Source organism: Manis pentadactyla, chromosome 13 (assembly GCF_030020395.1).
Source record: "Manis pentadactyla isolate mManPen7 chromosome 13, mManPen7.hap1, whole genome shotgun sequence".
NCBI lineage: Eukaryota > Metazoa > Chordata > Mammalia > Pholidota > Manidae > Manis > Manis pentadactyla.
Genome location: NC_080031.1, coordinates 48,941,882 through 49,013,970, shown reverse-complemented (window position 1 = coordinate 49,013,970; position 72,089 = coordinate 48,941,882). Strand labels below are relative to the sequence as shown.

Below are 72,089 nucleotides of genomic sequence, written 5' to 3'. Positions count from 1 at the left end.
TACCAGCTTCTTTAATGCATCTTTTCATTATAACCATCCTTTCTTTATTTGCTTCCTTTCTTTCTTCTGTCCATCGGTCTGTCCTTTGAAAGCAGCAGAACTCATTATGGTTGGCAAACTTTTTTTGAAATTGTACTATTCCTGATATATTTCATAAAACTAATGAATTATTGAATATCTTCCTGAATGTTTCTGACACTAAACTTTAATTTAGATTTAATTAATGTACAATGTTATATTTGTCTCAGTGTACAACATAGTGTTTTGACAGTTTTATGCTTTGCTAAACACCCACCAAGGTAAATGTAGACTCTGCCTGTAGATAATATCATACAAATTTTCCACAATATTATTGACAATATTCTCTGTGCTGTGCTTTCATCCCTGTGGCTAATTTATTTTAAAATTGTAAGCCTGCCCCTCTTTTTTCCCTTCACCCACTTTGAACACCCTTCCATCCCTCTGCCCCATGCAGTATTTAAGGGAGGAAATCTGATGTTACTTCTGGGATGATTTTACTCATTCCTCAGTTCACACAGGTGTGCATCATGCTTGAGAGGCAAAGAAAATATATTGTCATGATGTGAAAGTCATGAAATTTAGGAAAGAAAATGCCTATACTAGCCATAACGTACTGGGATATCATTATTCAATCAGCAGGTGTTTACTGAGTGAATTAAAATGACTGAAACAAAAAAATCCACCTAATCAGTTCACATGTGAGCTTACAAATTCTCAAATGTCAAGGTTCTACACAGCTGTAGAATTTCAGTTCTCTACACTTTTAAATGTTCCTATGTTAATATGTTCATTTTCTTTTCTGAAAATATTTTAGTAAATTTGTAAAATTCTAAAAGGTTCTTTCTACTACAAGAAAAATAATAGGAGACATTAAGTATTAAGTTCTACATGAAATGCTCATTTTCCTTTGAACCCATACTTACAAATTTGACTCCTGGTTTTACAAGAATTACTAGAAATAAGTCAAAACATTCTCATAAATACATAAGCTAGGTCTACATCAGATCACATAATCAATATGCATCCTTTCAAAGAATATATTTCCCTAAATTTTGTACTTTAAAACAAATTTTTAATCAAACTTATGGTCTTGGCATAAAATGTGCACAGTTTGTTCATTTGGGAAGAGAACTTATATGCATATTAACAATACCTTTCTTTCAAATCAAACATGAAATATTAGATATTTGCCATCTCATTAGAAAGATAAGGTTGTTAATATTCTTGATAATATATTGAATAAATTCTATAACCCTCTGTATTTACCCAAGTGATGGATGGCTCATATAATAGAGAATCATGGAAATTCTTATGAAGAGCAATCACTCATCTTCTTTATGAGATTAATTGGTGTAACTGTAAGCATCTGAGTATGTGAAAAATACATGTTGAAATTGTTGAAATCAGTTTCTTTCTCTTTTTTTTTTCATAAACTTTCCAACATAATAAGAATCAGAGCATGGAATAAATTGCTAAGTCTATGCTTCTTTTGGAATTATCCAGAAAAAAAGCTTTTGTATAATTTATATAACTTACCTCTTGCATATGGTCAACCGTAAATGGAACATATATGAAGATTTTTTCTTTAGCAAATAGTTACTTCAAGGATCTGCTATGTAAAGAAAAAGAGCACTAGTTACTCAAGCAGCAATAATCACTGATAAATCTTGGTACATAAGATAATAAAAATGTGATAATTACTTTGTCAGTGGAAAAGATAATTTCATCTTAAATTTCTTTAAAAATAGGAGAATGTTTCTATGAAAACTTTACTTCTAAAGAAATTCATTGTCTTGCTTTTTAAAGTCATTGAATTGACTGCTAATCTAAATTAATCAAAATGTCTTTCTTTTATTACCTATTATAAATTTAATGTCTTTACTTGCTTGTAACACCCTTCCTTTCTGTCAGGTGTCATGGACCACTCTTGTAGGGTACATACATTCAGACCTGTGGGTTAGAAATATTCTGACATATATATTCTGATACAGTAGAACTTTATGTATAAGAATTTTGCATACATACCTGTGTGGGCATGAAAAATATTTAGGATTGAAATGAAACAATTTCAGGCATTAATTTAAACATAAACTCTATAAAATCCTAACTTCTCAATCTTTTCCATGTAATAGTCAATTTTAACTATACCTCAAAATGTATACATTTTTATACCATATTAACACTGTTTAAACAACCACTTATTTATCTTAGCTTAAAAAGTCCAGAAAATGACATACACACATTTATAGCCTTTTCAGTTTCAGAGTACTCATTCCCAGTGAAAAAGATTGAAAAAGAGAAAACAAAATGGTCTAGCCAAGAAAAGAAGAATAAAATTAAAACTGAAATCTCATGTATATAGAGTGTAAATGTTATAATTTATTCTAGAGTAGATGTTATAGCCCCTTTTCTCTGAGGAAGTATACACAATAACAAGGACTCTAAAGAATATTATTGTGTTCTTCATAAATATACATTACTATCAACCTAATAATATGAAATGATTAATAAAAACACTTATTTTATATTTAATCAAACGAGTGTAAATTTTAAAGATGCTTAATTAAAGAAGACTGAAAATTTTGCGACTGTCTAGGCTAACATTAAACAAAGAATGACCAAAAATTGAATTTCAAGACTAAAGTGAAGAAGAAAATTGTGTTACTCTTTTTCTGTAATTGGCTAAATCATTCTTTCAAAATATGATTGTACCACACACTTGGAAAATTTTGCGTTTTTTATGCTAGACAAGTAAATTTTAGTAAAATCTTCATGCATTATTACATGTGTTTCTATTGTTAGGATTATCCAAAGTAAAAGTTTTCTTACAACCCATCAGGCTCAAATTGAGTGTAATTTCAGGCTTATTTCCACCTATAATTTCTATCTTGTTCTCTGTCAGAATAATGGATTAATGTAAAATTAATTTTTATCTATGAATTTAATAATACATAGATCAAGCAATATATGTGCATTTATTGAGTTCAGGTGAAGGGTATATAGATGTCCATTATAACATTGTAATTTTCCTGTAATTGTGTAAACATTCAAATAAAATATTAGGAAAAATTTAATGTGAACATATAAAAGACACTGAAAAAGAAATTTCACAGTGCAGCCACATACCAACATTCCCATTTAATCTCCCAATGACCATGAAGCTCTTAGCTTTACCCTACATTTTCATGGGGAAACAATTTTTTAAATTTCCATTTATCCCCAAAAATCAGCTCTATGAATATCTATGTCAGCCATTTTTCATTTTTTACATTTCTTTATTGATACATTCAATTTGTAATCTCTTTTTAGGCCATAGCATGGTTTACACTGTACTTTCTGATATAGACTTTAACTTCAGTTATTTTATGCTAACTTTTAGGCCTTTGGGCAATAGAAGTGGATGCCCTGTTATAATCAGGAAATGCCTACATATTGCTTCCTACATCCTCTCAAATGTTTTGTTCCTCTCCTCTGCTAGAATTTGCTTGATTATTGTGTTACTTGGAAATCATAAGACTGATGAATCAAAGAACACCCCTCAAAAGTGTTGCTTAAACAGCATAGAGCAAGTCAGTAGTTCAGTAGCGTCTCTCTACATTGACAGACAGTAACTACACTAGTTGGGTGAGGACTTATTAATGTACATAATTGTCAACTCCTTATGTTGTATACCTGAAACCAATGTAATATTGTATATCAACCAAACTTCAATTAAAAAATATTAAAAATGTTGCACAAGCAAAATTTGAGATATTCTTCTTCCACCCTAAGGAAGTGGATGAAATGAATTCATCAAACATGACCCTGCACCTGGGTTTCTCCTCAGCATTCTAGTCACATGGCTGTAATTCTTAAAAATCAAATGTGCTTGGCAGCTGCATCCATCCACGCATGCATCCACTGCAGCCCCAGCCTTGTGCACGCAGTCAACTGCAGCCCTCGTCACCGCGTCAGGGTTCTGACCCCTGGAAAGAGGAAGGGGCATGGGCGCTACATTGAGCCCCTTGGTAATTGTTCTGTGAAAGCAGTTCTAAAAATGTCAAAATACTCTGTATTTAAAAGGGTTGAGCTACCTGGGCACAATCAAATGGCGGGGATCCTGAACATATTGATTTTATTTGAGACAGATCTTTAGAAAGCAACCAGCAGTGTCAAGGAGTGCATATATTCTGAGTTCATATAGTTTAATTATATTTATCATAATTATCTCTAAACTGATTATACTGGTACCCAGGCTGAAGTATTAGTGTGACCATCAGCCTTGTGTAACACTTTACAACCTCTTTTTGTTCGATTTTTCATTTGTTATTTTGTTACATTATGAGTTGCCACTAATACTTATTCTCTATTTAACAGTGGGTGTGCGGTTGGGGAGATAGAGAGGGAAGCGGCAGGAGTAACACCTGCCCAGTCAGAGGACAGCCTGGGCCCTGGAAAAGGACAGAGCCTGACTGAGGCTTCGGGAATGTAGGGAAGAGGCAGGGTGCTTGAGGTTCAGGCAATGTAACAATGTCCCCCCGACCAGGACGCAGTGATAAGGAGCAGCTTGCTGACCACAGATACCATAGGCCCCTCCGTTCACAGTGGGGCAGCCCTGCAGCCTTCACTGAGATGGGTTAAATCATGACCAGCATTCTGGGTAAACCTGCAGGAAAACTAACAGCTCCCACTGCCACAGGCATAAACCCGGGACCCCGAGACCCCGAGTGGCGGCCCGGCCCTTCCCTGCACCCGTGGGGAGTTCCATACTTCCTGTTATCCTGAAGAAAACTTTCTCTGTAAATCTCCTACCTTGCTTGTTCTTGAAGCTCATTCTTCCATTGCGAAGAAGAACCCCGGCTACAACAGAACTCCCCGTTCAACCATCATCAGCAAGAACAGTTTCCACACTAATGATTACAATTTCCGATCTCTCTTGTACTTAGATGGATCGATCTTAGAAAAAGTTCAGTTCAAGCAATATGGCAAATTTGATGTGTGTATATTCCATGTCATAATTATAAACAAGGTAGGAAATTGACCACTACATTCCTAGTTGTAATAGCGGGGCTTTGCTTACACACCTGTTACTCATCTTTCAAAAGGTACATCTATGCACTGGTCCAAGATGTTTCCCACAGCCCACAACTTCCTCTGTAAAGACATTTCCATTTAAGTAGACTTTCAAATACCACACGGTTCTAAATCTTTTTTGACTGAATTCATAATTTTGTAATTAGGAGCACATTAAGATCAGACATTGTATTTTATCTGTGACCACTATGCAGTTACAGTCACTTCTGCATCTTATTTCCCATGCTCAGGTTATCATCCACCCTTTTTGGTTCTCTGTTGTAAATTATTTGGCACATTCTATAAGGTTGACTTCCACAGAATCAACACTAAACAATTGTCCAATCTCAATCTTTAAGAAATGATATTGAAGTTGCAAAATTTTAATAAAATGTAGATATAAAGGAAGTGAATTAATAAATACTTCAGAAATTATTTTCAGGATAATTAATATGATAGAAATATAGAACCCCATTAATCACATTATAAATGGAATGAGATTTCTGTTATTAATATCACAGAATATATAGAAGATGAGTAACATTTTCCAAAGTTGATGCATCAAAGAAGGTGAAGACAGTAAAGTTAAGAAAACATAATAAAAAGATATGAATTTACTAGATACCAAAACTCTCAAATAGTAACAATTGTAATGTCATTCAGTTTGAAGGAGAGATCAGTCACAGCACTGTTAACCAGACACAGGTATCCCCTTAAACCAGTCCCGCCTCTCCATCGTTGGAGATTTCTTTATTATGTATCCATGACCCCTTGTCACTATGCTTGCATCGGATTGTGGTATTCCTAGTTGCCTTTCTGTATAAACTGTAACAATAGCATGGCCCTTCATGAAACATTACATTTTTCACAGTGGAATGGATCCTTTCCCTATCTGGGACATTTGGCACATCCTTATAATTTTTTACAAGCTATTTAATAGAGGTTCTTCGAATGAACAAAATGAATGACAATACTACCTAGTAAAATTATACTTTATAATGTTGACTTTGCTAAGCTCCATGAAATTCTGTAGTTTTAGTAAGAAGAATTAGACAAGAATGTTCTGCTAAGATCCACCCAGGGAACAAGGTAACTATGAAAGCACTGTAAGAAAAATATATAAACATATTGCATTTACTTAAATAATCTGCTAATGTAAACTTTCAGTTGTTTTCCACTGGTGTTATCATGCGGGGGGAAAAATTCACTATCATAAAGTACAAGGAAATGTTTATAAAGTGTTACTTTTAATTGAGTAACTGCAAAAATTGTGCTGGTATAGAAGACATATAACTAACTCCAACAATAATAAACACAGTCTGAATTTGTTTTCCTCTCCCCTCCATTTATTATTGGTAATTCATTGCTCTTCCAGGTTTACATTAGGCTTTACAACATCTTTGTGATGATTCCCTTTTCTCCCAGGGCATCGAAAGTTGCCAATATGGAAGAATCTCAAATCTGATTTTCAAGGCCAATATGCTGCTAATCAATCTAGACAATAGGCATCCTCTAAATGTCAGTAGATGAACACAGATATCTGAATTAAACTTTTATTGAAGCTCCCATATATTGCCTATTCTTCTGTATTCATTGTTTTAATCTGATTTAAATATAAGTGTACTGCTTTATATATTTTGATATTTTAAAACTATATCATTCACGAACTTTTTCACTCAGCACCATTAACATGTAACCATCATTCTCATCTTGGCCATCATAAATTCATGTGAGTTGTTTTCAACATTCATGTATATCAAATCTACTCTGTGTTTTCCTTTAATAATGGGTTCATTTCTCTAAGCTAATGCATCTTATCAGAAGCTTTTGAAATTCATCCATGTACTTCCATGTAACAGTATCTCATTTTTAAATTGTATTGTAGCATAAGATTATGAAAAAAACATATTTTATTTAACCATGCTCGTGTTCATGGTCTTTTAGATTGTTTCCAGATTTTGGCTATTGTGAATCCATCTTCTATTTTCAATATCTTCAACCCAGTTTTCCAGGAACAAGTCTCCACTTCTCATCTTTGACATTTTTTCCCCTTTCTCTTATTTGCACTTTTAAGAAGTTACCAAATCCTTAATGCTACCTTTAAAATTCTGGTGAAATTACTTCTATACTATCTTTACTATGAGTATATTGTCTAAACCCTATAATTTTACTCAGATGTATTACAGCTGCCATTCTATTAGTTCCACTTTCCATCCAGGAATAATATTTACAGAGCAGCATTTGAAAACACCATGATTACGTGAGGACTGCTTTATAAATTTATGGCTCCCAGCTTCCTTCAGGATAAAAGCAAATTACTTAGAAAAGTACATCAAATTAATTCATAATCTGAATTTAGATTATACCTCCCAGTTATCTACTCTTACACTTCTGCTAAGAGCTTCTGTGAAATTAAGTAAAAAGTTTCAGTATCTCAATCACCAGGCACTCTACCACATCCTGTGTCTCCAAGGCTTTCTGCCTTGAGATTGCAGTCCACCTTCTAGATTATTTCAGACACTTCATTATAATGTCTTCCTCCTTAACATTAATCTTCCTCCATAACATTTCTATCTCTAGATTATCTCCCCTCACCTTAGTTCCCCACATATAATGCCTATAAAACTGTATTGATGGAATTAAAGTTTCTCCATATTGTGAGATAATACTGCCATCAAATATATTCTTAATTCACACAATTTCATCTATACTCAGCATCATATTTTATATGTATTTGGAGATGAAAAATAATTTGTTAAGTTAACATGATTTAAAATGAACTAAATTGACTTCCTCAAAGATCTTGCATTGGAGGAAATGTGACATAAATGATGCCTAGATGAAGATGATTCAATTTCTGAAATTAGAAGAAAACGTAGTATTTGCTTATAGGACAATTAAAAAATAAAAAGAAGAATAGGAAAAATGTGAGGATTTCCAAGGAGAAAGGTAGCCTAAAATTTTTTCCATTTGCTAAGGAACAGGTACTAAACTATATCATGCAGTAGTAAGAAATTAATGAGTAATGTACTTCTCTTAGAGTATTTTAAACGTGGGAGCTATGGTCATGATTCAAAATTGAGTCCAATCAGATCTGTTCCTTACAAATAATTTTTAAAACTACCATGTTGGATAGATTACAGCTGGGGCAGAGATTCTCAGATAATTCAGCTTGTCAACAAAACAAAAATGCGTAAAAGTAGTATAAAATTTATCAGTAATCAACTCTATTTTCTCCACTATAAATACCATAATTTCCAACTTGTAGAAACAAGATTGTTTTGAAGTGTCATTGCTATACACTCTTATACTGCTTTCAAATGTATAACACAGTGGTTGAAACGTTACCCATATTATTAAATCCTAACCCCGCCTAGTGCGGTTATTACGTAGCAATACAGAAAGATGTTACGGGATCATTAACTATATTCTCCTTGCTGCACTACCATCTGATGACCAGCTTATTTTGTGATTTTGAATTACTGTGCCCCTTTATCCCCCTCACCCTTGTCCCCACACCTGCTCCAACCCCTCCCACTTGGTAACCACTTGTTACTTCTCAGTGTCTATGAGTCTACTGCTGTTTTCTTCATTCTCTTTTGCTTTGTTTTTTTTCCACAAATAAGTGAAATCATATGGTATTTGTCTTTCTCCACCTGGATTTTTTCACTGAGCATTACACCATCTAGATCCATCCATGCTGTTGCAAATGGCAGGATTTATTTTCTTTTCATGGATGAATAATATTCCACTGTGTATATGTATCACCTCTTCTTTTTCCATTCATCTGCTGATGGACAGTTAGCATGCATCAAGATTATTGCTTTTGCAAAAGTTCAATAGTAACCATAAGGGTACATATATCTTTTTTAATCATGAATTTTGTTTCCTTTGGGTGAATTCCTAGAAAATGAATTATTGGAAAGAATGGTATTTCTATTTCTCTTCTTTTGAGGAGCCTCCATACTGTTTCCCACACTGGTTGCACCCATTTACATTCCCACCAGCAGTGCAGGAGGGCTCCCATTTCACCACATCCTCGGCAAGATCTGTTATTTCTTGAATTTTGGATAATGGCCAGTCTAACTGGTGTGAGGTGATATCTCACTGTGCTTTTAGTTTGCATTTCCCTTATGATTAATGATGTGGAGCACCTTTTCATGTGCCTGTTTCTCATCTGTATTTCTTCTTTGGAGAAATATATGTTCAGGTCCTCTGCCCAATTTTTAATCAGGCTGTTTCTGCTGGGGTGGGGGATTGAGATGTCTGAGTTCTTTATATATTTTGGATGTTAGCCCCTTATTGGATAAGTCACTTATGACAATATCTACCATAATGTAGGATGCCTTTTTGTTCTGTTTACAGTGTTCTTTGCTGTAAAACTTTTCTTTTGATGTAGTCCCACTTGTTCATTCTTGATTTTTTTCCTCTGCCTGAAGATATGTGTCCAGGAAATAAATTGCTCATACTTATGTTCTAGAGATTTCTGCCTATGTTTTCTTCTAAGAGTTTTAGGTTTCATGGATTACATTCAGGTCTTTGATCCATTTTGAGTTTACTTTTGTGTATGGATTTAGAAAATAATCTAGTTTCATTCTCTTACATGTTGCTGTCCAGGTTTCCCAACATAAGCTGTTGAAGAGGTTGTCTTTTCCAAATTGTATATTCATGGCTCCTTTATCATATATTAACTGAGAATATACACATGGGTTTTTATCTGTGCTCTCTATTCTGTTCCATTGATCTATGGGTCTGTTCTTGTGCCAGTACCAAACTATTTTGATTACTGTAGCTTTGTAGTATAGCTTGAATTCAGGAAGCATAACCCTCCCAGATTTGTTCTCTTTTCTCAGGATTGCGTTGGCTCTTCAGGGTCTTTTGTAGTTACATATGAATTTTAGAACTATTTGTTCTAGTTCATTGAAAAAAAGCTGTTGTTATTTTCAGAGGGATGGCGTTGAATCTATAAATTACTTTGGGCAAGATGGCCATTTTGACAATATTAATCCTTCCTATCTATGAGCATAGGGAAGATTTCCATTTATTGGGGTCTTCTTCAGTTTCTCTCATGAGGGTCTTACAGTTTTCAGAGCATAGAACTCTCATGTCCTTGGTTAGATTTCTACATAGGTATTTTACTCTTTTTGATGCAGTTGTAAATGAAGTTGTTTTTTATTTGTTTTTCTGCTAGTTCATTGTTCACACATAGGAATGCAACAAATTTCTGTGTATTAAATTTGTATTGTGTAACTTTTCTAAATCCAATTTTTAGTTCAAATAGTTTTATGGTGGAGTTTTTAGGGTTTCTATGTATAATAATATCATGTCATCTGGAAATGGTGACAGTTTAAATTCTTCCTTACCAATTTGGAAATTTTTCTCTGTTTTGTCTGATTGCTGTGGCTAGGAACTTCAATACTATGTTAAATAAAAGTGCTGACATCCTTGTTGTTTTCCTTATATTAGAGTAAAAGTTTTCAACTTTTCACTATAAAGCATGATGTTGCCTCTGGGTCTGTCATACATGACATTTATTTTGCTGAGGTACATGCCCTCTGAATCCAATTTTTAGAGTTTTTATCATGAATGGATGTTGAATTTTGACAACTGCTCTTTCAGCATCTATTGAGATGGTCATGTGTTTTTTATTCTTCTTTTTGTTATTATGGTGTAGGATATTGATTGAATTACAAACATACAATCCTGGCATCCCTAAAATAAATAAACTTAGTCATGATATGTTTTGCTGAGAAATAAGAAGGAAAGACCCATTGGGAAATAAGGATGGAAAATGTAGACTATGATATTGGAATTTAGGAAAGGGAATAAAGATTTAATGAGTCATGTTTAGGAAGCAAGCACTAAGTCAAGTGATGTTTCATCAGAGTATTCTGTCTTTCCTCTGATGTGCATGTATTCCATGCATACACACTCCAGCACTAGTGTGTGTGTGCACTTATTGTTTTTGGATTTATATTTTGAATAGTTACCTTAATTTGGAGATGTGACCTAGAGAGCAATTGTCAAGCATGAGTAAGTGAAATCCTGAACTCCCAGTAAGAATGTCACTCAGAATAAAATGTTTTCTTTCTAATTTTGCTGCTGTGTTTCCTGGCCTGAGACCTATGTAATTTCTGTTTTTACTTTGTTTTGGGGGTAATCTGAAGTTCTCAGTATTTTGTTTGCATGACATAGAGATCATGCATCCTATATTGAAATAAAACATAGAAATATACATTCCCGCTCCATTTATACCAAACAGAGATGGCCTGAATGCTTCATTGGCTGGCTTGAATGTTGAATCCATTACAGTTCCACATTGCAGTGCTAAATGAAATTTACTTTGTTTTCATTAAGAACATCCATTTGTCATTGCTTTGAATAATTACTTAATTTTTGTAGTCATAGTTATAGCTCTCTTAAGTCATATGAGACATAGTGATTTATAAATAAATTTGGTTGGGAAGCTATCACATGATTTTAAAGTTAATAAGAGAGTTCATGTTGAAAAACAGTACGGATGTTTGTCATGTCCACATTCTAATAGGGCAAGACATAGACACCAACAACAGGATCAGTTTTGATGTTGAAGTACTTATGATGGAATTCTTAAAAATTACCATATTTTATGTTGTACGTACATATTCCATCTCCTCTCATTTGCTTTGGATTTGCTTCTATTTCTCCTGTTTAGAGTTACTATTTTAATCTTTCTTCCATTCTATGGAGTCTAAAACCACAAAATACATGGCAAGGTGACCATAAAACCAAATCTCAATGTTTCAAAATGTTCCATATAATTTATGAGAGCAGCTGACATAATTACATAAGGGAAAAGGGCAACAGTTCATTTTATAAGAATAAACATATTATCATATATTTATTTTTTCTTCTCAGCTGCTTTCCAGTAGAAATGAACAAAATTGAAGGTACCCAATTATATAACTGTACACTAAGAATTGTGCATATTATTGTATGTATATCAATAAATTAACATAAACAAGAAAAAGAAAATCATTGGGATAAAACCAAAACGATTTAGCCAGTAAACTAATTAAGTAAACTCACAGAACGCAGTTCTACAGATAAATAGCCAATGCATTTTGATTCATTAATAATTAACTACCTGTAAAGGAAATCATATACCCATTTACAATAACATCATAAATATATTTCACATAAGTTTAAACAATGAATTATAATATTAATACACTAAAAAGTATATGAATGAAGAAATTTAAAAAGATACAAAATATATAAAATATCTCACTGTCATGTATTGTAAGAATTCATATTGTTAAAACCTCCAGACTCCCCAAAACTATCTATAGATTCAATATAATTCCTACCAAATTCCAGTGTCAGTTTATATAGAAACAGAAATTAAAAGTCTCCTTATTATATGGAAGAAAAATGAAACTTAAATTACAAGAAAAACTGAGAAAAGATCAAAGTAGGCATCACTTATGTTCACCTCAAACTATATTATGAAGCTATATTGTTCAAAGCAGTATGGTACCAGTTCACAAAAATTTACAGCAGACATATGGAACAAGAAAATAGAGTTAATATCCCATATATAAGCATACAAATATCAACATCTAAAAATACAATGGAGAAAGGATAGTGTTACAGAGTTGATGGATGTGTTATCCAACCTTATGGTGGCAAATACTTCACAGGATATATATATATCAAACAATCATTTTTGTACCCCTAAACCTCACATGATGTTATGTCAACTATATCTCGGTAATGCTGGGAAAAATGATATTACTATAAATGATGTCTGTCCATTACTCCACAACAGTTCCTGCATCTAAATGAGAGTCTAATTTCTGACATTTAATTCTGTGTAAGTAGGGAAATTGTTACCAGCAATACATGGCAACCAAAAAGACGTGTGTGTGTGTGTGTGTGTTAGAAGATGATGCTTTCACTTTTGATCATGTTGAAGCTATGATAACAGTAATACATTGAACTGAGTGATATATCTGAATCAGTGATAATGTAAGTCCTCTCTCTGGAAAGACAGGCAGATCTGAGAAAGTACATGTTCACAGGAAAAGGGAGAAAAGTACAGGTATCCTCAGTCAGTGGAAGCAACAATTGAAAGACAGCATGACTGAAATGGTAATGTTATGGAGACAGACTAGGAGGTAAATCTTATAAGACAAAGAAGTAAAATCACAATCTGTGAATAGACCCTTAGATATAGATTTAAAAGTAGATATAAAAGAATATGGAGATGATATTGGTATAGGTATGGATATGGATATAGATGTGAACATAAATGAAAATGACCTTAAAAGATAGGCTCAGTTTATCATTTTATGTTAGTGTAGGTAGTGTTCTCTGTTACTCATGAGAATGTTTAATTTTCGAGGATATATTTGAAGTTCCCATTGGATTGAGATGCACATAATCTTATATAATTATGTAGGCTTAGAGGTAGACTAAAATCATGCAAAATATGTTTGCATGTCGATAAATTTCAGTGTGCAAAAATATGTATACTGTATATCGACTATTTTCAATGAATTCTCTTTTTAAATATATTCTAAAATGAGTATTGAGTCATTCTGTTTTACTTTTACAATCACTGTAAACATGCTTTATGATGTAAAACCCTCCTGAGTGCCCCTTTCATCTCTGTGTTCCTCAAGCTGTAGATCATGGGGTTTAGCATTGGGGTCATAACCCCGTAGAGCATGGCGATGAGTCTGGCCCTGGATGGAGAGTGTTGGTTGGAGGAGTGGCGAAGGTAGGTGAATATTACTGTCCCATAGAACAACCCAACGACCAGGAGGTGGGAAGCACATGTGGAGAAGGCTCTGCATTTCCCTTCCACTGACTGGATCTTTAGGATGGTGGATATGATGTATATATAAGAGATGAAGGTGGTTAGGAAGGCACCGATTCCCGAGACACCTCCTACCACAAAAACAAGCATTTCTGCCAGGTAGGTGGATGAGCAGGAGAGGGCCACCACTGGGGGGATGTCACAGTAGTACTGGTTAACCCGATTGGACTTGCAAAAAGACAGGCGGAAGGTGGACACTGTGTGGAGGAGGGAATGGAGAAACCCTGCTGCCCAGGTCCCAGCTGCCAGCTGGGTACAGCGAGCCTTGGTCATGATGAGGGGGTAACGGAGGGGGAAGCAGATGGCCACGTACCGGTCATAAGCCATTACAGTGAGAAGGAAGACCTCAGTCCCCGCCAGGGCCACAAGGAAATAAAGCTGCGAAGCACAGCCCAGGAAGGAAATGCTGTGATTCCCAGTCAGGAGGTTGTCCAGCATCTTGGGGACAGTAGCTGATGGGCAGAATACGTCTAAAAGGGACAGATTGGCCAGAAAATAATACATGGGTGTGTGCAGCTTTTTCTCGGTCCCGATGGCCAAGAGAATGGCCCCGTTTCCCACCAAAGTGACCTGGTAGATGACAGCAAAGACCACAAAGAGAGGATAGCGCACCTCGGGGAGGTCAGAGAGCCCCGTGAGGATAAAGTGAGTCACGGTGGTGAGATTGTAGTCATACATCTTCTCTCTACACAGGGGTCTCTCTGGAGGGAAGCAAGCACAGGTTAGATTAAAAAGCCTAGGGGACTAGTGATGAGAAATTCAGAAATCATTGTTGTGTGTTCGATGATGACTAAACTAGCCATATATTAGAGATCCATTATTAGAAGTATTGCTAAAATCATCTCCTAATTTCATGTTGTTTCTCTGAGACCCTGAGGAGATGTTTAATAATTCACCTTCTTAGCAAAAGCACTGTGGTCCTTCACCAACATTTACAATTTCACAATTCAGTGATATCTGCTGTTTTATTTTTTACACCTTCTTGGGCACTTGCCTTATTTTGCTTTTATTATTTCAATGTGTACAATTTTGTGCACTATCTGAATTTTAATTGCCTCAGAAGCACAAGGTACATATTTTACAAGGTATGTAATGTTGGGGGCATACAGTTCATATACAATATTATATTGGTTTCAGATGTACAACAAATGTGGTGACTCAATAATTACACACCTTCCTACAGGCTTGCTATGGTATGTGTAGATGGCCCTGTTACCATACCACAGTATTACAGGATTGTTGGTTATATTTTCTTCTTTGTACTTCCATTTCTATGACTAATACATTTTATAATTTTAAGTTTGTACCTTTTTATTCCCATCACCATTTTTACTCACCCTCCTACCCTTGGTTTCACTTATATGTACACAAAAACAACATAAAACAAATAAGTGGTAAATAATTTTAATAACTCCTCAACTAGCAGACATACAGTAAAGAATATATATTTTGTGTGTAGAAGAATGGTGTGTCTAATTCTTACACAAATTGTATCTGCTGATAAAAATAAACACAGAAATGTTTTTATAAATTAATCAGAATAATTTAATGAAGAATTTGAATAGGCTATACCCTGAATTAGTATAGCTTGGTAAATTTAAATAGCCTACAGAGTATAAACAAAAGAAGAAAGAAAGCAGAAACAGACTCAGCAACACAGAGAACAGTCTGCTGGTTACCATGAAGACGGGGCAAATGAAATAGGTGCACAGGAAAAATAGTTACAAACATCAATTTATTAAATAATTTGGGCACAGGGATGGAAGTGCAGCATAGACAATAAAGCTAAAAATATTGTAATATATATTGTTGGTGACATATATTAACTACAGTTATTGTGGTGAGCATTCGGTAATGTATACAAATGTTTCATCACTTTTTTCATCCAAAATCAATGAAATATTATATATCATTGATATTTCAGTAAATTACTTTAAGGAATAGAAGAAGAGTAAAATGGTTGATAGTGTCTAAATGTGAATTATAGGAAAAATTAAAAGGAAATATACTCACATGATATTTCAATTCTCCTTAAAACAAATATTTCAACATGCGTCTCACTATCCAAGGAAGCATAAGGCCACAAAACTTATGGATGATTGAAGTTCTTGGCCAGAGTAACTCCTTTAAATTTAAGATTGAATTTGTATGTATTTTAGAAGTCCTCATAATCATAATGTTCAAAGTTATTTATGAAAACAACCTAAATGAAGCTCTAAAAATTAATACTTCTCTGGATATTCCTGTGACATTGAAAACCACATAACTTTTTAATATCACATGTATATAACAGAGAGGACTATGAATAGATAAAAAATACAAACATCCTTTTCATTGGTTCTACCTACATATTTTTTGTCTGTTAGAAAATGTTAATGGTATATTTCTCAGGCAAAATGTAGATTATAATACACATTATATGTAATGATTTATATTTGCAAAAGGAAAGAAATTATTTTCTACCAGCTTCTTTAATGCAATATTTCATTATATCCTTCTTTTCCTTCTTTCCTAACTCCCTTTCTTCTGTCCATCTGTCTGTTTTTTGAAAGCTGCAGAACTCATTTTGGTTGGCAAACTTTTTTTGAATTGTACTCTTTCTGATATATTTCATAAAACTAATAAAGTATTGTTTCTAAGTGTTTCTGACACTAATTTAGCTGAAATATAATTAATGTACAATATCATATTGTCTCAGTGTGCAACATAGAGTTTTGACAGTTTTATACTTTGTTAAATACTCACCAAGATAAATGTATACACTATCTGTAGGTAATATCATACCAATTTTCCACAATATTGTTGATAATATTTTCTGTGCTGTGCTTTTATCTCTGTGGCTAATTTATTTTTAAATTGTCAGCCTGCCCCTCTTTGTCCCCTTTACCCACTTTGACCACCCTCCCATCCCTCTTCCCCATGCAGTATCTCAAGAAGGAACTCTGATGTTACTTGTGGGATGATTTTACTCTTTCATCAATTCACACAGGACTGCATAATGCTTGGGAGAAAAAGAAATTGTATTGTCATGATGTCAAATTCATGAAATTTAAGAAAGAGAACTACTATACTAACCATAAAGTGCCAGTATATCATTATTCAATCAGCTGGTGTTTACAGAGTGATTTAAAATGATTGAAACAAAAAAGTCCACCTAGTCAGTTCACATTTCAGCTCCCAAATTCTCAAAAATCCAGTTTCTACATAGCTGTACAATTTCAGTTCTCTACACCTTTATATGTTCATTGTCTGAAAACATTTTAGTAAATTTGTGAAATTTTACAAGGTACTTTCTACTACAAGAAAAAATAATATCTTGAGACATCAAATATTAAGTTCCAGAAATGCTCATTTTCCTTTGAACCCACACTTACAAATTTTACTACTGGTTTTACAAGAATTATTAGAAATAAGTCAAAACATTCTCATAAATACATAAGCTAAATCTACATCAGGTCACATAATCAATGTGCATCCTTTTAAAGAATATATTTCCCTAAACTTTGCATTTTGCTTTTTAATTTTAAACCAAACTTATGGTCTTGGCATATAGTATGCACAGTTTGTTTATTTGGGAAGACCACTTGTATTCATATTAACAATAACTTTCTTTCAAATCAAACATGGAATATTAGGTATTTGCCATTTCATTAGAAAGATAAAGGTGGCAATATCCTTGATAATGTATTGAATAAATTCTATAACTCTCCATATTAACCGAAGTGACAGATAGCACATATAATAAGCAGAGAAATTCTTATGAAGAGCAATCACTCACCTTCTCTGTGAGATTAATTGGTGTAACTATAAGCATATGCATATATGAAGAATACACTTTAAAATCAGTTGCTTTTTCTTTTGTGTCATAAACTGTCCAACATAATGAGAATCAGAGCATGGGATAAATTGCTAAGACTATGCTTCTCTTGGAATTATCCAGGAAAAAAAAAGCTTTTGTGTAATTTATATAACTTAACCCTTGAATATGGTCAACCCTAAATGGAACATATTTGAAGATTTTTTCTTTAAAAAATAGTTACTTCAAAGATCTGCTACATAGAGTAAAAAATGTTAGTTACTCAAGCAAAAACAATCATTGATAAATTTTGCTATATATGATAAAAATTTTATCATCATTTTGTAAATATGAAATAATTGCATTTCAAATTTCCTTTAAAATAGAAGAATATTTTTATAAAGCATTATTTCTAAAGAAGCTTATAGTCTTCCTTTTAAAAAACTCATTGCTTGATTGCTAATCTAAATTAATCAAAATGTCTTTCTTTTATTACCTATTTATTATAAATTTAATGTCTTTACTTACTTGTAACATCCTTCCTGTCTGTTAGGTGTCATGGACCAATTTTCTGGGGAACGCACTTCAGACCTATGGGTCAGAAATATTCATCTGATACAGCAGAACTTTACATACAGAGATTTTGCATACATACTTGTGTGGGCATTCACAGTGTTTAGGATTGAAATGAAACTATTTTAGGTATTAATTTAAAAACAAACTATAAAATTCTAACTTCTCCTAATCTTATCCATGTAGTAGTCAATTTTAACTTTACCTCAAATGCATACATTTTATACTATATTAAATCTTTATGAATACCCACTTACTTACCTTAGCTTAAAAAGTCCAGAAAATGACACACACATTTACAGCCTTTTCAATTTCAGAGTACTCATTCCCAATGGAAAACATTGAAAAAAAGAAAGCAAAATGGTCTAGTCAAGAAAAGAGGCATAAAATTAAAACTGAAATCTCATGTATATATAGTGTGAATGTTGTAATTTATTCTATAGTTGATATTATAGCCCCTTTTCTCTTAGGGGTATAAACCATAATAAGGACTCTAGAGAGAATATTCTTGTGTTCTTCATAAATATGCATTACTATGAACCTAATAATAGGTACTTATTAATAAAAAGAAGCACTTATATTTACTAAAACTAATGTAAATATTTTAAAAAGCTAAATTATAGAAGACGGAAAATTTTGTAACTATCTAGGCTAGAATTAAACAGAGAATGATCAAGAATTGAATTTCAAGACAAAAGTAGAGACCATTGAAAACAAAATACAACAGTTCAAAGTACATGGGATGTGGCAAAAGTGGTTCTAATAGGGAAGGACATAGAAACACTGGCCTACACCAAGGAGCAAGAGCAGTCCCACATAGACTATAAGCTCACAATTAAAGAAACTAAAGAAGAACAAATTAAACCCAAAGACAGGGGAAGGAACGATGTCATGAAGATTAGAGCAGAAATAAAAACAGAATAATAACAATAGAAATAAAAGTCAATGAAACCATGTGCCAGTTCATAGGGAAAATAGATAAAATAGATAAACACCAAGCCAGATTTATCAAGGAAAAACAGAGTATATAAAAAATAAATCCCCAAAACACAGAAAATAAAAAGGAGTAATTAGAACAGACACAATAGAAATGTAAAACAATATTAGAGAATACTATGAAAAATAATATGCCAATAAATTGGACAATGTAGAAGAATGGATAAATTATTTGAAAAACACAACCTTCCAAGGCTGACTAGGAAGAGAAATAGAAAACCTTAACAGACCAATAATGGCAATGAAATTGAATTGGTAATTAAAAAAAAACTGCCAACAAACAAAATTGCAGGACAAGATGGCTTCACAGCTGAATTTTATCAAAATTGATAAAATAGATAACACCCATAGTTATTAAAATATTCCAAAAAATAAAGGAGGGAAGACTTCCAAAATCATTCTATGAAGCCAGCATCCTCTAATATGAAAAACAAAGACACTGCAAAAAAAGGAATGTATAGACAAATATCCTTGATGAACATAGAGGCAAAAATCCTAAACAAAATAGTAACAAACAAATTCAAAAATATATCAAAATTATCATTCATCATTAACAAGTGGGATTTAATGTAGAGGTTCTAGGATGGTTTAATATTTATAAATCAATCAATGAGATACACCATATTAACAAAAGGAAGGATAAATAGATGCTGAAAAACATTTTTAAAAATTCACCATCCATTCATGATAAAAACTCTCAACAAAATGTAGATAGAATTTACATGCCTCAACATAATAAAGGCCAATTATGACAAACCCACAGCTAAAATCATACTCAATAATGAAAGCTAAAATAATTTCCTCTAATATCAGGAACAAGACAAGGATGCTCAATCTCACAACTTTTAGTCAGCATAGCACTGGATGTCACAGTCATGACAATAAGACAAGAAAAAGAGAAAAGATGTCTACATTAGTAAGGAAAAACCAAACCTGTCACTGGTGGCAGATGACACAGATCTATACATGAAAAACCCCAAAGACACCACCAAAAACTGTTAGAGCTGATCATTGGATTCAGTAAAGTTGCAGGATACAAAATCAGTATACATCAATATGACCATTGTACAGCAAGCTAGAAGAAAGAGAAATCAGGAAAATATTTCCATTTACAAATGCATCAAAAATAATAAAATACCTAGGAATAAACTTGAACAAGATGGTGAATGGCCTGTACTCCGTATAAGACACTGGTGAAAGAAATTAAAGGCACAAACACAATGCAATCCCCACCAAAACAACAGAAGCATCTTGTAATGAACAGGAGCAAATAATCATAAAATTAATATAGAACCACAAAAGCACCAAATAGCCAAAGATATCTTCAGAAAGGACAAAGCTGGGGATAGTAAGCAACCTGATTTCAAGCTATACTAGAAGTTCCAGTAATCAAAACAGTATTACCCCAGCCAAAAAATAGACCCATAGATCAATGGCACAGAATTGAAAACCAAGATATAAATCCATTTAAATATGGTCAATTTATATGTGATAAAGGTGACATAAATAGGCAGTGAAGAAAAGACAGTCTTTTCAATAAATTGTTAGGAAAGCTGGAGAGCTACATGCAAGAGAATGAAAATGGATTACTGTCTAGCTTCATACACAACGTAAATTCAAAGTGGATTAAAGATAAATATAAGACTAACCATGAAATTCTTAGAAGAAAACATATGCAAAAATCAATCACTTGAACATAAACAGAGGTAGTTTTTGTCTGGACATGTTACCATGGTTAAGGGAAGCAAAAGCAAAAATGAATATGTCAGATTACATTGAACTAAAAATCTTCTGTACAGCAAAGGACACCATCAACAATGAAAAAAGGCAGCATATAGAATAGAACATATTTGTGAATTATTCATCTTATAAGGGGGATAACATCCAAAATCTATAAGGAGCTCATGCTACTCAACCCCAAAAAAACAAATGGAGAGAGGACCTGAACAGACACTTTTCCAAAGAAGAAATACAGGTGGCCAACAGGCACATGGAAATATGTTGCACATTGCCAGGAAATGCAAACCAAAACCACAAGGAGATGCCAGAGTGGCCACTATCTAAAAGATAGGAAATAACAAGCATTGGTAAGGATATGGAGAAAAGCGAACCTTCCTACACTGCTGGTGGGAATGTACAATGATGCAGACACTATGGAAAGAATTATGGAGATTCCTAAGCAACTAAAAATAGAACTTACATATGACTCAGTAAGTCCACTTCCAGGTATTTATGAAAATAATTCACAATCCCAGTTTCACAAAGATATGTGCACCCCTGTGTTTATTGCTGTGTTATTTACAATAGCCAGTATATGGAAGCAACCTAAGCATATATAAGCAGATTAATGAATAAAGAAGAGGTGGTATATATATACACAATAGAATATCATTAAACCATAAAAAAGAAAGATACTGCTATTTGCAACCATATGGATGGATCCAGAGGGTATTATGCTATATGAAATAAGCCAGGTAGAGAAAGAGAAATGCCATATGATATCACTTATGTATGGAATAAAAAAAATAGAAATTAACAAGATTTATAGACACTGAGAGAGGTCTGGAAGTTACCATGGGGGAGAGGTTAGTGTGGTTGGCTGGTGTGGGTGAGGTGGATAAATAGGCACAAAATCTCAATCATAATACAACTTGGTCATAAGTTGGAAGTTCAGTATGCAGAATACAGTCAATGGTTCTTTAACATCTTCGTATATTGACACACAGTAAGTGTACTATTTGGGATGAGGTTGTAGTAATGGGTTTAACTGTTAATCGCTGTACAGTACAATTGAAACCAGTATAGTATTGTATTTTTGCTATATTTTAATGAAAATAAATTAGAAAGAAATCACCAAGTTTTCAAGAAGTATAAAGTGAATGACAGTTTAAAAATGGATAGTCACTTCACTGATGTGATAAATAAATGGTAAGTAAGGAAAGATGTTCAGGACCAGTACACATGGAAATGCACAATCAAGGTTACTTATGGAACCAGAAGTAAAATACAACAAGTGACAATTTCAAACAGGTGTGAGGATGAACAGCACCTGAATCTCTCACGCACTGCTGGTGGTGATGTAAAACACTGCAACTGCTCAGAAAAATGTGGTCAGTTTGTAATATGGAAGCATATACTCATGACCCAGAAATCACAGCCCTAGTTTTTTTGGAGAAGTGGAAAATAATATATATACCAACCTGTATACAATATCTATAGCTATTTATTCAGAATCATCAAAATCAGGAAATAATACAAATGTCCTTCAGAGATGCAGCTATAAATAATTATTGCTTGGCAATAAAAATTTACTACAATATGTGCAATAGCTTGTATGAAATCTAATTATGCTGAGTGAAACACGCAGTCTCAAAATTTACATGCTGTTGATTCTATGTATACAAATTTTCCACTTGGCGAAACTATAAGGATGAAGAGACAATTCCCTGCCGTGTCTAGGGACTGAGTGAGGGTGCAGATACCAAGGACTATGAGAGCGATTGGGGAAAATTTATGTTTATAATTGCAATGATAGTCACAGGCCCTAAGCAAGTGACAAAATTCATGGAACCATAAACCAAGACAGGATACTAATTTTCTTGTAACAGCAAATTAGGGTACATAATTAAAAGAAGAGAAGAAAATCCATTAGTTATGTTTCCATATTCTTTTTATGTATTTTTACTTAAATAGTGATCTTAATAAAGAAAATCATTGTTTCTTAAACAGGAATTGTAGCTTTATTGTTCCATTCTTTGGGGGAATAATTCAGAGAATCAGGACCAAAAACTAAGAGATGAATCACAGTTAAGGAACTATTTTTGAACATTAAAATTTTAATTTACAAACTCATAGGAACTATTACTTTGACAACTTACAAATATTAACATATTACAAATAGGAATGTAGTGTTCAATTTCCTACCTTGTTTACCATTATGACATGGAATACACAGAATAAATTTGCTATATTGCATAAACTTGAAATTTTTATTTATTTTTTATTTTTTACTTTTTTATTTTTTATTTTTTGTCAATCTACAATTACATAAAGAACATTATGTTTACTAGGGTCCCCCCTTCACCAAGTCCCCTCCCCACAAACCCCACTACAGTACCGTCCATCAGTGTAGCAAGACGCCGCAGAATCACTACTTGTCTTCTCTGTGTTGCACAGCCCTCCCCATGCCCCCCCACCACATCATACATGCCAATCGGAATGCCCTTTTTTTCCCCACCAGTATCCCTCCCTTTCCTCCCATTCTCCCCAGTCCCTTTCCCTTTGGTAACCATTAGTCCATTCTTAGGTTCTGTGATTCTGCTGCTGTTCTGTTCCTTCAGTCCTTCCTTGTTCCTACACTCCACATATGAGTGAAATCATTTGGTGTGCGTCTTTCTCCACCTGGCTTATTTATACCCTCTAGCTACATCCATGTTGTTGAAAATGGTAGGATTTGCTTTCTTCTTATAGTAGAACAATACTCCACTGTGTATATGTACCACACCATCCCCTCCATTCATCCACTGATGGACACCCAGGTTGCCTCCATTTCTTGTCTATTGCAAATAGTGGCTTTTGGATGTAGAGCTCCATAGATGTCTATTAGGTCCATCTGTTCTAGTGTGTTTTTCAGTGCCTCTGTGTCCTTGCTTATTTTCTGTCCAGTGGATCTATCCTTTGGAGTGAGTGGCGTTTTGAAGTCTCCTAAAATGAACGTATTGCAGTCTATTTCCTCCTTTAGTTCTGTTAGTATTTGTTCCACATATGCTGGTGCTCCTGTGTTGGGTGCATATATGTTTATAATGGTTATATCCTCTTGTTGGACGGAGCCCTTTTTCATTATGTAATGTCCTTCTTTATCTTTTGTTACTTTCTTTATTTTGAGGTCTATTTTTTCTGATACTACTGCAACACCTGCTTTTTTCTCCCTGTTGTTTGCATGAAATATCTTTCTCCATCCCTTGACTTTTAGTCTGTGCATGTCTTTGGGTTTGAGGTGAGTATCTTGTAAGCGGCATATAGATGGGTCTTACTTTTTTATCCATTCTATTACTCTGTGTCTTTTGAATGGTGCATTTGGTACATTTACATTTAGAGTGATTATTAAAAGATGTACTTATTGCCATTTCAGGCTTTAGATTTGTGGTTACCAAAGGTTCAAGGTTAGCTTCCTTAGTGTCTTACTGTCTAACTTAACTCACTTATGGAGCTATTTTAAACACTGGTGATTTCCTCCTCCTCTGTTCTTTATATTTTGGTTGTTTTATTCTGTGCTCTTTTGTGTTTCCTTTAACTGCTTTTGTGGGTAGTTGATTTTATATTTTGCCTTTAGTTAGTATTTGGTTGGTCTCCTTTCTTTGCTATAATTTTATTTTCTCTGGTGACATCTATCTAGTCTTAGGAGTGCTCCCATCTAGAAGAGTCCCTCTAAAATACCCTGTAGAGTTGGTTGGTGGGAGGCAAATTCCCTCAACTTTTGCTTGTCTGGGAATTGTTTAATCCCTCCTTCATATTTAAATGATAATTGTGCTGGATACAGTATTCTTGGTTCAAGGCCTTTCTCTTTCATTGCATTAAATATATCATGCCATTCTCTTCTGGCCTGTAAGGTTTCTGTTGAGAAGTCTGATGATAGCCTGACGGGTTTTCCTTTGTAGGTGACCTTTTTCCTCTCTCTAGCTGCCTTTAAAACTCTGTCCTTGTCCTTGATCTTTGTCATTTTAATTATTATGTGTCTTGGTGTTGTCCTCCTTGGGTCCCTTCTGCTGGAGGTTCTGTGTATTTCCATGGTCTGATCTATTTTTTCCTTCCCCAGTTTGGGGAAGTTTTCCACAATTATTTCTTCAAAGACACTTTCTATCCTTTTTTCTCTCTCTTCTTCTTCTTTTACCCCTATAATGCGGATAGTGTTCCTTTCGGATTGGTCATACAGTTCTCAATATTGTTTCATTCCTGGAGAGCCTTTAATCTCTCTCTGCATCAGCTTTTATTTATTCCTGTTCTCTGGTTTCTATTCCATCTATGGCCTCTTGCATCTTATCCATTCTGCTTATAAATCCTTCCAGAGATTGTTTAATTTCTGTAATCTCCTTCCGGACATCATCCCTTAGCTGTTGCATATTTCTCTGCAGCTCCATCAGCATGGTTATGAGCTTTAATTTTAATTATTTTTCAGGGAGATTGGTTAGGTCTATCTCCTTCTCGGGGTTTGCCTCTGTGATCTTAGTCTGTATCAAATTCTTCTGCCTTTTCATGGCGATAGAGATATTTGTGGGGTGCTGGCAGTGTGTTGCCTAAGAGAAAGTCCCTTCTTGCTGGTTTGTGGCCTTCCTCTCCTGGGAGAACAGCGACCTCTAATGGCTTGTGCTGGGTAGCTGCATGCAAACAGGATTTCTAATTCTTGCCTGGCCACTGTGGAGCTCTGCGGTTGCTGTGGGCATGGCCGTCTCAGGCTGCTTCTTCAATATGGCAGAGCCATGTCAGAGGGGGAACAGGCAGGAGGCCATTTATATCCTTGAGGGGCCTCTGAGATGTTCTGCCACCCAGGGGGTAAGGGCACCCGGAGTTCCCTGGAATTCCCAGCTGCTGGGCTAAGGGTCCCGGGATACTTCCATCCAGCAGTGGGGTCCCTGTCCCTTTAAGACTTTCAAAAAGCACTTGCTTTTCTTTGTCCCAGGGGAATCAGCTGCAGGGACTGCTCTCAGGTCTTACTGTCCTGTTTCCCTAGTATCCAGTACCCCACGCATGTACTGTGTCTGCGCTCTGGTACGGATGGCTAGGGCTGGGTGTTTAGCAGTCCTGGGCTCCCTCTCCCTCCCCACTCCTACTCCTCTCCTCCCACCCGGAGCTGGGGTGAGGGGTCCTCAGGTTCCATCGGTCTGCGGCTTGTCTCTTACCCCCTTTGTGAGGCACTGGGTTCTCGCAGATGTAGATGTAGTCTGGCTGTTGTCCTGTGTCTTCTGGTCTCTCTTTTAGGAATATTTGTATTTGTTGTATTTTCAGAAGTATATATGGTTTTAGGAGGAGATTTCAGCTGCTCTATTCATGCCGCCATCTTGGTTCTCTCCCATGAACTTGAACTTTTTATAAGATTGATCCAATTAAATGCAAAAGAGTGTAATTTGTAATCATTATTCTGGATGACTTTTGTGCAGATGATGTTTGCAGAGGGATTTTATCTCTCCAACTCTAAGCCCATTGTTAAAAAGAGAATAAATATTAGTGGACAACTCATACTTTACTAAAATAACAAATGAAACATCACATTAAAGGAGATTGTAATATATTATGTAAGCCTGAGAGTTAGTCAAATATTTCCCTGTGTATCAGTATATGTAGTTTAAAGTTACATATAGATGTATAAGCATAACTTAAGCTTATATATGCATATACACACATATATATATATACAGATATATACATACACATACACATATATATATCAAGCTACATTTTTCATACAAACATATGAATAAGAACTTAGAATATATGCAGGTCTTGATACTGCTCATTGCTTTACAAAGATTTGACTCAAATGTAACCATATGTCCAGGACTCCCTGACATCTGAAGGTCTCCAGATAACTAAACCCTTTCAAATATAGATTAATTAGAAACTTTTAGATCTGCTTCCACAAAGCATTCTTCCAAGGGTCTCAGTGCAGTTCACATGCCCTTCCCTCCTTCCAGGTGCCAAACCTGGATGCAATGACTGAGGCTGCTGTCCACTGATTGCAAATGTTTGGAGGTACAGTGGATGGGTGCAGGGAGCTGCCAGGTTTGCTTTGATTCCTGAGAATTAGAGCCACTAATTCTATTAGTGCTTAGAATGCTGATGAGAAACCTGTGGGAACCCAGGTGCCCAGTCATGTTTGATGTCAGTATTTCACCCATTTTTTTACTGTGAAAGAAAATATCTAATTTTGCTTAAGCCACATTTTTGATTGGTGTATTTTGATTCAAAGTCATGGTATCCAGTGAATGCATTAGTCAAGCAAAATCCAACAGAGGAAAGGAAATGAGGATTGGAGAGGATGGTGGAGGAAATATATAGGCAGTTCCTGATTATAATAGGGTACCCACTTCTGTTGTCTAAAGTTGTAAAAGGTGAAGGTAACAGATAAAGTAATTTGAGTTAAAATGTTTCATAAAGTACAATGGAAACCATGTAAATACCTAAAAATTTGCAAATCTTCTAATATATAAGTAAATAAATTTAAAAAAAGAAAAATAGTTAAAATGATGCCCATTTTGGGTAAGATTTCAGTATTTGCCAAATCTCTTGCCTGGCCTTAGTGCATCTCCAAATAAATAGGTGTTTCCAAGGGGTGGAGAGAAGTAGACCATCTCCATATCAATAGGTAGTGACAATGGGGAATGAGGGAATATCTGGACCAAAGAGGGTGGGCAGGGCCCCGTTTTGCAGGCTGGTCACGAGAGACTCATGCAAGCAGAAGTGGACAACTACTTGGAAGCAATAAATGGGTTTCTCCCACTTTATTTCTCCTTTTGATTGATTTTGGTTTCAAAGGTATTTTGCCCCAGGCTGGAAAAATATTCCCCACCCCCACCAGAGTTACATCTAGAAAGTTACAACAAACAGTATTTTTACTCTTCTATAATTTAACTTTCTTTCACTTACATTAAGTTGAATAAATATAAAATAAGTGTCTATTATTATTATAAGCGCCAATTATTAGGGGAGTAGAAATTTACACTTATGAAGAAGTCAATAATATTCTCCCCAGGGAATTTTTTTTTTCTAAGAGAAAATTTGGTATAATAATCAATAAAATAAGTTGCAGTATTCACACTGTATATGAGTGAGAAGTTTGCTTTAATTTTGGTACTTCTTTTTCCTTGGGCAAATTATTTTACTTTCCCTCTACTGAATGTTTTTATTGGAAATGAACTCTCTGAAATTGAAAAGTCAATGAAAGCATGAAGTAAATTCTACACTTTTTAAGCCAAAATAAATCATTTGATATTGGTAAAGATGTTAATATGGTATGAACATGTATACCTTGGATAAATCGGTTAAAAATGAATACTAAACAGGGAAGATGTAGATTGTGCAAATCCTACTATTAAAGAGGGTGTGCATAAACAAATGCTTATAATTGTTTAATTTCAGCCCTAGAAATTGTGCATCCACACACAAGTGTGTATCCAGATCCTCTGGCTGTGAAGTTCTTCTGTATCAAAAGGATTTCTCTGACCCAAAGACCTGAATGTGTGTCCCCTAAAATATTGGTCCATGAGGCCTAACAGGCAGTAAGGATTCAACAAAGCAGTAAGGGTGATGAAATTTAGGACATTTCTGACTGCTTTAAATGATTACTTATCAATCCACTGCGTTAAAGAGGTAGGATATGCATTTCTCCTTTATCAATAGACCCTCAATAAGAAACATCTTCCTGTTCATAATTTTAAATGTAATTTTCCCTGATGTTGAAATACTAAAGAAATTATAACATTTTAATTATCTTAAAAAATTCAAGATATATCAGAGATTATTTTTGCTTGATTAACTAATTTACTTTTCTCCGTGTAGTGGATCCATGAAGTAAACATTTGCTAAATAACAGAGCTTCATATGAGGTTTATTTCAGTTTAAACACAGGCAAAAGGGTAAGTTATACAATTAAGAAAGCTGTTTTCTGGATAGTATCAATGAGAGATGAGAGAGCTAATCTTGGCCAATTTAATATTTAATGTCTCAAAATATTGATTTCTCTTGTAATAGTACCTTTTAAAATTTTATAAAGTTACTACAACATTTTCTTAAACTGAATATATAAAGATGTAGAAAACTGAAATTTTGTTTCTGTAGAGCCTTGATCTTTCTGATTTTGTGAACTGACAGGGTAGATGGTTTTTGTTTCACGTATTCTAATTCACTCACTAAGCACCCACTGATTGAGTAATGTTATCCAAGCACATTGTTGTTAATATAATCATTTTCTTCCTTAAATTTTATGACTTTAATATCATGAAAATACTTTCTACTTTTCTCTGAAGTATGGTTCAGAACTGTGGCTATGTGAGGAAAGAGTAAAATCATCCCACAATAACATCAGAGATACTTATTTAAATATCACATGGGGAAGAGGGATGGGAGGGTGGTCAGAGTGGGTGAAGGGGATAAAGAGGTGCAGGCTTCCTATTATGAAATAAATTAGCCATGGGGATGAGAGTACAGTATATGGAATATAATAAATAATATTATGGAATACTTGTATATTATCTGCAGATGGTATCTACATTTGTCATGGTGAGCATTTAGCAATGGATATCATTGTCAAATCACTAAGTTGTACACTGAAAATAATATAAAGTGTACATTAAATATATTTCAATTAAAGTTAAGGAGCAGTAGCCCACAGGTAACTATTCAACAGTTTATTAATTTTATGAAATATGGAAGAAATTGTAAAATTAAAGATTAACATCCATAATGATTTCTGCAGTTTTCAAAAAACAGACAGACAGGCCAGCAAAAGAATGGAAGTGAGAAGGAAATAAAGAAAGAATAGGAAGGAAAAGAAAAAGACCAAGAAAAGAAGGAAGAATATAATGTAATATTGCATTAAAAATATGGTAGATAATAATTTCATTCCAGCTGTATAAATAAATCATTACAGGTAATTTGTATTATTTATACTATGCATTTAATCTCATTAAATATTTCATTAATAATTTCCAGTAGATGAAATAGGTATTGAGGTTGAACCATTTAAAATGTTTATATTTTCTAATCATCTTTCTCTTTTTCTATCATACACCTGTGATATTTAAAAAACATAGTTTTCAAAGTGACAGAAAGATGATAGAAATAGTGATTTTTAGACCTTAGGTTAAAGTTATTGTAAATACAAATGCAATTCAAAAATTAAATATGTTACTATGGCCAAAAGCTTCAGTCATTTATGATTGTGTACCCTCACACTTCCTTGAATAATGACACATATGATGATATGTTTGTTTTAAGGGTAATAGGATTTGAATATCATGCCAATGTATTGGCTTCTAGTTTCACACGCATTTAGACACTATTGAACAGGTTTTATTTTCTTGTCCTATTTTAGTTTTTTAATGAAATATTGATGACATACAATATTATGTTGGTTTCACAGCCAAGTGACCCAAAAGTTGTACCCATGACCAAATGTTTACCATGGTAAGTGTGGTTACTGTGTCACCATGAAATTATACTGCAATATTGTTAGTTCGATTGCCTATTCTGTACCTCCATCTCTCTGATTAAATTATTTTAATATTACAAGTTTGTACCTATTATCCAATACATCTTTGCATCTGCATCACCAATGGTAACCAGTATCTGTTCTCTGTGTTCAAGTCTATTTCTGCTATATTTGTTTGCTTATTTATGGCTTATAGGATAAAATGCTTTTTTTAATATACTCATTCTGGAAAACACCTACTAAAATTCATACTTCAATGATTATGATTCTAAGTTATAAAACCATTTCCACATTTATTTTCACCAACACCTACATTTTGTATAAGCAGGAGACACACCGTTCAATCTTTTCCATGCAAAAATTCTTGGTGATTATTCTTTTTTATGTCTGCTCATTGCTACCAGTTATTAAAATATAAACCAGGTATTTATTTATTACTGTTTGTGGGGTTTTTTTGTTGTTGTGTACAAAAGTGAAATCATGGGGTAGGAGGATGGGTGAAAAATGGTGAAGGGGATAAAAAAGTACAAACTACAAATGATGAAATGAATTAATCATAAGATTGGAAGTAAAACATAGAGAATATAACCAATAGTATTGCATAATTGTGGTAACAGGGGTACATTTACTATGGTGAACAACTATTAATGTAATTATTGAGTTATTCTGTTATTCGTCTAAAACCAATATATTATGTAAGTGTACTGCAAAAAATTATATACCTTGAAATTATATAACTTAAGAATACATAGCTTCTGTCATTGATGTCCTTAAACTTGAGATAGTGCATGAAATTCTACACATTGAGATACTACAAAGCAGAATAAGGTAAATTCCCAACTAGGTGTGAAGAACACAAGGGTAGCTCTCACTGAATTGTGGAATCTCAAACACTGGTGAATCCACAATAATTTTATTAATAAGGTGCATTTTTTAACTCTCCTTCGGGATGCAGAGGGCTTCCTTAGTGTAAGGATCTGAGGATGAGTATTATAAGAAACAACATGAAATCAGGAGATGTTTTAACAACAATTCTAACAATTGGAATTTTTATTAATATCTGGATTAAGACATTCATCACCAACCACACAAAATAGTTTTCAAATTTCTAATAAATATTTCCCTTGTTTTTTTCTCTAACCTGTGCTTGTTGGCTTCTCTCCCTCCAGGGAGACCTGTGTGGAGAGAGGAGATGGACAGCTACAATCTCACCACCGTGACTCACTTTATCCTCCTGGGGCTCTCTGACCTCCCCGAGGTGCGCTATTCTCTCTTTGTGGTCTTTTCTGTCATCTACCAGGTCACCTTTGTGGAAAATGGGGCCATTCTCTTGGCCATTGGGACCGAGAAAAATACACCCATGTACTTACTACTTTCTGGCCAATCTGTCCCTATTAGACATATTCTGTCAATCAGCTACTGTCCCCAAGATGCTGGAAAACCTCTTGACTGGGAATCACAGCATTTCCTTCCTGGGCTGTGCTTTGTAGCTTTATTTCCTGATGGCCCTGGTGGGGACTGAGGTCTTCCTTCTCACTGTCATGGCTTATGACCGGTACGTGGCTATCTGCTTCCCCCTCCGTTACACCCTCATCATGACCAAGGCTCGCTGTGCCCAGCTGGCAGCTGGGACCTGGGCAGCAGGGTTTCTCCATTCCCTCCTCCATATAGTGTCTGCATTCTGCCTGTCTTTTTGCAAGTCCAATCGGGTTAACCAGTTTTACTGTGACGGCACCCCAGTGGTGGCCCTCTCCTGCTCATCCACCTACCAGAAGAAATGCTTATGTTTGTGGTATCAATTATCTTAGGAACTGGTGCCTTCCTAACTACCTTCATTTCTTATCTACATCATATCCACCTTCCTAAAGATCCAAACAGTGGAAGGGAAGCGCAAAGCCTTCTCCACATGCGCCTCCCACCTCCTGGTGATTGGGTTGTTTTATGGCACAGTAATATTTACCTATCTTTGGCCTTCCTCCAGTCACCGCTCCCCAGACAGGGACAGACTCATCCCCATGCTCTACGGGGTTGTCACCCCAATGCTAAACCCCAGGATCTACAGCTTGAGGAGCACAGAGGTGAAAGGGGCACTCAGCAGGGTCTTATGTCACTGAGCATGTTTACAGTGAGTGTAACAGTAAAACAGAAAAAGTCAGTACTCATTTTAGAATACATTGATGAGAAGAATTTATAGAAAACAATTTTTAATTGACACAAAATATATATTATATATACGGTGTAATTTATAGACATGTGAACATACAGGTAAGTTTAATCATACCTATCTGTATGGGTATATGTCTGTCTTGCTCAAAGGGGAATTTAAAATGTATTGTCCCCAAATAGACATTTCCATAAGCAGCAGAGAACATTAGTCACACTATTAGGAGGTATAACGTGAGCTCATCTTCTAAGTTAACTTGGGATTTTGTTCACATTCATGGATATCCATATCTGTAGCTGTGCCTGTATCATCTTTACTTTTATACACACTTTAAATCTATATCTAAACTTCTCTCCATTGATACTTGTTTTATTTCTTTGCCTTTTGTGATGCAGCCTATGCCAATAAACCTTTATAATATTATCATTTCACTCAAGCTGTCTCAGTTTTTGCTTCCACTTACTGTATAGTTCTCTGCTTTTCTTCATGTTGGGTAACCTTTCCATTCTCAGATCTATCTATTTCTCCAAGAAGAGGACTTAGTTTCTCTACCTGTGATTTAGTAATCTAATTCAGTTCACTATATTATTGCCTTTTTAACTATCATTTTCAAAACTGAAAGCACCATCTTTTAACACACGCACACATTCTTATCAGCTGCCATGTATTTTTGGTATCAGTTTTCCCCTACCACGCAGACTAAGTGTGATCAGAGAGCTGTTGGTTCTGAGGGGATGGTGCATCTTGCACACTTCATTTTATGTTGTTTACTTTTCCTGTCACCTCTAGAAATAGGAAGGTTTTCTCTGTGCCCTTATACTTATGTGATTCTTAGGTTTATCTACAATCATGGATCATTTTATCCATAGTTTTCCTCAAACTAGGGATTTACTACCTTCTATGTTTAGTCCCCAGTCAGATGATCTCTCTCTGAATTTCTGATTCTCTTTCCTCTCTTTGGCATTCATTGTTTTCTCTCCTCCTCTTTTCTGAAATCTGTCCGTCCTTTATCACTACTGAATTCTTCTTACATTATTCAAAGACATCCTGTTAGCTCCTCCTCTGGACTGTAATTAATTTTCCAAGTCATTTTCAAATCTTTATGATATGATTGCCTCATCATATATACTTATTCCACATCAGCTAGGCTGTATGCACGTCTCCTGCCATACTTCGGAAACAATTTCTTTTTCCAAAGATCAACATTGCCCTGAAATACATCATCTGCAGCATTCTACGGCTCTTCATAGTAGTGGCAGGTCAACTGCCTCTCGTTGACTTTACCAGTGGGAAAATCCACACAGTCCTGAGGAAGGAAATAAAGTAAAAGTACTACTTAGTATTGTAAACCTTATACTTATTTTGTTTTTATTTACTTTTATTACCTGTCATATAGTTTTCATGTGGTATGAAAGAATACAGTCCTCATTTTATAAAATAATAATGCATGGATTTTGTTAAAAAGTTGCTGTGTAAAATTGAATAGTCTTTAAAAAAACAATCATTTCTTTATTTTAGATTCCAAATACTCAAATATTTGTTCAGTATTTCACACCTTATTAGAATGTAATACTCTTTGTGATCTTGGGGTTATAACTGTGTTAAATAACCACCGTGGAATCTAATTCTGACCTACTTCTCTTCTTTGAAATTTAAGATAACCTGAGAAAACCTGACCCAATTAGTAGAGAAATTCCTGAACAAATTTTTTTGATGTATCTGGTACTGGAAGAGCCATGTGGATGCATAGTCATGTGCAAAATAGTCCCCCTGTAGATGACAAGACACAGCAGACAGGTCGATGAATTTTTTGTTTTGCAAATTAGTATGTCTCTATAACTTGGCATTTTATGTTGTTTATTTTAAATATAGACTGGCAGCAATCATACATGAAAGAGGCACCAAGAATTTGGAAGGAAGCTAGAAAGACTAAAACCTGGTGGTAGTAGGGTATGTAGGACACAGCAACAAAAATGGTGGCATCGGCTCTAATTTAAAAGAAACCATGATTTCAGTTGACTGCTGTGGCTGCTTGCTGAGCACTGCTTCTTCAGTGCTAGAACAGGTGTGCGTGGTTGCCATGGCATCCTATAGCCAGGCAGATGTGCACTCTTGTACTTGGGTCTCTTGCATTCTGTGTGCAAACCCTGACATTTCTTTGTGGCCAAGCAAACCGCTTGGATCAGTGATGTGCTGGAGGGAGGCCAAGATGCTGATGAGGGAATTCTTGTTTGTGGAGCTGAAGAATGAACTTCAAGAATATGCAAGACAGGAAAGCCAGAGAGAGGCTTTTATTTAGAGATAAAGCGATAATACAGAGCTCCTGGCTCACACCAGGAGGGGACAAGTGAGTCCATGGTGGTGCACTGTCTGGGGAATTTATAGGCAGTTGAGAATTTTTAGGAATGTGGAAAAGGACCAGGGGTGCAGACTTGCTAAGTGGTCCAGGAATGCTTATCTCTGGTGAGACACCATGTCCCCTCTCCTCTGTTATTAGTCTTCCATCTATTCTGCTAAATAAACTCAACACAAGGAATTCATTTATCCCATTCTTCTCCAAGATAGTGGTTACCCTCAAGCAGTGGGGACATATCAGTTAAGACTGCCTGCTGTGCCTTAAGATAGGCTGTTGGGCTATTGTTTGATTACCAGAAAATATGTTAGGGATCTTACTTCTCAACTCTGCTTTTAAAATGGAACCTTAGTCATAAAATGGAGTCCCTCCTGTTCTTACTATATTGTTTATATCTCAGCAATTTTCCTCACAGGCAGGAAAAGTTCATCGTGATGCCTCTCCCATGTCTCTGCCCCACCTCAGGGTTACAGTCTGGAATCACTATTTTAAACTTCCGTCACAGGACTGTGGATTCTGACACCACAAAATACATAGTAAGGTCAGTATTTCCAAGTGGTGCACATGACATATGAGAGCATCTGCCTTTCAGTACATAAAGGAGAAGGACAGCAGTGTTTGTGTGGACATCACTGCCAATGGATGGGGAGACTGGAAAATTGGTGAAGAGAATAAAGAAGTACAACATTCCAATTACAAAATAAATTTGTCACAAAAATGGAAATAAAGCATGAGAAATAGAGTCAATAATGTTCTAATTTCTTTGTATGTTGATAGGTAACTGCACATACTGTGGTGAATATTTAAGAATATATATGTATATATATATTTGTTAAATCACTGTGTTGTACATATGAAATCAATGTATCAGACATCAACTATATCTCAATATATAACAAAACAAAAGGGAATATTTCCTAACACGACAACATACACATTTTTTTTTCACAGATAACGTGGAATCAGTATTTTTCCATTTTAAGTAGAATGTAGAATTTTACCAATAAATAAGCCATTTGACTTATCTCTCTTTATTTGTTTTTTTCTATGTTTTTACATTTGCAACCATTGTAAACCAATGGGACAAATTCAAACTCTTGTATTTACTTTTTTATTAAGGTATGATTGCTATACACTCTTATGAAGGTTTCACATGAAAAAACAATGTGGTTACCACATTTACCCACATTATCAAGACCCCACCCATAACCCAATGCAGTCACTGTCCATCAGTGCAGCAAGTTACCAGAGACCCACTATGTGCCTTCTCTGTGATATACTGTTCTCCCCGTGATCCCCCCACCATATATACTAAACATAACCACCCTCACTCCCCTTCTCCCTCCCTCCCCACCCGCCCTGCCACACCCTTCCCCTTTGGTAACCACTAGTTCATTCTTGGAGTCTGTGAGTGTGCTGCCATTTTGTTCCTTCAGTTTTGCTTCATTGTTATACTCCACAAATGAGGGAAATCATTTGGCAGTTGTCTTTCTCTGCTTGGCTTATCTCACTGAGCATAATATCCTCCAGCTCCATCCATGTTATTGCAAATAGTAGGATTTGTTTCTTTCTTATGGCTGAATAGTATTCCATTGTATATATGTACCACATCTTCTTTATCTGTTCAACTACAGATGAACACGACACTTAGGTTGCTTCCATATCTTGGCTATTGTAAAAAGTGCTGCGATAAACATAGGGGTGCATATGTCTTTTTGAATATAAGAAGTTGTATTCTTTGGGTATATTCCAAGGAGTGGGATTCCGGGGTCAAATGGTATTTCTATTTGTAGTTTTTTGAGGAACCTCCATATTGCTTTCCACAATTGTTGAACTAGCTTACATTCCCACTAGCAGTGTAGGAGGGTTCCCCTTTCTCCACATTCTCACCAACATTTCTTGTTCTTAGTTTCTTCGATGCTGCTCATACTTAGTGGTGTGAGGTGATATCTTATTGTGGTTTTAATTTGCATTTCCCTGATGATTAGTAATGTGGAGCATCTTCTCATGCATCTGTTGGCCTTTTGAATTTCTTCTTTGGAGAATTGTCTCTTCATGCCCATTGTTAATCAGGTTATTTGCTTTTTGATTGTTGAGGTGTGTAAGTGCTTTATAAATTTTGGATGTTAGCCCCTTGCAGATATGTCATTTACAAATACATTCTCCCATACAGTAGGATGCCTTTTTGTTTTGTTGATGTCCTTTGCCATACAAAAACTTTTTAGTTTGATGTAGTCCCATGAGTTCATTTTTCTTTTGTTTCCCTTTCTCGAGGAGATGGGTTCTGGAAGAAGTTCCTCATGCTTACATTCAGGACATATTTGCCTATGTTATCTTCTAAGAGTTTTATGGTTTCATGACTTACATTCAAGTCTTTAATCCATTTCAAGTTTACTTTTGTGTATGGGGTTAGACAGTGATCCAGTTTCATTCTCTTACATGTAGCTGTCCAGTTTTGCCAACACCAGCTGTTGAAGAGACTGTCATTTCCCCATTGTATGTCCCTGGATCCTTTATCAAATATTAATTGACCCTATATGTCTGGGTTAATGTCTGAAGTCTCTATTCTGTTCCACGGGTCTGTGCCTCTGTTCTTGTGCCAGTACTAAATTGTCTTGATTACTGTGGCTTTGTAGTAGAGCTTGAATTTGGGGAGTGAGATGCCCCCCACTTTATTCTTCCTTCTCAGGATTGCTTTGGCTACTCGGGGTCTTTTGTTTTTCCATATGAATTTTAGGATGATTTTCTCTAGTTCATTGAAGAATGCTGTTGGTATTTTGATAGGAAATGCATTGAATCTATAGATTACTTTAGGCAGGATGGCCATTTTGACAATATTAAATCTTCCTGTCCATGAGCACGGGATGTGTTTCCATTTATTGATATCTTCTTTAATTTATTTCATGAGTGTCTTGTAGTTTTCAGAGTATAGGTCTTTCACTTCCTTGGTTAGGTTTATTCATGGGTATTTCATTCTTTTTGATGCAATTGTGAATGGAATTATTTTCCTGACTTCTCTATTGGTTCATTGTTAGTGTACAGGAAAGCCACAGATTTCGGTGTGTTAATTTTGTATCCTGCAACTTTGCTGAATTCAGATATTAGATCTAGTAGTTTGGAATGGATTCTTTAGGGTTTTTAATGAACAATATCATGTCATCTGCAAACAGGGACTGTTTAACTTCTTCCTTGCCAATCTGGATGCCTTTTACTTCTTTGTGTTGTTTGATTGCTGCGGCTAGGACTTCCAGTACTATGTTGAATAGAAGTGGGGAGAGTGGACATCCTTGTCTTATTCCTTATCTTAAAGGAAAATCTTTCAGCTTCTCACTGTTAAGTATAATGTTGACTGTGGGTTTGTCATATATGGCCTTTATTATATTGAGGTACTTGCCCTCTATACCCATTTTGTTAAGAGTTTTTATCATGAATGGATGTTGAATTTTGACGAATGCTTTTTCAGCATCTATGGAGATGATCATGTGGTTTTTGTCCTTCTTTTTGTGGATGTGATGGATGATGTTGATGGATTTTCGAATGTTGTACCATCCTTGCATCCCTGGAATAAGTCCTATTTGATCATGATGGATGATCTTTTTGATGCATTTTTGAATTCGGTTTGCAAATATTTTTTTGAGTATTTTTTGCATCAATGTTCACCAGGGATATTGGTCTGTAATTTACTTTTTTTGTGGTGTCTTTGCCTGGTTTTGGTATTAGAGTGATGCTAGCCTCATAGAATGAGTTTGGAAGTTTTCTCTTCTCTTCTAATTTTGGAAAACTTTAAAGAGAATTGGTATTAGGTCTTCACTAAATGTTTGATAAAATTCAGCAGTGAAGCCATCTGGTCCAGGCATTTTGTTCTTAGGTAGGTTTTTGACTACCAGTTCAATTTTGTTGCTGGTAATTGGTCTGTTCAGATTTTCTGTTTTTTCCTTGGTCAGCCTTGGAAGGTTGTATTTTTCTAGAATGTTGTCCATTCCTTCTAGGTTATCCAGTTTGTTAGTATATAATTTTTCATAGTATTCTCTAATAATTCTTTGTATTTCTATGGTGTCCATAGTGGTTTTTCCTTTCTCATTTCTGATTCTGTTTATGTGTGTAGACTCTTTTTTTCTTGATGAGTCTGGCTGAGGGTTTATTTATTTTGTTTATTTTCTCGATGAACCAGCTCTTGCTTTCATTGATTCTTTCTATTGTTTTATTCTTCTCAATTTTATTCATTTCTGCTCTAATCTTTATTATATCCCTCCTTCTACAGTCTTTGGGCCTCATTTGTTATTCCTTTGCTAGTTTCATTAATTGTGTGTTTAGACTGCTTATATGGGATTGTTCTTCTTTTCTGGGGTAGGCCTCTATTGCAATATACTTTCCTATTAACACACCCTTGGTTGCATCCCACAGATTTTGTGGTGTTTAATTATTGTTGTCATTTGTCTCCATAAATTGCTTGATTTCTGTTTTTATTTGGTCATTGATCCATTGGTTATTTAAGAGCATGTTGTGAAGCCTCCATGTGTTTGTGGGATTTTTCATTTTCTTTGCTTAATTTATTTCTAGTTTCATACATTTGTGATCTGAGAAACTGGTTGGTACAATTTCAATCTTTTTTAATTTACTGAGGCTCTTTTTGTGGCCTAGTATATGATCTATTCTTGAAAATGTTCCATGTGCACTTGAGAAGAATGTGTATTCTGTTGTTTTTGGGTTTAGAGTTCTGTGGATGTCTATTAGGTTCAGCTGTTCTATTGTATTGTTCAGTGCCTCTGTCTCCTTACTTATCTTCTCTCTGGTTGATCTCTCCTTCAGAGTGATTGGAATGTAGAAGTCTCCTAGAATGAATGCATTGCATTCTATTTCCACTTTTAATTCTGTTAGTATTTGTTTCACATATGTGGGTTGTCCTGTTTTGGGAGCATAGATATTTATAATGGTTATATCTTCTTGTTGGATTGACCCCCTTATCATTATGTAATGTCCTTCTTTTATCTCTTGTTACTTTCTGTGTTTGGAAGTCTATTTTGTCTGATACAAGTAGTGCAACTTCTGCCTTTTTCTCTCTGTTAGTTGCATGAAATATCTTTTTCCATCCCTTCACTTTTAGTCTGTGTATGTCTTTGTGTTTAAAATGTGTTTCTTTTAGGCAGTATATAGATGGGTCTTGTTTTTTTATCCATTCAGTGACTGTGTCTTTTGACTGGTGAATTCAGCCATTTACATTTAGGATGATTATCAATAAGTATGTGCTTATTGCCATTGCAGGCTTTAGATTCTTGGTTACCAAAGGTTCAAGGTTAATTCCTTACTATCTAAGAGTCTAACTTAACTCACTTAATATGCTATTACAAACACAATCTAAAGGCTCTTTTCTTTTTCACCTCCTTTTTCTTCCTCCACCATTCTTTATATATTAGGTATCATATTCTGTATTCTTTGTCTATCCCTTGATTGACTCTGGGGATAGTTAATTTGATTTTGCATTTGCTTAGTAATTAGCAGTTCTACTTTCTTTACTCTGGTTTTATTTCCTCTGGTGATAGCTATTAAACCTTAGGAACACTTCCATCTATAGCAGTCCCTCCAAAATAGACTGCAGAGATGGTTTGTGTGAGGTAAATTCTCTCAGCCTTTGCTTATCTGGAAATTGTTTAATCCCTCCTTCAAATTTAAATGATAATCTTGCCAAGTAATGCAGTCTTGGTTCCAGGCCCCTCTGCTTCATGGCATTGAATACATCATGCCACTCTCTTCTGGCCTGTAATTTTTCTGCTGAGAACTCTGATGTTATCCTGATGGGCTTTTCTTTGTGTGTGACCTTATTTATCTCTCTGGCTGCTTTTAATAGTGTGCCCTTATACTTGATCTTTCCCATTTTAATTACTATGTGTCTTGGTGTTGTTTTCCTTGGGTCCCTCATGTTGGGAGATCTGTGAATCTCCACGACCTGAAAGACTATCTCCTTCCCCAGATTGTGGAAGTTTTCAGCAACTACCTTATCAAAGACACATTATATCCCTTTCCCTCTCTCCTCCTCTTCTGGTATCCCTGTAATGTGAATATTGTTCCATTTGGATTGTTCACACAGTTCTCTCAGTATTATTTCATTCTTAGAGATCCTTTTTTCTCTCTGTGCCTCAGCTTCTTTGTATTCCTCTTCTTTAGTTTCTATTTCATTTATCATCTCATCCACCATATCCAACCTGCTTTTAATACAATCCATCGTGTTCTTCAACAATTGGATCTCTTAATGGAATTCATTCCTGAGTTTTTGGATATCTTTTCGTACCTCCATTAGCATGCTGATGATTTTTATTTTGAACTCCCTTTCAGGAAGAGTCATAAGGTCCATGTCATTTAAATCTTTCTCTGGAGTTATATTAATTTTACTCTGGAACAGATTCCTTTGGTGTTTCATATCTGTATATGGTGCCCTCTAGTGTCCAGAAGCTCCACTCCCTGGAGATGCCCAGCCCCTGAAGCAACATCAGGGGTCACCTGGGAGCGGTATTTGTGCTTAGGGGAAGGAATGAGCTGTTTCCCACTTCCTGGCTGCTGTGCCTGTCTCCACTGCCTGAACCAGTGGGCCGAGCACACAGGTATAAGCTTTTGTCCCAGAGCAGGCAGATATGGATCCCTGCTTTCCACAAATGGCTGGAATATCAGTTTCCCCAGGAACTCTGCCTGTATTAGCTTTCCAACCCCGTAATCACAAGAGTATCATGAAAACACCATGAAATGTAGGTTTGTGCTCCCAGAGCAGATCTTCTGAGCTAGGTATTCAGCAGTCCCAGGCCTTCCACTCCCTCCCTGCTCCGTTTCTCTTCCTCCCGCCAGTGAGCTGGGGTGGAGGAAGGGCTTGGGTCCTGCTGGGCCACAGCTTTGGTACATTACCCTGTTCCATGAGATCTACTCTTTTCTCCAGGTGTGTGCAGTCTGGCTCCATCCTCTTTCCTGTTGCTCTTTCAGGATTAGTTGCACCAACCTTATTTTCTAATTGTATATGGTTTTAGGAGGAAACCTCTGTCTCTCCTCTCACACCACCATCTTTAATCCTCTCAAACTCTGGTATTTTATGATCATTCTTATTTCAAAACTTGCTGCTGTCTCATTGTTAGTTCAATTTCTGGTGTTCATTGCAAAATATTCTTGCTACTATTTAATTTCCAGAATCATCAAATATCTCATTCATTCACTCCATAGTTACTTACTTAAGGCTGGCTGCATTTTTCCAAGAGAAACCTGGAATCTGGTTGCACACCTGTAATTCTGTCACTATGGCAACTGTTGTGTGGTGGTATAGGTGAAGTGGAATAGACCTGAGCTCTGCTACAAGATTCCATTGGCTGCTCCTACTATCCCTTTATCTAATGTAAGCTGAAGAATTTCCTGGATAGGTGAACAGTCTGACACCTCCTCTCAGTTTTTTGAGACATTTATCAAAGCCAGGAAGGGCAGTCACCAAGTGCTGCATAGCAACACAGTGGTACCATGGAAGTTTCCTGCCTGGGAACCCCATTTGGTTATATGCTTTATTCTGTTGCCTGAAACAATTGACACTTGATATCTTGGAAATTTGTAGTGTATGGATGGAATCCAGAAAATCCCCATGATTGCTTTGGACATTGGTATGCCAGATAGTAGAACTTAGTGAAGATATCATATGTGGTATCCAGAAAGGCAACCTTGGGTGCTGAATGCTCAACAGTTAAGGTTGGAGCTCCAATATGAGGTAAATGACTTTGACAAAGTGAGGTGACACCAAAGTTCATCATTTGATCTATCCTTTTGTATGAACTGCATAGAAGATGGTTTTATTTTTTCAAACTTTTTAATAATAAAATAGCATTCAAGTAAAGAAAAGTGTGTAAACACATCGAGGTATTCATAATAAAATGTTTTAACCCAGACACAAATAGTTTGATTAGTTCTATGTCTATCATGTTAATTGCTGTTTTTTATTTCCCTGTATGAATGTGTCAAGGTGCATTTCTCCATGCTGATGTTGATGAACATTGGAAATGATTACCATCTCCCCTTTACAAGTGACGCTGTTTATCAACATCCTTTGGAATGTGTAACCCACATGCATGTGTTTCAGTTGTGTAAGTACAAGGTTGGAATTGTTGATTTATGATAAGCATATATTCAAAGTTATTCATTATCAATATATTTCTCACCAGTGGCATATGAAAGTTCAGTTTGCCTCACTTCTTTCACATCATCTATCACATACAAATATGTCATTAAATTTGACATTTTTGGTAGAAATGTAATGGTTTGTCATTGTGGTTTTAATCTGCAATTCCTGACATATAATGATGGTCGATGCTGAATTTGAAGATGTTGACCCCTTGCCCATATCCATGTATGTTCACCGTTCTGCTTCAACATGATGACCTCTTACTATAATCCCAGTGGGTATCATTCAGAGAGTTGCATCTAATCCTATGAACACGCTTGTCACATTGTTAGCACAAACTGGGATTCAGTGCCCCTAGGAAAATACTTTTCCCAATGACAAATAGGGCTAATAATGAGTACATTGCTCCCTGGGTGAAGCAACTGAGAGACTTGTGGGTCTTGCACAGAAATCGCCAGTGAGATTGGGTTTAGATGGTTAAGAAAAAATTTGCTCACTTCTTGATCCATATTTGTTGAGTAAAATCTCAGGTAATTAAGCTTTTAAACGCAAAAGTGAACAAAAGTAATACAAAATTTATCAGTAATCTACTATATTTTCCCAACTTTAAATACAATTTTTCCAACTTGTGGAAATCTAAATCTATTTTTAACTGAGAAATAAAAATACTTACTGGGAAATAAAGAAATGAGATGGAGACCCTGATGTGGAATTTAGGAAAGTGGAGATTTAATTAGTCAGGTGCAGGGAGCGGGAACCAAGAAAATCAAGTGGTGTTTACAAGGGAGTAATCTGCCTTTGGGCTTCCCTGATGTGTGTGTGTGTGTGTGTGTGTGTGTGTGTGTGTGTGTGTGTGTGTGTGTGTGTGCATGCACACATATACACTCCTGTACTTTTGAGTACTTATTATACTTGGATTCATATTTTGAATAGTTACCTTAATTTGGGGACAAGACACAGATAGCAGTTGTCACAGCATAGGTACGTGAAATAAATCATGAGTTGCCAGTAAGAATGTCACACACAATATAAAGCTCTCTATGTTATTTTGCTCTTTTGTCTCTTGAATGGAGACCCATTTCTTACCTATTTTTATTTTGTTTTATTTTGTTTCTGTATCGGAAGTCTTCAGTGGTTTTTTTTGCATGACATGGAGAATCTGCATCCTATATGGAAGTAAAACTTCTTAAGACTGTACATTCCCACTCCTATTATGCCCAAGCGAGATGATCTGAATGTTGTATTTGCTGATTTGAATGTCCACATCCATTATTCTTCCAAATCCCAGTGCTAAATGCAATTTACTTATTTTTCATTAAGAAAATGCATTTGTTATTGCTTTTAAGTTGATTACTACATAATTTTTTTCAGTTTATATTTTTGTGGTCATAGTTTTAGCTCTGTTACGTCCTAGGATACCTAATAAATCATAAGTAAATTCTGATGGGAGAATCTTATCTTATTTTTAAGTTACCAAGAGAATTTATGTTAAGAAACAGGACAGATGTTTGTCATGTCCACATTCAAGTAGGGAAAGACATTCAAATCACCAAGAGAATCATTTTGCTGTTGAAATATTTAGTATGGAACTGTGAAAATTTCCGTTTCTTCTCCTGAAGTTACATATTTCCCCTCTTCCCTCTCTTCTTTGGACTTGCTCGTACCGTCTCCACCTCCTACTGCTCAAGCATTTTCCTGCTTCTTTCTTACTCATCTATCACTTCATATGATATTGTTCCCATAAACAATAAACTTGAAAGGATAAAATGCTATCAACAGTAGAAATTATTTTTTGAGAGAGAAAGTCTCCATCAGGGCAGTCCTTTACACATACTACATCATTTACATGCCAGTACTCTGAAAACAAATTAAATGCTACTTATTAACAAATTCTTGGGAACAATACGTAATTTGAATTTACAGTGGATTTAGAATGGAACATTTAGATATAGGAATTATTGTGAAGAAATGGAAACACGTAATTTATAATAGCATCATTTTTCCCTAGCATTACTGATATATAGTTGATGTAACACTGTATAAGGCTTAGGTGTACAAAATAACAGCTTGGTATACATACATGCTGTGAAATATCTGCCATCATAAAGTGGGCTAACATATCTATTACCTCTACTTATGACACTATCCTTTCTCCCTCGTTTTCTTGGCTGTTTTAACAGATATTAGCTGTCCATCCAGGTATGCTCATATCTGGAATCTTGATTCTATTCTATTGGCCTATGTGTCTGTTGTTACACATTTTCATAAACTGGTACCACAATGTTTTGAATAATGTAGTTTTGAAATATAGTTTGAGTTGAAAAAATGTTTTGTCTACTTTGATCTCTCAGTATTCTGGAATTTAAGTTTCTATTTTATTCCATATGATGAAGAGAGTTTTGACTTCTATTTCTGTGAAGAATAACATCGGAATTCTGATAGAAACTGTATTAAATCTATAGATAGCCTTGGGTAGGATTTACATTTTAACAATATGAATTAGTTGAATGCATTATCATTGGATATTTTATATGTATTTGTATATTTTAAATTTCTTTCATCAGTCTTACACTTTTCAAAGTCTTACACTTTTCAGTGTAATGATCATACACTTCCTTGGTTCAACTTATTTAAAGTAAGTTTGTGTTGCTATTTTAAATGGGAATATCATTTCCTTTATAGACAGCTAATTATTAATGTATCTAAATGCACTAGATATTTAAATGTAGATTTGTATTCTGTGAGTTTGCTTAGTTTATGGGTTCAACAGTTTTTTATTGAATCTTAGATTTTTTTTATTCATGTCAATTTATTGATGTACATACAATAAAATGCACAAAACTTAGTGTACAGGTCTATAATTGGATAGCCTCAAATTGTTTCCTTGCTGTGAGATAAACAGCTGAGAAGTAAAAATAAATATCTCATATGTTATGCTTATTCTCATCAAATGGATGATGTCCTTTTTCCTTTTAATAATAAAAGTCAGATGCTCTCATATTTTATATGCACCATTTTGAAATACTGACATTACTATATATTTTGTGGTGGTAGAATCCACACTACTGTGAAGAAGGTTTAAAATAGTGATTCCAGCACTGTAACATCTTGGTCACCCTCCAGCCTATCACTGATCTGGAGTGGTTTGCTCGGCCACACAGAAATGTCAGGGTTTGTACCCAGAATACAACAGACCTAAGTACAAGAGTAATAATGTGTCTGCCTGGCTATAGGAAGCCATGGCAACCGCACATCCCTATTCTGGGGTTGAAGAAGCAGCGCTCAGCAAGCAGCCACAGCAGCCAACTGAAATCATGGTTTCTTTGGAATTAGAGCCGACACCATCATTTTGTTGCTGAGTTCTACATACCCCACTGCCAGCAGGTTTATTCTTTCTATACTTCCGACTTCCTGATGCCTCTTTCATGTATGGTTGCTGTCAGTCTAGCTTTAAAGCAATCAACATAAGATGCCATATTATAGATACATACTAATTAGTAAAACAAAAAATTCATCAACTGTCTGGTGTGGCTTGTTATTTACAGGGGGCTGTTTGACATTTAAATATGCATCCACATGGCTGTTCAAGTGCCAGATACATCAAATGAGAATTTGTTCAGGAATTTGCAATATATTGGGTAAGGTTTTCTCAGATTATCTTAAATTTCAAAGAAAAGAAAAAAGTTCAGAATTAGAGGATGGTTGTTCAACATAGTTAAACCGCTCAGATCACAAAGAGTGTTACATTCTAATATGGGGTGAAATACTAAACAAATATTTGAGTATTTGGAAACTAAAATAAACAAATGGTTGAGTTTTTAAGACTTTATTTAATTTTACATGGCAATATATTAAAAATATTCATGCATTATTATTTTATACAATGTGGGCTGGATTCTTTCATACCACATGAAAACTATATGACAGGTAATAAAATGAAATAACAAAACAAATATAAGATTTATAATACTAAAGAAGTACTATTACTTTATTTCCTTCCTCAGGAACATATGGATTTTCCAACTGTATAAAATCAAACGACAGGCAGCTGACCTGCTACTACTATGAAGAGCCCTGGAATGCTGCAGATGATGTATGTCAGGGAAATGCTGAGCCTGGCAGGAGGCATGCACACAGCCTAGCTGATGTGAGCAAGTACTCATGATGAGGCAATCACTTCATAAAGATTTGAAAATGACTTGGAAAATTAATCAGTACAGAGGAGTTAACAGGATGTCTTTGAATAGTGTAAGAACAATTCAGTATTGATAAAGGAAGGACAGAACACAGAAAAGAGGAGGAGAGAAGATATTGAATCCCAAGGTGAAAAGAGAATCAGAAATGCAGAGAGAGACCATCTGACTGGAGACTAAACCTGGAAGGTAACTGGGATCCCCAGGTTGAGGAAAACTATGGAGAAAACGATCCATGATTGCAGATAAAGCAAAGAAACAGAAGTATTAGTACACGGAGAAAACATTCTCATTTCTAGAGGTGACAGGGAAAGGGTATGAAGTAAGAAAGGCGCACCATCCCACAGAACCAGCAGCTCTCTAATCGCACTGAACAGAAGGGCTAGTCTTTGAGGCACAGTACAGTTTCAGATATTTTAGTCTGTGTAATTGGGAACAATTGCTACCAAAAGTACATGGCAGCTGATAAGAAGGTGTGTTTGCTTTTCTGTGTGTGTGTGTGTGTGTTAGAAGACGTTGCTTTCAGTTTTGAAAATGCTAAAATTTAGAAGACAATAAAAAATGAACTGAATTGGTCAAGTAAATCAGAGAGAAAGTAAGCCCTCTTTTTGGAGAGACAGGTGGAACTGAGAATGGACAGAGTTACCTTAAAAAGGAGAAAGGCAGAGATCTATAGAGTAAGAGGCAGCAAAAATTGAAAGACAGGATAAGGGAAGTGTTAATGTTATGGAGATTTATCAGCATAGGCAGTCAATCACAAGAAGCAAAGAAATAAAAGAAACATCATGGATAGATGCTTAGATACTGATTTGAAGTAGATATAAAAATAAAGATGGTATAGGTATAGCTATAGATATGGATAGAGATGTGAACAAAGACCCAAGTTAACTTAAAAGATGGGCTCATGTTATACCTCTTATAATAGTGTGATTAATGTTCTCTGCTACTTATGGAAATGTCTGTTTGGGGACAATACATTTTTAAGTTCCCCTTTGAGACAGATAGACGTATACCCATACAGATAGGCATGATTAAACTTATCTGTATGTTTGCATGTTTATAAAATACAGTGTATATGTAGGTACTTATTATGTGTCAAATAAAATTATTTTCTATAAAGTCCTATAAATGTATTCTAAAATAAGTATTGACTCATTTTGTTATTGCTACAATTACTGTAAACATGCTCTGTGACATAATACCCTGCTGAGTGCCCCTTTCACCTCCGTGTTCCTCAAGCTGTAGATCATGGGGTTTAGCATTGGGGTCATAACCCCGTAGAGCATGGCGATGAGTCTGGCCCTGGCTGGGGAGTGCTGGTTGGAGGAGTGGCGAAGGTAGGTGAATATTACTGTCCCATAGAACAACCCAACGACCAGGAGGTGGGAAGTACATGTGGAGAAGGCTCTGCGTTTCCCTTCCACTGACTGAACCTTTAGGATTGTGGATATGATGTAAGTATAAGAGACAGTGGTAGTTAGGAAGGCACCAATTCCAAAGACAATTGATACCACAAAAACAAACATTTCTGCCATGTAGGTGGATGAGCAGGAGAGGGCCACCACTGGGGGGATGTCACAGTAGTACTGGTTAACCCGATTGGACTTGCAGAAAGACAGGCGGAAGGTGGACACTGTGTGGAGGAGGGAATTGAGAAACCCTGCTGCCCAGGTCCCACCTATAAGCTGGGCACAGCGAGCTTTAGTCATGATGAGGGTGTAACGGAGGGGGAAGCAGATGGCCACGTACCGGTCATAAGCCATGACAGCGAGAAGGAAGACCTCAGTCCCCGCCAGGGCCACCAGGAAATAAAGCTGCAAAGCACAGCCCAGGAAGGAAATGCTGTGATTCCCAGTCAAGAGGTTGTCCAGCATCTTGGGGACAGTAGCTGATGGACAGAATATGTCTAAGAGGGACAGATTGGCCAGAAAGTAGTACATGGGTGTGTGTAGCTTTTTCTCGGTCCCGATGGCCAAGAGAATGGCCCCGTTTCCCACCAAGGTGACCTGGTAGGTGACAGCAAAGACCGCAAAGAGAGGATAGCGCACCTCGGGGAGGTCAGAGAGCCCTGTGAGGATAAAGTGAGTCACAGTGGTGAGATTGTAGCCGTCCATCTCCTCTCTCCACGGGGGTTTCTCTGGAGGGAGGGAAACCAACAAGCACAGGTTAAAGAAAAAAGCAAGAGAACTATTTACTGGAAATTTGAAAATTATTGTGTGTGGTTGGTTATGAATATGTTAGCCTTCATTAATTAAATATTCCAATTATTAGAACTAATAAAGGTTAAACATCTCCTGGTTCCATGTTGTTTCTTTCAATATTCATCTTCAGATCCTCTCACTAAGGAAGCCCTCTGAGAACCTGAGGAGACATTTAACAATTTACCTTCTCAGTAAAAATCATTGTGGGCCTTTCCCCAGTGTTTGGGATTTCACAATTCAGTGAGAGCTACCTGTGTTTTCTTCACACCTACTTGGTCATTTACTCATTTTGTTTGTAGTGTTTCAGTGTGTATAATTTTATGCACTGTCTCAATTCTAAGCACCTCTAAGGCAGGAACTATGTATTTTACAAGGTATATAATTTTTTTTGCAATATACTTTTTATGCAATATTATGTTCACTTTAGATGTACAACAGAGTGACTTAATGATTACACACAATACTGGATGCTTGCCACAGTAAACGTAGATCCCCCTGTTACCCCAATATTGCTATATGATTGGTCATATTCTCTGTGTTGCACTTCCGTTCCTATGAAAAATTCGTTTTATTATTTGAGGTTTGTACCTTTGTATCCCCTTCACCTTTTTCACTCCTCCTCCTCCCCCTGATTTCACTTATACATACAACAAAAAGCCCACAAACAATAATAAATAAATACTGGTATATATTTTAATAACTGGTAGCAATGAACAGACATATAAAAATGAATAATTACCATAATTTTTTGTGTGGAAAATAATGAATAGTGTGTCTCCTGTTTAGATAAAATGTGTTGATGAGAATAAATATGGAAATGCTTTTATAAATTAGAATTCTGTTCATTGAAGTATGAGTTTTAACATGTTTTCCAGAATGACTGCATTTTAAAAAATTTAAGTTATCTTATAAGACATAAACAAACAAAACATAAATAGGCTCATAAAGACAGAGAACAGACTGCTGGTTACCACTGGCGATGCAGATGTATATATGACAAGACGTACAAACTTTTCATATTAAGGTAATCCAATCAGACAGATGGAGGCACAGCCCAGGCACCAGAGCTCACAGTGCTGCAGTGTGATTCCATGGGGACATGGCAGCCGCACTCACCGTGGTGAGCATTTGCTCATGGGCACCATTTTTGGGTCATTTGGGTGTTCCTGTGACACCAATGTAATATTGTATGTCATCAATAGTTCTTAAAAAATAAAACTAGGTCGGTAGTGTCTAAATGTAAGTGAAACTAGAAAAACAAATATATTCACATGATATTTGAATCCCATTGTCCTTAAAACAAACATGTCATCACAGGTGTAATTATTCAAGGATATATGAGGGTACAAATTTTTGTATGATTGAAGCCCTTGGTCATACTAAGACATTTAATTTTTGAATTGCATTTGTATTTACAATAATTTTAACTGAAGATCTAAAAATCATTACTTCTATATGTTTCTGTCATTTTGAAAACTATATTTTTAAAGTACCACATGTATATGGTAGAAAAGCAGAAAGATGATTAGAAAATAAAATGTAAACATTTTCAGTGGTTCAACCTCCATACTTATTTTATCTACTGGAAATTATTGATGATATATTTGACAAGATTAAATGTATAGTATAAATGATACAAATTACCTGTAAAGATTTATTTATACAGATGAATCAAATTATTGTCAATCATGTTTTTTGTAATGCAAAATTTCTCTGTAACTTGCCTTCTTTTCTTTTCCTTCCTATTCTTTCTTTGTATCTTTCATTTTCACTGCCTTTCTGCCGGCCTGTCTTTTGAAAACTGCAGAAATTATTCTGAAGGTCAATCTTTTAAAAAGTTTCACTATTTCTTATATATTACATAAAATGAATAAAATCTTGAATAGCTACCTGAGGGCTACTGCTCCTTAGCCTTACTTAATTGAAATATAGTTAATGTACACTTTGCATTGTTTTGAGTATACATAGTGATCTGACAATGATATCCACTGCTAAATGCTCACTATGACAAATGTAGAGACTATTTGTAGATAATGTACAAGTATTCTACAATACTATTTATTATATTCCATATACTTTTCTCTCATCTCCATGGCTAATTTATTTTATAATTAAAAGCCTGCATCTCTTTATCCCCTTCACCCACTCTGACCACCCTCCCATCCCTCTTCCCCATGTAATATTTAATAAGAATCTCTGATGTTATTGTGGGCTGATTTTACTCTTCCTTCACATAGCCAAAATCTGTACCATGTTTCAGAGAAAAATAGAAAATATTTTCATGATATTAAAGTCATGAAATTTAAGAAAGAAAATGATTATACTAACAACGATGTGCTTGGATATCATTATTCAATCAGTGGGTGTTTAGTGATTGAATTAAAAAGTGTGAAACAAAAAACATCTACCCTGTCAGTTCACAAAGATCAAGGCTCTACAGAAGCACAATTTCAGTTTTCTACATCTTTATATATTCAGTTTAAGAATATGTTGTAGTAAATTTATAAAATTTTAAAAGGTACTATTACAAGAAAAATTAATATCTTGAGACATTAAATATTAAATTGGCCAAGATTAGCCTTCTCATGGATACTATCCAGAGAACAGCTTTCTTAATTGTATAACTTACCCCTTTGCCTGCGTTTAAAATGAAATGAACCTCATAAGCAGCTCTGTTCTTTATCAAATGTTTTCTTCATGGATCTACTATATGGAGAAAAAGTAAATTAGTTAATCAAGCAAAAACAATCCCTGATAAATCTTGAATTCCTTAAGATAATTAAAATATTATCATTTATTTACTATGGTAATATAAAGGAAAATTGCATTTAAAATAATTAATAAGAAGATATTTCTTATTAAGGCTCTATTGATAAAGGAGAAATGCATATCCTTCCTCTTTAACTCAGTGGATAGATAAGTAATCATTTAAAGCAGTCAAAAATGTCCTAAATTTCATCGCTCTTCCTGCTTTGTTGAAGCCTTACTGCCTGTTAGGTCTCACGGACCGATATTTTAGGGGACACACATTCAGGTCTTTGGGTCAGAGAAATCCGTTTGATGCAGCAGAACTTCACAGCCAGAGGATCTGGATACATACTTGCGTGTGGATGCACAATTTCTAGGGTTGAAATTAAATAATTATAAACATTTATTTACACAGACTCTGTAATAGTTGAAATTCCACACCCTTTATCTTACCTGTTTAATATTCAGTTTAAGTGATTTATCCAAGGTATACATGTTCATACCGTATTAACGTCTTCACCAATATCAGATTATTGATTTTGGCTTAAAAAGTGCAGAATTTACTTCACACTTTAGTTGCCTTTTCAGAGAGTTCCTTCCCAATAAAAACATTCAACAGAGGCAAAGTAAAATAATCTGCCCAAAGGAAAAGAGGAACCAAAGCTAAAGCAAACTCCTCACTCACATGCAGTGTGAATATTGCAACTTATTTTATAGTTTATGGTACCCATGTTTTTCTTAGAAAAAGCAATAATTCCTCTAGGGAGAATATTATTGGCTTCTTCATATGTTACCACCCTAATAATTGGCACTTATAATAATAAGCACTTACTCATTTTATACTTATCCAATTTAATGTAAGCTGAAAGAAAGCTAAATTATAGAAGAGTAAAATTTTGTTTGTTGTAACTGTCTAGGTAAGATTTAACAAAGGATGCTCAAGATGAAAGTAAATAGTAAAATAATGTTATTACATTTTTTTCTGTAATCAGCTAAATCATTCTTTCAAAATATAATTATACCATCCACCTGTAAAAATTTGTATTTGTCATGCTAGACAAGTAAACTTTAACACAATCTTTATTCATTATTACATATCTTTATATCATTAGGACTATCCAAATGGAGTTTTGTTACAAGCCTTCGGTGAAATTGAGTGCAACTTCAAAAGTATTTTAACCTGTAATCTGTAATACTTAAGTTGTTTTCTATCAGAATAATGATCTAATATAAAACTAGTTTATATTAACTTAAAAAATACATGTGTGCAGATCATACGATATATATATGCACATTTAGTGAGTTTAGATGAAGGGTGTATAGCTGTCCTAGGGCATATTGGTATATTATGCCATTCCAAATTTCTATAACTGTGTAACTGTTCAAGATAAAACATGAGGAAGAAATCAAACATGAAAATAAAAATTATACTGACAAAAATGAGTTTCACAATCCAGCCCCTTGCCCACATTCTTATTTGATCTCCCTGTGATTGTGAAATTCTGAACTTTACCCTGTATTTTCATCTGGAAACATTCTATTTACATTTACCCCAGGTAATTCAGCTACATGGGCATCTATGTTAACCATTTATCTTTTATTTTAAATTTCTCTACTGATACATTAGAAGATTTGTAATCTTCTTTTTATGTCTCTACATGGTTTCTATTGTACTTTATGAAATAGATTTTAACTTCAATTGCTTTATCTGTTGCCTTCAGCTTTTACAACTTCAGAAAATAGAAATGGGTACCCTATTATAATCAGGAACTTCCTATATATTCCCTCCACTATCCTCTCAAATCTTCTTTTTTTTCTCCTTTGTTGGAAGTTGTTTGACTAAAGCATTCTTTGGAAACCATAACTTTGAATCAAAGAACACCCACCAAAAATGTGGCTTAAGCAAAATTACGGATTTTCTTCTTTCACAGTAAAGAAATGGGTGAAATACCACCATCAAACATGACCCAGCACCTGGGCTCCCGCAGGTTTCTCCTCAGCATTCTAAGCACGTGGCTCTTATTCTCAGGAATCAAAGCAAGCCTGGCAGCTGCATCCATCCCTGCACCCATCCACTGTACCTCCAAACATTTGCAGTCAGTGGACAGCAGCCTCAGTCATTGCATCCAGGTCCTGGCACCTGGAAGGAGGGAAGGGCATGCCAGCTGCACTTAGTCTCTTGGGAAAATGCTTTGTGCAAGCAGTTCTAAAAATTTCTAATTAATCTATATTTGAAAGGGTTTTGTTATATGGACACTTTCAGATGTCAGGAATTTCTGGACATATGGTTTTCATTTGAGTCAAATCTTTGTAAAGCAACCAGCAGTGTCAAGGCCTGCATATATTCTAAGTTCTTATATATTTATACTAAAAAATTACCATGCTCTCTATATACATACATATGCTGGTACATATATATTTAATTTTAAACTGTATATATTTATATCCAGACAGAATTATTTGATTAACCATCAGGCTTATGTAGCATATTACAATCTCCTTTAGTCTGACTTTTCATTTGTTATTTTAGTAAATTATGAGTTTTCCAATATTTATTCTCTTTTTAATGATGGGCTTATGGTTGGAGAGAGAGAATTCTCTTTGCAAACGTCATCAGCAAAAAGACATCCAGAATAATGGGTACAAGTTCCATTATCTTGTATTTAGATGGTCAATATTATAAAAAGTTCAAGTTGATGCAATATAGCAAATTTCATGTGTGTATATTCCATGTCATAATAGTAAACAAGGTAGGAAATTGAACACTACATTCCTATTAGTAATATGTTAATATTTGTATATTGTCAAAATAATTGCTTTTATGCATCTATGATTTAACATTTTGGTGTTAATAAATAGTTCCTTATCTATGATTATATATTCAACTCTTTGTTTTTTGGACCTGTTTCTCTGAATTTCTTCCTCAACGAATTGAACATTAAAGTTACAATTCTTGTTTAAGAAATAATAATAATTTTCACTATTAAAATCACTATTTAAATAAAAGCACATAAAAAGAGCATGCAAACATAACTCATGGATTTTCTGCACTTCTTTTAATTATGTATCCTAAATTGCTGTTACAAGAAAATTAATATCCTTTTTTGGTATGTGGGCCCATGAATTTTGTCACTTTTTTAGAGTCTTGTAGCTACCACTGCAATAAAAAAACATAAAGATTTTTCCAAATCCCTCTCAAATTCCTTGGTATCCACACCCTCACTCAGTCCCTCCCCCCTGGCAGGGAATCGTCTCTTCATCCTCATAGTTTTGCCATGTGGAGAATGTATACACATAGAATCAACAATATGTAAATTTTGAGACTGCTTCTTTCACTCAGAGTAATTCCTTTGGATTTCATACAAATTATTGCACATATTGTAGTAAATTTTTATTGCCAAGCAGTAACTTTTTATAGATGTATCCTTAAAGAACATTTGTATTATTTCCTGATTTTGATGATTCCAAATAAATGGCTATTGATTGATATTGTATACAGATTGGTATATACAATTTTCCACTTCACCAAAAAAGCTGGTGCTATGATTTCTGGGTCATGAGCATATGTTTACTCTATTAGAAACTGACCACATTTCTCAGAGGTGTTGCATTTTACATCACCACCAGCAGTGTGTGAGCGATCCAGGTGCTCTTCATCCTCACACCCGTTTGATATGGTCACAATGTTGTATTTTACTTCTGGTTCCGTATGTAACCTGGATTTGCATTTCCATGTTTATTGTTCCTGAACATCTTATTTTCCTAACTTACCATTTATCACATCACTGAAATGACCATCCTTTTTTTTAATTGTGTCATTTAGTTTATATTTCTTGAAAACTGGGTGATTTATTTCTAATTTATTTTCATTGAGCTATAGCAGAAATACAATATTATACTGGTTTCAGTTACTCAATACAATGATTCTACAGTTAAACCTATTATTAAAACCTCATCCCAACTAGTACACTTAGTAAGTGTCAACATAGGAAGATGTTAAAAAATCATTGACTGTATTTTGCATACTGCACTTCCAACTTGTGGTCAACTTATGATTGCGATTTTGGGCCTATTTATCTGCCTCACCCACACCACCCACCCAGCCACACTAACCGCTCCCCCATGGTAACTTCCAGAACTCTCTTAGTGTCTATAAATCTACTTTTATTTTAATTTTGATTTCTTTTCTTTTCAATTCCATACATAAGTGATATCATATGGTATTTCTCTTTCTCCACCTGGTTTATTTCATATAGCATAATACCTTCTGTATCCGTCCATATGGTTGCAAATGGCAGGATTTCTTTCTTTTTTATGGATGAATAATATTCTATTGTGTATATGTACCACCTCTTCTTTATTCATCAATCTGCTTATGTATGCTTAGGTTGCTTCCATATACTGGCTATTGTAAATAACACAGCAATAAACACGGGTGCACATATTATTATGAAACAGGGATTTTGAATTATTTTCATAAATACCTGCAAGTGGACTTACTGGGTCATATGAAATTTCTATTTTTAGCTGCTTAGGACTCCCATATTTCTTTCCATAGTGTCTGCATCAGTTTACATTCCCACCAGCAGTGCAGGAAGTCTCACTTTTCCCACATCTTCACCAATGCTTGTTATTTCCTGTCTTTTAGATCGTGGCCACTCTAACTGGTGTGAGGTTAGAGCTCTTGTGCTTTGGTTTGCATTTCCCTGGTGATTGGCAATGTGCCAATAACCGTCAGGAATGAAAATAAAATGAAACATTCCCAGGTAAAGGAAAATTATGATATTCATCATGAGACTTACTGTAAAACAATTGTAAAATTATTTGAAACAAATGGGAAATTTTATCAAAAATAAATATGGAATAATAGAAGAAATGAAGAGTGGCAGAAAAGCTAAAGATATTATATTTGCTTGAGTTCTTTGAAATAAGATTGCTGATAAAATTCAAGAGCTAAAGTGTCTTCTCCAGGTTTACAATGGTAATATATAAAAAACAGAAAAAACACAGAAAGTGAGGTAGGTAAAATGGCTTAGTTTTATGTAAAATTTTACATTCAACTTAAAGTGGAAAAATACTATTTCGAGGTTATTTGTGAAAAAATGAGTGTATGTCATGCAAAGAAATATTCCTTTTATTTTCGTTATGTCCTTATTGAAATATAATTGGTATACAATGTCATACTGATTTCAGATGTGCAACATATTAACACACACACACACACACACATATATATATATGCACGTTAATGTATATACCTAATGTTCACCATGAAAAGTGTAGTTTTCTGTCAACAGACAACAGAATTATAATACTGACTTTATTTCCCATGCTTTATTTCCATTCTTGTGATGAATTCATTTTATGATCAGAATGCTGTACCTTTTCATTCTCTTCACCGATTTTGGCAGACTCGCCATCCCCCTGCTCATGACAATACAGACTGTTCTTTGGTTAATGAGTCTATTTCTGTTTTGTTCATTGTTTTTTCATTCCACATATAAGTTAAATCATGTGGTATTTGTCTTTTCCTATTTGACTTATTACAATTGACATACTGTCTAGGTCCACCTATTTTACTGCAAATGACAATATCAGATAATTTTATATTGTTGAGTTGCACACATCCCTTATTTTCTTACATTCATTTATCAAAGGACACATATTTCTTTCATATCTTGTTATAAATTATGTTACAATAAGCATAGTAGTACATATGTAATTTTGAATTAGTGGTAGGAATATTCTAAACATTCTCCCTCAAATTTCTGTGTCTATCACTGAAACCTGTGAATATGATGAGATGTCAGTTCCATGACACTGTGATCTTACATGGTACAACTGACCATAAGATGAGAAAATTAACCTGTGTTATCTATGTATTTTCAAAGGAATTTCATGATAACTTAAAATAAGAGAATTTTATTTTACTAGTATCAGAAGAATAAGTCAAAAAAATGTGAAACACGAGAATTATGTAACAACATTTTGTCTCTTTGAATACAAAAATTCCACAAAGAAAGTACCATAAAAGTTAACATACAGTAGCTATGAGAAGTATAGGCACAAATGTCCTCAACAACAGGCAAATCATATCCACCAGCATATAGAAGGTGACAAATATCATTTACATGAAAACAACTATATTTAATATCAGACTTGTTGCTGAAAGACTAAATACTAGATGAATACCTAAATACTAGAATAAGGAACAAGGTTAGGATGTCAATCCCTATGACCCCCATTCAACAGTGGGTAGTCTATGTCCTAGCAATTTAATAATATAAGAACTGTAAAGAAAACCATAGAATTATAAAGAATAATATAAATGTGCCTGTTCTGAGCTGGTATGACTTTCAATATAAAAAAATCAGGAGAAATCTGCACCAAAATTACCTCCTAGAATTAGTGTCAGTTTAGTGAAGTCACAGGACATAGGTTTTAAACATGAAATATGAAAGTGCATCATATTTCTCCTTGGTAGCAATAAGAACTTGGTAGGCAAACAATACAGTTGACAATAACTCCAAAGCTAATTGAAATATCAGGTAAATATCTGAATAGGTTCAGGATCAGTATGATGGAAACCTCCAAATATCAGTGAAAGATATGAAACAATTAATTAAACAAAGACATATCATGTTCATGGACTGTAAGAAACAACACAATAAAGATTTCATTCCTTATCCTATCAATCCATGCCTTTCTCACAGTCACAGTCAATTCACAACTGGATTTTTATACATCTAAACAAACTGACAGTAATGCTTATGTGGACTGGACAGAGAAACTCTAATATATGAAATAATTCAAAAAATAAAATATTTGGCTATATCAGTCTATCCAATTTCAGATTTTCTATGAGCGTACAATTAAAACTTTGGTGTATTAGTGAATGGATAGAGAAATAGGTCACTGGACACATGTACATAGTCCAGAAAAAGATCCATGCACATGTGGTCATTTGTTCATTGAGAAAGATACTATAAAGCAATTTAATGGAGACTGGTTACCAAATTAATTGAGAAAAGAAATCATAAAATTATGACACTCCATAAAGAAAGCACAAATAAAATTTCAACTACCTGATTACAGAGAATGCCTAAAATGACACCAAAGAGAAACTGATAAAATGAAAAAACATGCTTTATCAAAATTAAAATTCAATGATCTAATAACAGCAAAGGCACAATCCAAGAAAGTTGTAGTTGTACGCATAACTTTATTAAAATTTAAACATCTGCTTTCCAAAGACAATGTCAAGATAATGAGAAGGCAAGCCATGAATTAGGAGAAAATATTTTCAAAAGACATAGCTGACAAAGGACTGTTCCCTAAAACTACAAAGCACACTTACCACTGAGGAAAAAGTAAACACACCAACCAGTAAAAAAATAGTTCAAACATTGGTTTCAAGTATACAACATAATATTTGACAATTATGTACATTATTAAATCCTCATCTAACTAGTGCAGTTATTATCTGTCAATGTAGAAAGACACTATAAAACCATTGACCATATTCATTATGTTGGTTAAGCAATATTTTTCAAAGGCATTCTTTGATTCATGGGTATTATTATTTTCAAATAACACAATAATCAAGCAAATTCTAGCAATGGAGAGGAAAAGTGGATTTGAAAGGATATAGGAAAAAATATATAGGGATTTTCTGGTTATAACACAGTATCTCTTTCTGTTGCCCAAAGGCCTAACAGGTAATCTGAAAAACTAAATGAAGTTAAAATCTATTTAATAAGTTCAATAGAAAAAAATTAAAGATCTAAAAAGAGATTTCAAATTAAAGTATGAATAAATAAATTTATAAAATGAAAAATGGCTCACATAGATGCCCATATAGATGAATATTTGGTATAATCAGAAATAGAATGTTTCTCAGTGAAAACAGTGGGTAAAGCAGAGTTTCAAAGCCATAGGAAAGACTGAGTTGAAATGTTGGCACGGAGCTGCATTGTGAAATTCATTTTTCTCAATGTCTTTTATGTGTTCATGTTTAAATTTTTCCTAATATTTTATGTTGAACATTTATACAATTACAGAAAATTGGAATGGTATAATGGACATCTATATACCCTTCACCTGAACTCACTAAATGCACATATATTGTTTGATCTACATGTGTCTATTCTTAAAATTCATAGATATTAATTTTTTTACATTAATCCATCATTCTGGTAGAAAAATAGCAATTATGGGTGGAAATAAGTTTGTAATTGTACCCAATTTGAGCTTGAAGGATTGTAACAAAACCTTTCATGTGCATAGTCTAAATAGGCGAAGCATGTGTAATTATGCATAAAGATTGTACTAAAGTTTACTTGTCTAACAATGAAAAATGCAAATTTTTATAAGTCTATGGTATAATCATAATTTGGAAGAATGATTTAGATGATTACAGAAAAAAAGCATTATTTTACTTTTTATTTTTATATTGAAATTCAATTCTTGAAAATCCTTTGATAAATCTAACCCTACATTACAATTTTCACTCTGCTAAAGTTCAGATTTTTAAAAGTTACATTAACTTGACTAAATATAAAACAAGAACCTATTATTACTAATAATTCTTCCCATTAGGTTGCTAGTAATTTATGAAGAAGACAAGAGTATTCTCTCTAGAGTACTCATTAATATTTTTACTCCCTAAGGGAAATATGGCTATAATATCAACTTAGAATAAATTACAACATTCATCCAATATATACATGAGATTTCAGTATGAATTTTGATGTTTCTTTTATTGGGTAGACCATTTCACTTTTTTTTAATGCTTTATATTGGTAGTGAGTACTGTGAAACTGAAAAGACAATACAGGTGCCTTAATTTCTGGATTTTTAAAGCTGAGATAATAAGTCAGTGTTTATAAAGATGTTAATATGGTATCAAAACATACATTTCAGAAATAGTTAACATTGACTATCAAATGGGTAAGATAAAGGGAATAATTTAAAATTTTAGATAGTTGATGTATAAATTAATGCCTGAAATTGTCTAACTAGAGCCCTAAATATTGTGCATGCCCAGTCAGGTATGTATACAAAATCCTGTTTATAAAATTGTGCTGTGTCAAGTGAAATCTTCTGATCCATAGATGTGAATGTATGTTCCCTAGTAAACTAGTCCGTAAGACCTAACAGACAGGAAAGATGTTACAAATCAAATAGAGATATTAAATTTATAATAAATCGATAATAACAGACAGACATTTTGATTATATTATAAGCAGTCAATTTACTGAGTTTTTAAAAACAAAGAATATGAGCAACTTTAGAAATAAAGATTTAATAAAGCAGCCTCCTATTCTTAAAGCAATTTAATATGTAATTATCTGTGATATTGACAAAATAATTATAAAATTTTTATCTTATGATCTAAGACTAATCGGTGATTATTTTTGCTTCATTAATTAATGCTCTTTTTCTCTCAATAGCAGATCCTTGAAGTAACTATTTACTAAAGAAAAAAACTTCATATATGTTTCATTCAGGTTTGACCACATACAAATTGGTAAGTTATGTACATACAAGAGATCATTTTATGGATAATTTTGAAGAGGATCATAATCTTTGCCATATATCCCTTGCTCTGAATCTCCTTATGTTGGACTGTTTATGAAAAAAATGGATAATTTTGAAGAGGACCATAATCTTTGCCATATATCCCTTGCTCTGAATCTCCTTATGTTGGACTGTTTATGAAAAGAAAGAAAAAGCAACATGTATTCTTCATATACACATATGATTACAGGTACACCAATTAGTCTCACAAAGAAGGTGAATAATTACTCTTCATAAGGATTTCTCTGAGTATTATATTTACTATCACTCTATTGGGTTAATAAGGGGGGATATAGAACTTCTTTAATGCAGTATTATTTTTTTGTATTCTTTTTTTGAGGAACATTATGTTTACTGGCTCTCCCCTACCCCAAGTCCACCCCACAAACCCCATTACAGTCACTGTCCATCAGCATAGTAAGATGTTGTAGAATCACTACTTGTCTTCTCTGTGTTGCAAAGTCCACCCCTTTCCCCCTCCCACCACATTATACATGCTAATCATAATACCCCCTTTCTTCTACCCCATGCTTATCCCTCCCTACCCTCCGATTCTCCCCAGTCTCTTTGCCTTTCGTAACTGTTAGTTGATTCTTGGGTTCTGTGATTCTGCTGCTGTTTTGTTCCTTCAGTTTTTCTTTTGTTCTTATACTCCACAGATGAGTAAAATCATCTGGTATTTGTTTTTCTCTGTTTGGCTTATTACACTGAACATGATACCCTCTAGCTCCATCCATGTTGTTGTAAATGGTAGGATTTGTTTTCTTCTTATGGCTGAATAATATTCCATTGTGTATATATACCACATCTTCTTTATCCATTCATCTACTGATGGACACTTAGGTTGCTTCCATTTCTTGGCTATTGTAAATAGTGCTGTGATAAACACAGGGGTGATTCTGTCTTTTTCAAACTGGAGTGCTGCATCCTTATGGTAAATTCCTAGAAGTGGAATTCCTGGGTCAAATGGTAAGTCTGTATTGAGCATTTTGAGGAACCTCCATATTGCTTTCCACAATGGTTGAACTAATTTACATTCCCACCAGCAGTGTAGGAGGGTTCCCCTTTCTCCACAATCTAGTCAACATTTGTTGTTGTTTGTCTTTTGGAAGGTGGCCATTCTTACTGGTGTGAGGTGATATATCATTGTGGTTTTAATTTGCATTTCTCTGATAACTAGTAATGTGGAGCATCTTTTTAAGTATCTGTTGGTCATCTGAATTTCTTCTTTGGAGAACTGTCTGTTCAGGTCCTCTGCCCATTTTTAATTGGATTATTTGCTTTTCGTTTGTTGAGGAGCATGAGCACTTTATATATTTTGGAAGTCAAGCCTTAATCAGATCTGTCATTTACAAAAATATTCTCCCATAATGTAGGGTACCTTTTTGTTCTATTGATTGTGTCCTTTGCTGTACAGAAGTTTTTCAGCTTGATATAGTTCCACTTGTTCATTTTTGCTTTTGTTTTCCTTGCCCGGGGAGATGTGTTCATGAAGAGGTCGCTAATTTTCACATCCAAGAGATTTTTGCCTATGTTTTTTCCTAAGAGTTTTATGGTTTCAAGACTTACATTCAGGTCTTTAATCCATTTTGAATTTACTTTTGTGTATGGGGTTAAACAGTGATCCAGTTTCATTCTGTTACATGTACCTGTTCAGTTTTGCCAGCACCATCTGTTGAAGAGATTATCATTTCCCCATTGTATGTCCATGGCTCCTTTATCAAATATTAATTGACCATATATGTTTGAGTTAATGTCTGGAGTTTCTAATCTGTTACACTGGTCTTTGGCTCTGTTCTTGTGCCAGTACCAAATTGTCTTAATTACTATGGCTTTGTAGTAGAGCATGAGTTGGGGAGTGAGATTCCCGCCACTTTATTCTTCTTTCTCAGGATTGCTTTGGCTATTCGGGGTCTTTGGTGTTTCCATATGAATTTTTGAACTATTTGTTCCAGATCGTTGAAGAATGTTGCTGGTAATTTGATAGGGATTGCATCAAATCTGCATATTGCTTTGGGCAGGATGGCCATTTTGATGATATTAATTCTTCCTAGCCAAGAGCATGGGATGAATTTCCATTTGTTAATGTCCTCCTTAACTTCTCTTAACAGTGTCTTATACTTTTCAGGGTATAGGTCTTTCACTTCTTTGGTTAGGTTTATTCCTAGGTATTTTATTCTTTTAGATGCAATTGCGAATGGAATTGTTTTCCTGATTTCTCTTTTTATTGGCTCATTTTTAGTGTATAGGAAAGCCATAGATTTCTGTCTGTTAATTATGTATCCTGCAACTTTGCTGTATTACGATATCAGTTCTAGTAGTTTTGGGGTGGAGTCTTTAGGGTTTTTATGTACAGTATCATGTCATCTGCAAATAGTGACAGTTTAACTTCTTCTGTACCAATCTGGATTCCTTGTATTTCTTTGTTTTGTGTAATTGCCGTGGCTAGGATCTCCAGTACCACGTTGAATAACAGTGGGGAGAGTGGGCAACCCTGTCTTTTTCCCGATCTCAGAGGAAAAGCTTTCAGCTTCTTGCTGTTAAGTATGATGTTGGCTGTGGATTTATCATATATGGCCTTTATTTTGTTGAGGTACTTGCCCTCTATACCCATTTTGCTGAGAGTTTTTATCATGAATGGATGTTGAATTTTGTTGAATGCTTTTTCCGCATCTATGGAGGTGATCATGTGGTTTTTGTCTTTATTTTTGTTGAAGTGGATGATGTTGATGGATTTTTAAATGTTGTACCATCCTTGCATCCCTGGGATGAATCCCACTTGGTCATGGTGTATGATCCTTTTGATGTATTTTTGAATTTGGTTAGCTAATATTTGGTGAGCACTTTTGCATCTACGTTCATCAAGGATATTGGTCTGTAATTTTCTTTTTTGGTGGGGTCTTTGCCTGGTTTTGGTATTAGGGTGATGTTGGCTTCATAGAATCAGTTTGGGAGTATTCCCTCCTCTTCTATTTCTTTTGGAAAACTTTAAGGAGAATGGTTATTATATCTTCTCTGTTTGTCTGCTAAAATTCTGAGGTAAATCCATCTGGCCCAGATGTTTTTTCCTTGGGTATTTTTTTGATTACCACTTCAATTTCTATGCTGGTAATTGGTGTGTTTGGATTTTGTGTTTCTTCCTTGGTCTGTTTTGGAAGGTTGTATTTTTCTAGGAAGTTGTCTATTTCTTCTAGGTTTTCCAGCTTGTTATAGGTTTTCATAGTATTTTCTAATAAGTCTTTGTATTTCTGTTGGGTCCGTCATGTTGTTTCCTTTCTCATTTCTAATTCTGTTGATGTGTGTTGAATCTCTTTCTCTCTCAGTAAGTCTGGCTAGAGGTTTATCTATTTTGTTTATTTTTTCAAAGAACCAGCTCTTGGTTTCGTTGATTTTCTTTATCATTTGTTCTTCTGAATGTTGTTTATTTCTTCTCTGATCTTTATTATGTCCCTCCTTCGGCTGACTTTAGGCCTCATTTGTTCTACTTTTCCCAATTTTGACAGTTGTGATGTTAGACTATTAATTTTGATTTGCTCTTCCTTTTAATATGCTTGCATTGCTATATACATTCCTCAAGACTGCTTTTGCTGCATCCCACAGAAATTGGGGCTTTGCGTTGTTGTCGTCATTTATTTCCTTGTATTGCTGGATCTACATTTTAATTTGGTCATTGATCCATTGACTATTTAGAAGTGTGTTGTTAAGCCTCCATGTGTTTGTGAGCCTTTTTGCTTCCTTGGTATAATTTATTTCTAGTTTTATACCTCTGTTGTCTAAGAAGATGGTTGGTAGGATATCAATCTTCTGGAATTTACTGAGGCTCTTTTTGTGGCCTAGTATGTGGTCTATTCTGGATAATGTTCCATGTGCACTTGAGAAGAATGTGTATCCTGTTGCTTTTGGCTGTAGAGTTCCATAGAGGTCTATTAGGTCCATCTGTTCTAGTGTGTTGTTCAGTGCCTCTGTGTCCTAACTTATTTTCTGTCTGTTGGATCTGTCCTTCGGAGTGAATGGTGTGTTGAAGTCTTCTAAAATGAATGCATTAAAGTCTATTTCCTCCATTAGTTATGTTAGTATTTGTTTCACATATGCTGGTGCTCCTGTGTTGGCTGCATATATATTTATAATCGTTATATCCTCTTGTTGGACTGAGCCCTTTATCATTATATAAAGTCCTTCTTTATCTCTTGTTACTTTCTTTGTTTTGAAGTCCATTTTGTCTGATACTAGTACTGCAACTACTGCTTTTTTCTCCCTATTGTTTGCATGAAATATCTTTTTCCATCCCTTGACTTTTAGTCTGTGCATGTCTTTGGGTTTGAGGTGAGTCTCTTGTAAGCAGCATATAGATGGGTTTTGTTTTTTATACATTCAGTGACTCTATGTCTTTTCATTGGTGCATTCAGTCCATTTACATTTAGGGTAATTATCGATAGGTATGTACTTATAGCCGTTTCAGGCTTTAGATTTGTGGTTACCAAAGGTTCCAAGTTACTTTCCTTACTATCTAAGAGTCTAACTTAATTCACTTAGTATGCTGTTACAAACACAGTCTAAAGGTTCTTTTCTATTTCTCCTCCTTTTTCTTCCTCCTTCTTTCTTTATATATTAGGTATCAGATTCTATACTTTTTCTCTATTGCTTGATTGGCTTTGGGGATAGTCAATTTAATTTTGCATTTACCTCGCCATCAGCTGCTCCACCCTCCCTACCATGATTTTACTACCTCTGCTGACAGCTATCCAAACCTAGGAACACTTCCATCTATAGCAGTCCCTCCAAAATAGACTGCAGAGATGGTTTGTGGGAGGTAAACTCTCTCAGCTTTTGCTTATCTGGAAATTGTTTAATCCCTCCTTCAAATTTAAATGATAATCTCGCTGGATAAAGTAATCTTTGTTCCAGGTCCTTCTGCTGCATGGCATTAAATACATCATGCCACTCCCTTCTGGCCTGTAAGTTTTCTGCTGAGACGTCTGTTGTTAGTCTGAATGGCTTTCCTTTGTATGTGATCTTATTTCTGCCTCTGGCTGCTTTAACAGTCTGTCCTTATCCTTGATCTTTCCATTTTAATTAGTATGTGTCTTGGTGTTGTCTTCCTTGTTTCCCTTGTGTAGGGTGATCCGTGGATCTTCAAGGCCTGAGATACTATCGCCTTCCCCAGATAGGGGAAGTTTTCAGCAACTATCTCTTCAAAGACACTTTCTATCCCTTTGTCACTCTCTTTTTCTTCTGTTATCCCTAGAATGCGAATATTGTTCTGCTTGGATTGGTCACACAATTCTCTCAATATTATTTCATTTTTTGAGATCCTTTTTTCTCTCTGTGCCTCAGCTTCTTTGTATTCCTCTTCTCTAGTTTCTACTTCATTTATTGTCTCCTCCACTGTATCCAACCTGCTTTTAATACCCTCCATCGTGTTCTTTAACGTTTGGATCTCTGACCTGAATTCATTCCTGAGTTCTTGGATGTCTTTCTGCACCTCCATTAGGATGTTGATTATTTTTATTTTGAACTCCCTTTCAGGAACAGTCACCATGTCCATATCATTTAAATCTTTCTCGGGAGTTGTATTAACAATTTTACTCTGGACAAGGTTCCTTTGGCATTTCATGTTTGTATATGGTGCCCTCTAGTGTCCAGAAGCTCTATTCTGGAGCTTCTGAAACCCTGAAGCAATGTCAGGGGTCGCAGGGAAGTGGTACTTGGGGTGGGAAAGGGCTGTTCCCCGACTCCTGGTTCCTGTACCTGTCTCCACTGCCTGAGCCAGTAGGCCAGGCACACAGCTATAAGTTTTTGTCCCAGAGCAACCAGATTTGGATCCCTGCTTTCCACAAGCAGCCAGAATCCCAGTCTCCCCAGGAACTCTGCCTGTATTAACTTTCCAACCTGGTAGTCATGCGAGTCTCATGAAAGCACTGTGAAATGTAGATTTGTGTTCCCAGCACAGATCTCTGGAGCTAGGTATGCAGAAGTCCCAAGCCTTCCACTGCCTCCCTGCTCCATTTGCCTTCCTTCCGCTGGTGAGCTGGGGTGGGGGAGGGGCTTAGGTCCTGTGGAGCCACAGCTCTGGTACGTTATCCCGTTAGCTGAGGTCTGCTCTTTTCTCCAGGTGTGTGCAGTCTGGCGCATCCTCTTTCCTGTTGCTCTCTGAGGATTAGTTGCGCAAATTAAATTTTCTAATTGTATCCAGTTTTAGGAGAAAGCCTCTGTCTCTCCTCTCATGCCGCCATCTTTCTTTTCTATCCTGTAGGGTACCTTTTTGTTTTATTGATGGTATCCTTTGCTGTACAGAAGCTTTTCAGCTTGATATAGTTCCACTTGTTCATTTTTGCTTTTGTTTTCCTTGCCCGGGGAGATGTGTTCATGAAGAGGTCGCTAATGCTCACATCTAAGAGATTTTTGCCTATGTTTTTTTCCAAGAGTTTTATGGTTTCATGACTTACATTCATGTCTTTGATCCATTTTGAATTTACTTTTGTGTATGGGGTTAAACAGTGATTCAGTTTCATTCTGTTACATGTACCTGTCCAGTTTTGCCAGCACCATCTGTTGAAGAGACTGTCATTTCCCCATTGTATGTCCATGGCTCCTTTATCGAATATTAATTGACCATATATGTTTGGGTTAATGTCTGGAGTCTCTAATCTGTTACACTGGTTTGTGGCTCTGTTCTTGTGCCAGTACCAAATTGTCTTGATTACTATGGCTTTGTAGTAGAGCTTGAATTTGGGGAGTGAGATTCCCGCCACTTTATTCTTCTTTCTCAGGATTGCTTTGGCTATTCGGGGTCTTTGGTGTTTCCATATGAATTTTTGAACTATTTGTTGCAGTTCTTTGAAGAATATTGTTGATAATTTGATAGGGATTGCATCAAATCTGTATATTGCTTTGGGCAGGATGGCCTTTAATGCATTATTAAGAATACTATCATCCTTGTCTTTCTAATGAGGTGGCAAACATCGAAGTTTTAATTATATTTGATTCACAAGAAGGGCGCTGTTAATGTGAACAGAAGTTTTCTACCCAAATGAACAAACTGCACACCTTATGCCAAGAACAGAAGTTTGATTTAAAATTATGACAACAAAGTACAAAATTTAGAGTAGTATGTTATTTGAAGTAATGCATATTGATTATATAACCTGATGTAGAACTAACATGTTTTTGTGAATGTTTTGAATTAATTCTAATAATCCTAGTAAAACCAAGAGTCAAATTAATAAGTAGAGGTTTAAAGTAAAAAGAGCATTTCATGTAGAACTTAATATTTAATGTATCAAGATAGTAATTTCTCTTGCAATACAAAGTACTTTGAAAATTTTCAAAACTTTCTAAAATATTTTCAAAAAGTGAATGTGTAATGATGTAGAGAATTGAAATTGTACCGTTCTTTAAAACTTTGACATTTGAGAATTTGTGGATTGACATGTGAATTGACAAGTTAGATTGTTTTTGTTTCAATCATTTTAATTCACTCACTAAACACTTGCTTATTAAATAATGATATCCAAGCACTTTGTGGTTAGTATAGTCATTTTCTTTTCTAAATTGCACAACTTTAACATCATGAAAATACATTTTATTTCCCTCCCAAGAATTACACAGACCTGGTGTGGATTGAGGAAAAAGTAAAATCATCCCACAAGTAACATCAGAGTTCCTCCATTAAATATCACATGGGAAAGAGGGATAGGAGGGTGGTCAAAGTGGGTGAAGGGGGAAAAGAGGTGCAGGCTTCCAATTATAAAATAAATTAGCCACAGGGATAAAAGTACAGCACAGGAAATATAGTAACAAGTATTGTGGAACATCTGTATGATACTATCTACAGATATTATCTACATTTATCATGGTGAGCATTTAGCAAAGTATGGAATTGTCAAAACACTATGTTAGGCACAGAGACTAATATAACATTGTAGATAAACTACATTTCAATTAAATTTAAGGGTAAGTCGCCCTTAGGTAGATATACCATAGTTTAAGAGTCTTATGAGCTACATCAGATAAAGTAAGATTTTAAAAGGATTGCCAACCAAAATGAGTTCTGAAAGTTTCAAAAGACAGACAGAAGGAAGGAAGAACAAAAGTAAGAAAGAAAAGAGATACAAAAAAATGTTGCATTAAGGAAAGCTGGCAGAAAATGTTTTCATTCCATTTGTATAAATAAATCATTATATATAATTTGTATTACTTATACTATGCATTTTATCTGAGCAAATATATCATTAACAATTTCCAGTGGACAAAGTAAATGTGGAGGGGGAACCATTGAAAATTAAGTTTGTATTTTATTATCTAATCATCTTGCTCTATCTACATCATCCATGTCTGATACTAAAAATCATATGGTTTTCAATGTGACAGAACAATCCATAGAAGTATGGATTTTGAGACCTTGAGCTAGGTTGTTTTCATAGTCGTACATTTATGATTATGAGGACTTTTTAAATACATACAAAAGCAATTTAAAAATTAAATGAATTGATATGAACAAGAGCTTCAATCACCTATAATGTTTGTGGTCTCACATTTCCTTGAATAGACACATGTTGAAATGTTTGCTTTAAGGAGAGTGGACATTGAGTGTCATGTGAATATATTTGTATTTAGTTTCATTCACATTTAGACACTAGCAACCATTTAATTTCTTCATTTATTCCTAAAAAAAACTGTATTGAAATACAGATGATTAACAATATTATGTTGGTTTCAGAAAACAACAAAGTGATCTAATGATTGTATACATTAAGAAATGCTCATCACAGTAAGTGTAGTTATCACAGGTCACCATAAATATATTGCTATATTATTAGTTCAATTGCCTGTGCTGTATTACCATCCCTGTGAGTTAATTAACTGAAGTCTGTGTCTCTTTATCTTCTGCAACTATTTCACTTGCCTATCATGGTAACCAGTAGTCTGTTTTCTGCTTATGACTCTATTTCTGTTTTGTTTTGTTTAATTTTATAGGCTATTTAAATTTATCAAACTATACTAATTCTGGAAAATATCTGTTAAAATTAATACTCAAATGATTAAAATTCTAAGTCATAAAAGCATTTCCATATGTATTCTTATGAACATATATACTTTGTCCAAGCAGGAGACACAACATACAAAAATAAATATTCTTTTATTATATGTCTACTAGTTGCTAACAGTTATTAATAATAAATAAAATGTATTTACTATTTCGTGGGATTTGTGTTGTACATATAAGTGAAATCAGGAGGTGGAAAAATGGCAGAAATTGAGAAGGGGATAAAGAGGTACAAACTTCAAATTATCAAATGAATCAGTCATAGGAATGGAAGTATAAATAGAGAATATAACCTATAATATTGTAATATTGTTTTATGGTAACAGGGGATCTACACTTACTATGTTTGTAACTATTGAGTCACTCTGTTGTACAACTAAAACCAATAAAATATTGCTTAGGAAGTATATTAAAAAATTATATACCTTGTAAAATACATAGCTTCTGCCTTTGAGGTACTTAAAATTGAGATAGTGCATATACACACTGTGATACTACAAAGGAAAATAAGGTAAATGACCAACACAAAAGTAGCTCTCACTGAATTGTGAAATCCCAAATATTGGTGAAAGGCCCACAAGAATTTTTAAAGAGAAGATGAATATTTAAACATCTCCTTAGGGTCTCAGAGGGCTGCCTCATTGTAAAGAACTGAAGAGGAGTATTCCAAAAATGACATGAAATGAGTAGGTGATTTTAATAGTAGTTCTAATCGTTCGGATCTCTAATTAAAAATGGCTACCATATCATCATCAGACATGCAAGAGTGATTTACCAAATTTCTAACCAATAGTCCCCTTGGCTTTTGTCTCCAACAAAGTTTTTGCCTTCCTTTCCTCCAGAGAGACCCCCGTGGAGAGAGGAGATGGACGGCGAAAATCTCACCACCGTGACTCACTTTATCTTCACGGGGCTCTCTGACCTCCCCGTGTGCTGTCCTCTCTTTGTGGTCTTTGCCGTCACCTACCAGGTCACCTTGGTGGAAAATGACACCATTCTCTTGACCATCGGGATGGAGAAAAAGCTGCGCACACCCATGTATTACTTTCTGGCCAATCTGTCCCTCTTAGACATATTCTGCCCATCAGCTACTGTCCCCATGATGCTGGACAACCTCTTGACTGGAAATCACAGCATTTCCTTGCTGGGCTGTGCTTTGCA

The 72,089-nt window shown here is 34.9% G+C and overlaps 2 protein-coding genes and 1 pseudogene across 2 annotated transcripts; 1 reads left to right on the top strand and 2 right to left on the bottom strand.

Moving 5' to 3' along the window:
* Positions 1-13,672: 13,672 nt before the first annotated feature.
* Positions 13,673-14,614, bottom strand: LOC118935019 (olfactory receptor 5V1-like). The gene has a single exon (XM_036931025.2). It carries the CDS (start codon positions 14,612-14,614, stop codon positions 13,673-13,675), a length of 942 nt encoding a protein of 313 aa, XP_036786920.2.
* Positions 14,615-48,526: 33,912 nt separating this feature from the next.
* Positions 48,527-49,485, bottom strand: LOC130680481 (olfactory receptor 5V1-like). Its single transcript, XM_057491105.1, has one exon. The coding sequence runs from the start codon at positions 49,466-49,468 to the stop codon at positions 48,527-48,529; it is 942 nt and encodes a 313-aa protein (XP_057347088.1). The 5' UTR covers positions 49,469-49,485.
* Positions 49,486-71,793: 22,308 nt separating this feature from the next.
* LOC118935016 (olfactory receptor 5V1-like) overlaps positions 71,794-72,089 on the top strand; it is a 923-nt pseudogene continuing 627 nt past the window's right edge.

Bases quoted from the DNA above. Each gene is read 5' to 3' on its own strand.
- LOC118935019 (XM_036931025.2), bottom strand. From the start codon at position 14,614: ATGTATGACTACAATCTCACCACCGTGACTCACTTTATCCTCACGGGG.
- LOC130680481 (XM_057491105.1), bottom strand. From the start codon at position 49,468: ATGGACGGCTACAATCTCACCACTGTGACTCACTTTATCCTCACAGGG.